The sequence below is a fragment of the Phyllostomus hastatus genome, unplaced genomic scaffold (genome assembly GCF_019186645.2).
Source record: "Phyllostomus hastatus isolate PE091 unplaced genomic scaffold, TTU_PhHast_1.1 phas_scaffold_28, whole genome shotgun sequence".
In the NCBI taxonomy this organism is placed as follows: Eukaryota; Metazoa; Chordata; class Mammalia; order Chiroptera; family Phyllostomidae; genus Phyllostomus; species Phyllostomus hastatus.
In genome coordinates, this window is record NW_025334022.1 from 22,794,951 (window position 1) to 22,867,039 (window position 72,089).

Genomic DNA, 72,089 nt, shown 5'->3' on the forward strand with positions numbered 1-72,089 from the left:
ATTAGTGAGGACCTCAACAGTATAAAAAATATCCAGTCAGAAATGAAGGATACACTAATGGAAATAAAGAACAATTTACAGGGAAACATCAGTAGAGTGGATGAAGCTGAGAATCAAATCAACGATTTAGAACACAGGGATGCAAAAAACAACCAATCAGAACAACAAGGAAAAAAAGGAATCCAGAAACAATGAAGACAGTATAAGCATCCTCTGGGACAACTTCAAAAGATCCATCATTTGGGTGGCAGAAGGAGAAGAGAAAGAGCAAGAATTGCAAAACTATTTTAAAAAATAATGAAAGAAATCTTCCCTAATTTGGTGGAGGAAACAGACATGCAAGTCCAGGAAGCACAGAAAGTCCCAAACAAGAGGGATGCAAAGAGCCCCAGCTCAAGACACATCATAATTAAAATGCCAAAGGTTAAAGATAAAGAGAGAATCTTAAAAGCAGCAAGAAAAAAGAAGTTAGTTACCTACAGGGGAGTTCCCATAAGACCGTCAGCTGATTTCTCAAAAGAAGCTTTGGCTAGAAGGGATGGGCAAGAAATACTCAAAGTCATGCAAAAGGGACTTATAGCCAAGCTAGCTCTATTCAGCAAAGCTATCATTTAGAGTTGAAGGGCAGGTAAAGAGCTTCCCAGATAAGAAAAAACTAAGAATTTATCATCACCAAACCATTATCATATGAAATGTTCAAGGGACTTATTTAAGAAAAAGATCAAAACTATGAACAATAAAATGCCAATAAATACATATCTATCAAAAATTTAATGTAAAAAACAAACTAAGCAAAGAAGAACAGAGACAGAATCATGGATACGCAGAGCACTTTGATGGTTGCCGGATGGGAGGGGGTCAGGAGAATGGGTGAAGAGGTGAGGGCATTAAGAAGTACAAATAGGTGGTTATGGAATAGCCCTGGGGATGTAAAGTACAGTATAGGAAATGGAATAGACAAAGAACTTATACACATGACCCAAGAACATGAACAATGGTGGGGGAATTGCCTGAGGAAGTGGAAGTGGTGGGGGGAGGGGGGCAAAGAGGGAAACATCAGGACAACTGCAATAGCATAATTAATAAAATATAATTAAAAAATAAAACATTGGTTGCCTTTTTAAAAGTAGAGTTTCCCTCTCTCAGAAATAGTTATGAAGATGACAATTTATGTTGCATCAGTTATTTTGTATGATTCATGGAGAAACAGCTTAAAAATAACTACGTAATAAAAACAGAAAACTGTTTATTCACAATTGTGAGTCATAATTATTTTTGAACATTTGGTAAATCCTATTTCTGTGAACTTTTAAGTATTTTATTTCAGTGTAACACATCAGAGATTTATTTTTTCTTTTTGTTTTGACTCTTTTAAGTATATTTTATTGATTATGGTATTACAGTTATCCCAGTTTTTCCCCCTTGGCACACTTCTACCTGGTAGCCCCCTTCCCTCCAGCAATCCCCTACCTTAGTTCATGTTCATGGATCATACAGATAAGTTCTTTGGCTTCTCATTTCTCATACTATTCTTAACCTCCTCCTGTCTATTTTGTGCCTACCAATTATGTTTCTTAATCCCTGCACCTTTCCCCCCATTCTCCCTCTTCGGCATCCCAGCTGATAACTCTCCAAATGATCTCCATATCTATGATTCTGTTCATGTTCTAGTGGTTGGCTTAGTTTGTTTTTGTCTGTACTTTTTGTTTAGATTCAGTCGTGGATAGTTCTGAGTTTGTTGCCATTTTAATGTTCATAGTTTTGATCTTTTTCTTTTTCTTAAATAAGTCCCTTTAACATTTCATGTAATAATGGCTCTGTGATGATGAACTCCTTTAGCTTTACCTTTTCTGGGAAGCACTTTTTATGTCCTTCTGTTTTAAATTATAGCTTTGCTAGATAATCTAGGTTGTAGGTCCTTGTTTTTCATCACTTTGAATACTTCTTGCTAGTCCCTTCTTGCCTGCAAAGCTTCTATTTTGAGAAATCAGCTGATTGTAGGAACTCTATTGTAGGTAACTCTCTGCTTTTGTCTTGATGCTTTTAAGATTCTCTGTTTATTTTTAACCTTTGGCATTTTAATTATGATGTGTCTTTGTGTGGTCCTCTTTGAGTCCAACTTGTTTGGAATTCTCTGTGCTTCCTGGACTTGCATGTCTATTTCCTTCACCAAATTAGGGAATCTGTCTTTCATTATTTTTTCAAATGAGTTTTCAATTTCTTGCTGTTCCTCTTCTCCTTCTGGCATCCCTATGATTTGGATGTTGGCACTTTCGGAAATCTCAGAGTCTTCTTATATGGTCCTCATTTTTTTTTTTAATTATTGTGTCTTCATTCTGTTTTGATTGAATGTTTGTCTTCCTTATGATACAAATCATTGATTTGAGCCCTGGCTTCCTTCTCTTCACTGTTGCTTCCCTGTGGATTTTTCTTTATTTCACTTAATGTAGCCTTCATTTCTTCCCTTACGCTTTTGCTGTACTCAGTTAGTTCTCTGAGTATCCTTACCACCAGTGTTTTGAACTCTGCATCTGATAGGTTGGCTATCTCCATTTCATTTAGTTCTTTTTCTGGGGTTTTGTTATGTTCTTTTATTTAGGCCATATTTCTTTGTCTCCTCAATTTGGCAGCCTCCCTGTGTTTATTTCTGGGTATTAGGTGCTTTGACTCCCCCTCTTAGTGCACCTGTTAAATTGTATGGGGCAGAGCCTTTGGTATTCGCCAGGGCACGGCAACCCATTTCACTGCTTTGTGGCTCTGTGTTTGAGGAAGGAGGGGTCAGAAAGGGCACAGTAACGCTGCCTGGCTTCTGGAGGCTTGCCTGGTACTCACCCCATTTCCAGTCACTTCACCCACTTCTTGTATGTAACTGGCACCTTTCTAGCTGTTGCCCTGGCATTGGTTTCCAAAGTGAGTGGGTTTACATATGTTCTAGGACAATGAAGGCCCTTTAAAAGGACTCTCCTGAGAGACTGAAAGTTTCTTCCATGCTCCAACCCCCACTGGTTTTACAGCCAGAAGTTATAAGGCTTTACTTTTCTAGTGCTAAAACCCTGGGCTGTGCATTTTGGCCTGAGGCTAGGATGGCCTGTTCCCCAGATATCCTTCCCGATTTTTATCTGCCACACGTGAATGTGGGACTGCCTGTTCCACTGGCTGCCGCCACCAGCACTGCCACCTCACCACTACTGCCTTGTCACTGCCACACCATGTTCTCTCTGCCCTGGCTCCCCATCTCTGTCCTTCCTACCCATTTGGATGAATATGGCTTCTTTAAATACTCAGTTGTCAGACTTCCATACAGTTCAATTTTCTAGCAGTTTTGGATGTTTTTTTGTTTTGAAGTCAGTTGTGATCCTTCTTGTGCTTGTGCGAGGCGGCAAAACATGTCTACCTATGCCTCCATCTTGACTGGAAGTGTTGACTTTTTTTTTCTGGACTCATGTTGTATCAAGAATCCCCACACTTCAGGGCAGCACGAGTCAGTCCCTCTCTGGACCCAGTCTCTTTCTGGTAACACTGCTGTCCCCACTCTCAAGAGGCTCAGTCCCCAGTCAGTCCCTGGTGTGCAACCCTATAACTCAGACCTTTCACCCATCCCACCCCTCGGACTCCCAGTCTCCACACTCTCCCTCTACTTCACATCCGGTACCTTGGTAATTCTTTTCCAGGATGACTCAACATAGTCAAACTTGTAAATATCTTTAAATCCTTTCAGAGCTTGTTTAAGGCTCTCCTTTATGAATTCTGCAAAAGCTTCACTTTGTGAGGAATATGGGCTTGAAATGATAAGGAGAGTATGAGACAACAGGTTATATATCTGTTTCTACCCTCTTTACATCTTCTCAATTTCTTTTCTCAGGTCAAAGAAGTCAAGGGATGATTTTGGGGAATTAATTTAATTGCAACGAGAAACAGCACGGCTCTGTAACCCTTCCAATATAGCAGGTTCTGTGCTTCTGGGCCCCAAAACAGGGCCAAGCAGGTAGGGTATGTATTGGAAGGTTTCTCTTTCACAAGAGAAGAAAGTGAGTTGGCCATAAGAATTTTTAAGAAGAGGTCAATGATGGCACCACAGATTTGGGTTTTTTAAAGGTTTTATTTATTCATTTTTAGAGAGAGGGGAAGAGAAGGAGACAGAGGGAGACAAATATCAATGTGTGGTTGGTTTTCATGTGCCCCTTACTGGGGACCTGGCTGGCAACCAAGGCATGTGCCCTGACTGGGAATGGAACTGGTGACCCTTTGGTTTGCAGCCCATGCTCAATCCACTGAGCAACACCAGCCAGGGCTGGTTTTGGTGTGTGTGTGTGTGTGTGTGTGTGTGTGTGTGTGTGTGTGTGTGTTTTAAGAAAGGGAGAGAGAATATGGCAGTGGCAACTTGAAGCCACATGCTATATTTGGAATTTGTTCCATATTTGCTTAGTTGAACTGAATTTTCTGCTAAAAGTTTGTAATTACTATTTTGGGGATGGGCAACATACCATTCTGAGTTTTACAGAATGAGCACACAGCTGTCATCTTCATTTTCCCCCAAAGGCTATTAACAGCTTGTCTTAAAGGGAAGGATTTTTTTCTGCTACATGGATCATGAGTAGAGCAATAATGAATTATATCAATATTGGGGGGATACTCTGCATTCTGCACATGTGTATGATTGACATCCTTTCTGGACACTAGTAATGATGTCTAGAGTTTCCAACCTCATCTGGAACTTCCTAAGGGTTCTGAAGATAAAATTTCCATCGACTACAGCAACTATAATCTGTGTTGCACTTCTAACATCAAGATTTCTTTTTAAAAATCCAAGATAAACTTCAATGGTAATTTCAGTTATGTTGTTCTTTCATATTTTAGGGCATCCCAACCCCCTATCCTTGTGAGACTCTTGCCTCCCTGCTTACTTTCCCATGGGTCCCCTGAACCCAGATATTCTCAGTCATGATTCTACTACCTCCAGGCTGCTCAGGTCCTTTCTCTGTTGAAATGCCACACCTAAGTATGTCCTTTCCAGGCACTGCTCCCACTTTCCAATCACCATCCCTCCTTTATGGTCCCTCAACCTTAAACTATCCATGATGAGAGAGTTCTTTAGGGAAAGGTGCCCACTCCACTCCTTCTGTCAGTCAACAGAAGGGGCCAAGTCCTTTCCTTTTGTACACCTGCCATCAGGGTCAGTGTGGGCTAGGGGAAAGGATGCAAGGTCACAACAACTTGAAGAAGGTTTTTATTTACTGTCAGCATGGCAAGGGACACTCCCTGAAGACTAATCCACAACTTTCCTTATAGCCAGGCACCCAACTCAATGTCTCTGGGAAGGCTTCTTTTTGTATCTGCTCCCCGCCTACACCGACTGGCCCTCCTGAATTACAGTAATATATGTGGACATTGTTTAGCTTACCTAAGAAAGCACAGGCCTCTGAGACAGAACTTCCAGACCTGGTGTTTCTCTCCTGCCTGCATAGGGGAGACTGTCTAAAAGGGCTTTGCATCACCTCTTTCCTTCCCTCCTGGGATCCTCTGCATGGCCGGCCTCCAGGGAGGTTTCTGCTCCTGTGGCCTGTTATGATGCTTGTCGTGCTGGGATGCCTGGGATGATGAAGGATTGCACTGCCCTGCACTGCCCCCCTGGCCATGAATGAAACTGTCGCCTGTCCCCCCACACCACTGGGAGTGACTAGGCTTGTTGTTGGCTGGACTGTGGGTGCTCCCCGAAGAGAAGCACTCACACAGCAGTGCCATCTCCCTATAGAAGCCAAGACCCTGGAGTCAAGAGCACAGGCTCCTCAAGTTGAGCGCCTCCTGCAGTTTGTGGAAGCCACAGGAGGAGCAGGGGACCATCTCTCAGAACTTGACCTTGCTCCTATGTCTCAAGAAGTCACTGCACAGGTCCTGTGACCAGGAGCTTAGCCCCTGGGAATGGGGTGCAATGTCAGGGCTCCATCCTTCCTGTTGAGCAGGGACTGCAGCCCTGCTGGGCCCTGGTCCTGGGTGAGTTGACACCAACAAGGGCCTCTTTGTACTTAAAGGCTTGCCCAATTTCTGGGGTTTGAAACAAGAAAAATATTGCTGTATCACTCTCTGTTGTGCAGGACCTTGCCATTCACATAGACACTTCTCCTTCAGCATCTCATTGATGCTTCAGGATAGCCATATCAGGTGGGTTTTTCATAAACTGTAAATTCATCTTCCTCCTTCATTTTTCCTGTCCTGCTGGTTTTATCACTCACTGAATTGGAATTGCTCTGCAAAAAAATAAATAAATAAATAAATAAAAATAAGTCTTAGCAGTATATGTGTCTGAGAAAAAAAAAGAAACATAGTCATGCATCTTGGTTAACAGTTACAGAGCAGGAACATACTCCCTAGTGAGCCAACAGTAGAGTTTCAGGGAAAATCCTTAACATCTATGAGTGTATTATGGAGTCAGAAACCCAATTCACCAAACAGATCATGAAGGTATACTTACTTTAAAAGACCTTCATAAAGTCACTGAATCTAAGTGTGGATTTGTTCAGTTTCTCTGGGTTTTCAAATAGGAGTTTATAGAAAAAAAAGAGACTCATTCTGTCCCATAGCTAATTAGTGGCCAAGCCTAGGACTTGGGCCACTCTTTCTGAGCCTCAAACTCATTATGTGAGCCTCCCTGAGATGGAAGGGTTTGCGTCCAGGCTATTCATTAAACACTAAGTAGAATGGAAGGAAAAGAATGTCTTGGAGATCAAGGGTGCAAAGCCACAGTATATTAACAACCAACTAAACTCCAGATAAAGTACCTCTGAAATGATTATATGCTGCAAAGCAGTCAAAGGGGAAACAGGACCTCAATTCCTTAAAGAAGATTTATGCATAAAAGGTCTAGAAACATCTAACAGCATGTTCTGGAGGAGTGAACAGGAGCTGTCAGAGAGGAAAGACCAGACCCCTGATTTAATTCTTTCTGGCTCTGGGATCACTTACAAATTATTTACCATATTTTGTCATGTGTAATGCACAGTTTTGTGCCAAATTTTTGAGGGAAAAATAAGGATGTGCATTATACATAGGTAGTACTAATTCTGTATCTATATACTGTAAAACAAAAGGTTTTTTTCCTGCAAATTTGGGCCAAAACTGCGAATGCACATTATAAGCGGCAAAATATAGTAACTTTCTTCAGTCTCTATCACTCATCTCAGATGATAAAATGATGCCAATACCTGAATTATTCCCAAAGAGTCCACTGAGATCATCCAATCAATCCCCATATCTGCTCTGTTTTATCCTAAATATCTTTTGAACTCTCCACTTTTCTCTATCCTCACTCTTCTTTCTGTAGTTCATCTTTCCTTCTGGTCTCCCCAAGGCTGCATTCCTTTCATTCCACTCTCTACATTGTAGCCAAAGACATCTTTCTAAAAAGTAAATCCAGTCATATCACAAATCTGTTTACAACACTTCTATAGCTTCTTATTACACTCAGGATAAAATCTCAACTCCTTACCTTAGTCTACAAGGCCCTTCATGGTCAGGCACGTGTCTGCCTCTCTAGGCTCATCTCACACTGCTCCTCTAAAATTCCAGGCTCCAGATATAATAAACGAGTAGCCATTTCCCAGTGAGCCACCTTCTCTCTCCTCTAGCCTTTGCAGTAGCTTGTTCCTTTACCTAAAACACTCAGCCCCTTCCAACACCCCCTTCCCTCCCTTTAACCTTATAATCCTGCAGAATTCTGTCTATATTACCCACCTGGGAGATTCTCTCCCAATTTGAACTGCTCCTCTGTGCCCAGCCCCCTCCAGCACCCTATGCTTCTTTCTTCTTAGCACTCATTACTCTGATTGAAACTGCCTTATGCTTTGTTGGTTTCTCCCACTCAATTTTACAGGACTGTGTCTTACTCATGTTGAGTGAATGATGAATGCTTAAATACTTTGTAAACTGCTACTTGCTACACAAGTGTTAAGTATTATGTAATATTACTGTGTTCCAGTTGCTTGTTAAATATTGTTGGTCTACTCACCCATTTGACAACTAGCATCACATTTCAATTACATCATTCTGCATCTTTCTTAAGCCCAATGCTAATGAAGGCTACCACTTACTGAGCATTTGAACTGAGCTAGGTTCTGTGGTAAGGTTTTAGGTTGCATGATCTTATTTACTCACCATCATGACAATCTTATGAGCTAGGTCCTATTATAAGCATCATCCCCATTTTTCAGATGAAAAACCTAAGGCAGGTTCAAAGAGATTAAGTTGTTTGTCCAACATCAAATAGCCAGATTGTGAAACCAAATACTTTGAATTTAAGATTCAAACCTTGCCTTGGCTGGTGTGGCTCAGTTGGTTGGGCATTGTCCTGCAAATCAAAAGGTCACCTCAGAGCATATGCCTAGGTTGCAGGTTCAGTCCTTGGTCAGGGGTGGAACCGAGAGGCAGCCAGTCAATGTTTCTCTGTCACATCAATGTTTCTCTACCTCTCTTTCTGCCTCCTTTCCCCTCTCTCTGTAGAAATAAAAAAATAAATAGATAGATAAATAATTGTTTTTAAAAAGATGCAAACCTTGATTCTAATCATCTCAGTTCTGCCAAAGTCTTCAGGTAAGGGCACCATTAATAGAGTGAACAGTCACTTCACAGAATGGAAAAAAAACATTTGCAAATCACATATCTAACAAGATATTAATATCCAGCATATATAGAGAACTCTTAAAACTCAACAACAAAAACCCAAACAACCTGATTTTTAAAATGAGCAGAGGACTTAAAAAGACTTTCCCCCAAAAGAAGATATACAAATGGCCAGTGTGCACATGAAAAGATGTTCAACATCACTAATCATTAGTGATATGCAAATCAAAACCACTTCATACCAATTAGGATGGCAATTATAAAAAGAAAAAAACATAAAATGACAAGGTTGGCAATGAAATGGAGAAACTGAAGCACTTATGCATTGGTGGTAGGAATGTAAAATGGTACAGCCACTGGGGAAAACAAGATGGCAGTTCCTCAAAAAAATTAAAATTAGAATTACAATATAATACAGCAATTTCACTTCTGGGTATATACTCAAAAGAAGGAAAAGCAAGGTCTGGGACAGTTATTTGTACACATGTTTATAGAAATATTATTTACAATAGCCAAAATGTGAAAGCAACATAAGTCTTCATTAATGAGTGAATGTATAAGCAAAATGTATATAAGAGAGGGGATGCAAAAAACCTGGAATTTATTAATAAAAAATTGTGTATTTATTCTTACATGTTTAAACTTCAGTCACCTTCAAAGGACTCTCCATTTGATGCAATACACCTATCAAGATGTTTTTTCCACTGCTCCAAACATTTTTTGAACTCATCAGTTTTGATGCCTTTTAGTGCTTCTGCCATGGTTCGTTGTTTGTTTCACATTGGCAAAATGTTTCCCTTTGAAAGAAACAACAAAAAAAAGTCTCTTGTAAGGTGAATAAGGAGGGTGGAGCACAGGGATCATGCTGTTTTTCTCCAAAAGCTGCTGAACACTCAGCGCAGTGTGGGCAGGTGCACTCATAAATCACCCACCATGAAATGGGCGATTTGAATGAAAGAGTCTTCAAAAATATTCAGTGAAGGCTAATGCAGCCTCTCACAACAATGCCAGCTGGTACACAGACACAGATGGGTTCCTAGAACACTCACCTAGTGGGGGAAGCCCATACTGCAAGGGACCCATCCTCCAGAAGGTAATTTCATTTGCTTGGGTCCCCTCTCATACATAGTGTACAATGGAATATTACTCAGCCTTTTAAAGAAAGGAAATTCTGACACATGCTACAACATGAATGAACATTGAGGACATTATACTAAATGAAATAAGTCAGTCACAAAAAGACAAATACTGTAAAATTCTACTTACTTGTGGTACCTAGAGTTCTCCAATTTTAGAGACAGAAAATAGAACGGTATTTGCCAGGGGCTGGAGGGAGGGGAGAACTGGGAGTTGTGTCAGTACAGAGTTTTGGGTTTGTAAGATGAAAAGAAGTTCTGGAGATGGGTGTTGTAGTGGTTGCATAATAATGTGAATGTACTTAATATCACTAAACCTTATACCTAAAAATGGTTAACATGGTAAATTTTATGTTTTGTATATTTTATCATGATTTATTGAAGATCCAATATTTTAACCAATTCCAAGTCCTGCCAAGGTCTCCAGATAATTTCCTGTGATGAAAGTTTGCTGCTTTCCCTCCAGATAACCTATTTCTTTTTCCTCCTAAGACCAGACTGCCCTCTGCCAGGATCTTTGGAGCCTCCACATTGGTCAGTGCCCCTGACGAGGGCAGAACCCTGCCTAAGGCTCTAGCTTACTCTCCTCCTGGGAAGAAAATGCCTCTATTCCAAAGACAGCCAGCACACGTTTTACTCACAACAGTCAGCAGATGGCTGTGGATGCTTTCTCTTCCCAGGAATCACATTGGACTAATTGCACTGTGGATTTTCTATCACTGGTAGCTAATCCCAACAGTGATGTTGGACATCATTATTAATAGGCCAAGGACAGACAAAAAGAAAGGGGAAATGCTTGAACTGCATCACACAACAAAGTTAGAACTCCAAGCTCCCAGCAACTAACCTCGCCCTGGGCTCTGTCCCACACACCTGGCAGCTCCAGAGACTTGCTGATTTTTGTACTCGGAGCAATAAACTCTCTGGCTACTCAAGCGGGTCTAACTTGTTTTGCAGAGAAATAAAGCAAATTTCTTCCTTGGGATAGTATCTTCTGATCTTTCTGTTTCTACTGGTTGGCAGGAAACCAGCACCCCCACTTCTTGCTGAATGACCTTGAACATATTGAAAGTCTCTGGATCAGTTTTTCCTTCAGTAAAATGTAAACAAGAATTATTGATGCCCACCCCCAGAGAAACTGTGGATGAGCTAGGGAGAGAAGGATTGGGGGGCACTTATCCAATCTATTCTGCATTATCCTTTACACAGGTGAACTCCAAACCTGGCAGCACATCATTATCATGTGGTTAGCCTTAAAAAATACAAATTCCTAGGTCTTGACCATCTCAGCTTACTTGGACTCCTCCTCCATTCTCCTGGCCATGTGGCTGCAAATGTGAAGGGAGGGCCCTAGAGTCGACAAGCAGGGTAGTCTTGAAGTTTTCTATTTAAATCCTCTCCAACCTCATTTAAAGGTACCTTCACTACAAGATGGGGAGCATTGCAGTCTGTCTCCTTTGAGCTCTCACTTGGACTCACTGTTCATCAATTCTGGCATTTCTCACATGCTACCTGTTATTTTTACTTAACTCTTTCAAGTCTTTGCCTCTTGTATTCTCAGTTAGCTACTGGAGGATAAGAACTGTATCATACCCTTCTCTTTTTGCCCCTACAAATGTCAGTTCTATTAGCTCATAATATATGTTTAATGAATGTTCATTGACTTGAAAATCTTGTAATTAGGAAATCTGGAATAATTTCTTAATTACTAAGGGAGGTGTTCTGTGTCCTTTGGAAGCTTAACAATCACATGGAGACAACTTTAAACAAAGAGACAGGAGCTTCAGCTTCCAATCCTGGCTGTGTCACAAACTCCCGTTGTGATCTGCAGCAAATTGCTTGCCTTTTTTTGCTGTCAGTTCCCTCATTTGTGAAACCAGCGTTGATCTGTAAAAGTTTCTTTAGCTCTGGGTTTGGGTTACTTACTCTAGATAGCAAGGGGCAGCCTTTTTCATGTCAGTGCTGTTAATGCTCACGATGACTTTTTTTTCCCTTTAAGGACTGCCTAATTGATGGATCCTCTCTCCAGTATATAAAATGAGAAACACAACAGGCAGTAAGTGCTTTGGCCAAGCTTCCATGCATAGCATGTGTGCATGTGTACATGTGGGTAGCTCATTCTTCACCCCAGGCCCCTGGCTTTGATTGGATTCTTCCATCCTAGAGCTGTTTAGCAGCTCTTCCCAATCATAGGACTGTCAACAGTTATGTGCATGCCCACTTTCTCCTTTGTGACTGGCATAGGGGAAAGGTATGACATTCCTCTTGTCCCTCTGCACATTCCAATCAAGGGCCATAATGTCCATTGTCAAATTCAGTACAATCTCTTTAAATACTGTCATTTGAGAAGGAGATGAGAGACACAAGACACTAATAATCCTTGCCCTCATGGAACTTCCAGTCACCCTGGGAAGTGGAGACAAGAATATGTGTGGAGAAAATGTGCTACCCTATGTGAGGGACGACCTGGGAGTCAAGTGCTGCTTTGATGCATTTCTAATACCTAGAACAGTGCCTGATAAATAGAAGATGCTCAACAAATACATCACAGTAGGTAAAAATTGCCATGGTTTTCAAACTCTTTAGTTTAGAAGGGAAGGCTTTCTTTAATGAAACAGATGGATGTAAGGCTGCCCTGGTAAGGTCGAGCCATCTAGGCTCCAGAGAGGTTCCTCAGAACCCTGTTACTTACTGCAGTCAATTGACAAGGAGTCGAAGATCAACTTGCTGTTTTTCCTGGTTAACCTTAGCAAAGTAAGTGGAGGTTTGAAGACTCTGGTCCTCCAAATGGAATATTTTCATCTGAAAAAGTGTTGTCAATCTCTCTTCTCCCCTCCTTCTAGGGAGTTCCAATTAATAGGGGCAAAGGAGAGGAAGTTTTGAGTAAGAAACTTCTGAGTTGGTCTACAAATGTATAACAATGTAATGCTTGTTAACTTTAAATAAAAAGGGAAAGAAAAACACTGTGGTAATGTTTTCCAGTATTCAATAGAAACCCATTTGGTGTTATCTTACAAGCAGTCCTGATTTGAAGATACAATGTAAAATTCTTGTGAAGTCTGTTCATTGAATAGATGGTGCTGTCTTTTGCACAATGCACCTTGCACCCCACTGGTAGCTACTAACATTCCTGATCAAGCTCATAGTCAATCTTGGGCACATACACCTGCTAGAGGAGCTACCTGATGAGAGAATCTCTACTTCATGCCTGAAGAACTGAGACCCACTGCCTCAACTAAGCCTTCTCTTTGTGTATCCACCCCTGACCAGCAAAGGAGGGAAAGTGACCCAGGGAGGCAGGCACATCCCAGATCTGCATGTGGAAGACAATTTTGAGTAACCAATATCAATTTTCTAAAATGTGTCAAATGGATAAAGCTGTTGAATTAAGAGGTTTTCATCATTATCTATTTCATGGCCCTTTGATATAAATCTCTTTACCTATGCCACAGACTGCCCCTCCATACAGGTGCCAGAAGTTGCAGACAGATAATGCTGGGGACCCTGATAGAGACTGAATGTGTCACCCCAAAATTCCTAAGTTGAAAGTTAATCCCCAATGTGATAATGTGGTGGTGGTAGGACATCTGGGAGGTGATCAGGTTATGAGGTCTCCCTCGTAAATGACATTTGTGTCCTTATAAAAGAGACCTGAGAGAGATCCCTTGCCCCTTTTGCCATGTGAAGTATTGTAAAAAGATAGCCACCTATGAACCAGGAAGCAGTTTCAGACTAGACACTGAGTCTGCCAGAGCCTAGATCTTGAACTTCCCAACCTCCAGAAATAAGTTTTTCTGAGGAATAAATCTGTTTTCTGCAAGCCACTAATCTATAGTATTTTGTTATAGCAGCCTTGAATGGACTGAAACACTTCATTCAACAGTAGGGGAAACTGAAGGGTAAAAGGAGCTTACTTTAGACAGCAAGTCACTAGGAGTTCCAGCTTCTCCCCTGCTGCATAGTCAAGGGGGTGACCAACCTGTGGCCCCTGGCCACATGCAGCCCAAGATGGCTATGAATGCAGCCCAACACAAAATCCTAAATTTACTTAAAACAGTACAAAATTTTTTGTGTGTGATTATGTGTTGCAATGTATTTAATGTGTGGCCCAAGACAACTCTTCTTCAGTATTGCCCAGAGACACCAAAAGGTTGGACACCCCTGGATAGCCATTTCTTCCACCTCCTGGCCAGTCCCATAACCTCCTTATCTTCAAAATTTAGCTCAGGACTGAGCCATTTACCTACAGTTGCCCTTCCATTATTGCAGACTATCCCCCCGCCCCCGTTCAGCATCGAAACCCCCATCCACAGCATCTAGACTAGGCTTTTATACTTAAGGAGTTGAGTTGGTGTCATTAAATCTGGTCTTAGGACAGAAGCATCTCATGGTTAAGACTGGAGGGAATGGTGGAGATTAGAAGGAACTAAAAGCCTCCCCAGAGGTCTTGCCCAAGGTTATGACAAAAATAGGGCTTCTAGCCAGGTTTTCCTGTGTGTCTTATGCCTTCCTGGCTACACCCTGTGTTACTTTATTGTTTTTCTTGGTCTCTTTCTCCTATAAACCAGCTTCCCTTCTCCTCTCTGACATTCCCTCCCCATCTTCAGTTTCACCGGTGATAGGCTCTAGGGATTGCTGCATAGTACTTGTTCTCTGTGACCTTAGTGTGGGGATAAACGACCTAAAACAACACAGAGCTGGGATGGAACCTGTGGTCCCCAACTTCGAAACATGACTTGATGCCAACTAAGATCATCCCTGACATTGGTTCGGAAGCCCAAATGATGGCTCCCAGAATTTAGGTCTCTTGCCCAAGGTCAGTCGTCTATGAAGTGGACACAACTGTAGGTCCTCAGGCCCTAGGGGCTGCGCTCTGCCCGAAGCACTGCTCCAGGCACTGCCCTGAGCCCTCAGATCTGGAGGCTGACTGCGCCAGACACAAGCCCAGACCCCGTCTTCCTGCTCCGTGCGGCTTGACGGGGTAGGGAGAGACATGGGTGGTGGAAGAGTGCATTATTCCTTTAGATATCTAGGCATCCATTGCCTCCTTGTTTGTGACTGTGGCTCCCATCTAAAGTGTGGCAGCTGGAAGGAGACAGTGTGGGAGATTCACACTGGCCTTCTGGAAGTGATCGGAGCACCTCGAGGGTCCCTACCATTGTGAGCCAAGCTCGTGCAGGTTTTGCGCAACCCTACCCCTGGAGCGCAATCCCAGACTGTGGTGTGAGAATGTGTGAACGCAGGGCTGTGGAGCAGCTAACCTGGAGACAGCTTGGCCCACCGCTGCAGTGCACCAGGATTCGCCGACTTTCTCTGGAGTAGCACTCTCAGGTTCTTCTCCGCCTGCCCTGCCCCGGCGCCCCCAGAGTACCCTCTAACTTCCACAGGCCAAGTTGTCGCAGCCCCACTCACCCCAAGGGCCCGGTGCAAGTTCTGTTCCGCGCCCGCACCAGCGCAGGTTCCGGGGTTGGGGACCTGTGAGGTGAAGAACTGGACACGCGTGGTGCCACCCCCGGACCCGAAGTAACGAGCAAATATTGTAGGCGCTTACCTCACCTCTTAGCCCGCGCTGCCCAACTTCTACATCCGCTGGGCTACTGCTCCGTGTGGCTCCCAGAACGGGAAACCCAGCGCCCTCGGATAATTGCATTGACTACTTTTGGAGGACTCCGGGGGAGGGTGGTAAGGGGCTCTGGGTATGAGGAGCTGGGACGGAGCTTCCAGAGCTTGCGGGCAGGGGCCGTGGTGGAATGGGGGCTTCCAGGGGACTCTCCCAACCTCCTTCCGTTCGCAGACACTAGTGGTCGTCCCTAGAAGGACGAGACTGGGGCATCACAAAAGACCTGGCATACTGTTCTCGAGGTACCAGCCTCTCCGAGTGGGGCAGGGTGGAGAAGAGCCGCTACCAAATGGCTGGAAGAAGGGACTTGTTTGCTGGCTGGTCTGGAGATGGGACTGGGGTAGTTTGGAGACGGAAGAGCCCAAGAGAACACACTGAGTTTTGTTTCTCTCTCCGTCGTCCGAAAAGGAACCACATTGGCAGGGGAAGTAAGGCGAAGTGTAAACACAAACAACCTCAAAAAGAAGCCAAGAAAAGTGAAGCCAAAAGAAGCAAGCGCACCACTGTTACAAAACTGTCTGGTTTTGTAACAATTTTCCTGTGGCTGGCCAATGAGCAGCTTGGCGGCGAGTCACGTGGTACTGTTTTATATAACACTTTGCTGAGACAAGACAGTTATTAGCCTGCGCGCGGCGGCGGGCATGGAGCTCGCGGAGGCGCGGCAGGGACCGGTGTGCGGTCGCACGGCCGCGGTGGCAGCCCTAATTCCCTCCAGCTGCGGCTCTGAGTTCCGGGTCCCCGGCTCCTAGACGCCTCGCCCCGCGCGTTTCACTCCCTGTATGGATTCACTGCAGACTGGACAGATGCTGAGCTTGCCCTCCGAGCTCGGCAGTAACAACTTAGAGCTGGCGCAGCCGTCGGCACCAGTGACCCGTGTAGATACGGGCTCCCATCCGGAGGCGAAAGGCTCCGAACCTCTACCGACTCAGGAGCCGGGGCGAGAGCAGCCTCCTACCGCCTCGACGCCGGAGTGCAAAGTCCTGCTCTCACAGGCCGATGCCCTGGCGTCTGGGGGGCGCCTCCGGGAAGCTCTCGAGGTGTACAGACAGCTGTCGGAACGTCAGCAGCTGGTGGCCCAACAACTGGAGCAGCTGGTGCGCTGCTTGGCGGAGAACATCCCGCAAGGAGAAGCGCTGGCTCCGGTGCCCGAGGACCGGAGCAGCGCGGCAAGCTGCGTGGTGGTGTCGGACGAGGAAGGGGTGGCAACGGCTGCTGAAGCCACCGAGGTGTGGGACGGCTTCAAGTGCCGGAAGTGCCATGGATTTCTATCAGACCCCGTGTCCTTGTCGTGCGGCCACACCTTTTGTAAACTGTGCCTGGAACGCGGGCGGGCAGCCGACCGGCGCTGTGCGTTGTGCGGCGTCAAGCTGTCGGCGTTGATGGTGGCCACCGGGCGGGCTCGCGGAGCCCGGCGGGCTGGTCAGCAGGCACCGCCGCCGCTGCGGGTCAACGTGGTGCTCAGCGGTCTCCTCGGCAAGTTGTTCCCTGGTCCGGCACGGGCGTCGCAACTCCGGCACGAGGGCAACCGACTGTACCGCGAGCGCCAGGTTGAAGCGGCACTGCTCAAGTACAACGAGGCAGTCAGACTAGGTAAGCCTACCGCGCCTCCCGGCAATGAACCCGCAGGGAGATGAGGGATGGACCTGGCGGAGGAGGGCTCGGGGGATCGTGAGACGGACCAGCACCGGAGTGGGGGAGGGGTTTACGGAGTTCAGTTTTTTACTTTTTCTTCTATTCCTACCAATTTTTCTTTCTTTTTCTGTGTCTCTGACTCTGTTCCTGTTGCTCTTTGCTTTTTTCTGTATCTCCTGTTAGCCTCTGTGTTTCTGCATCTCTGTTTGTGTTCATGGCACTGTTTCGTTCCTCCTTTCCTCTGTCTTTCCCAGCGCTGTCACTCCGTTTGTTGATGGGTGTCACCGACTCTGTTTCCCGTTGTTTTCCCCTCCCTCTGCCTTTGCACGCCTGGGTCCCCTCTTACACCTGCATGCACCTTCCCTGCTGAGAGGGAAACTTCGCACCTTTTCCACCCTCGCGCTGACTCTGCTGGATTCCTGCCAGCCCGAAGTGTTCACTAAGCGCCTTCGTCTGCTGTCCCGCACTGCCCGCGCCGCCGTTTTGGCCCGGAGGTGTCCCTTCTGGGGCTGCGGCTCAGGGTGGGGTGGGTCCGGCGTGGAATTAGGTCAGGAGAGCACTGGTTGCATAAGGGCCGCGAGCAGCCGGGCTGGGCAGCCCCTCCTTCGCGCGGGCGGGCAGGCAGGCGGGCGGGATTGTGTAACGGCTGAGGTAACCGAAGTGGGCCACGCTCGCCTCGGAAACCATCCCGCGAGCATGGAGGGGAGGAGCGCTCGCGCCCCGCTGCCCTGTGACTCATTGTCACCGCTTCCTATCACACGATCCTCAGCTGAAATAGACGCTCCCCCACCCCCTTCCTGCTCCAGCCCGCTGCCTGCGCCCTCGCCTGGAACCCTTACCTTGCCAGCCCGGTAAGAGACTGGCCTGGCGACTGCTCAGGAATCCCGGGAGGCTGTGGGCAAGCTGCGACTGGGACAGGCCTCTGTCCCGCTTTCCTGTGCTGCCCGGAGACAGATGGGTGGGCTTTGTGGATTCAAGGACAACGTGGGTAACTCCATGCCTGCGGCCGAATTAGGGCGCCGGCGTTTCTGCATCGAGAAGCTCCCTCTACATCCCCTTGCCACATCTGGACCCAGGGAGTAGCCACTGAGCCTCTTGCCTGTGTTTCCCAGTTCAGGCAGGCTGCCAGAAACTCAGCCAGCGGGGCGCGGTGTCTGACGAAGCGTGCTGGGGAGGAAGGAGGCAGCAGGGCTGGTCAGACAGGGCTCTGGGATTGAGAGTGCCCTGAGCTTGACTCTGATGGGTGGAGGAGGGGGTGGGCTGGAGCCTCCACCTGTTGATCCTCCCCCAGAACTGGCAACAGGTATTGGAGGGAAGGGGAGGAATTAAGGCTGACTGGTCAAGACTAGCACCTGAAGGAGATGGGGATTTCCTACACACACACACACACACACACACACCCTATGCACACACACACACTGAACTGCCACTGGGCTGGCATGTGCTGCAGAAACGAAGGAACAGAGAGGACTGCAAACTTTTTGCTAATATATTTACAGTAAGGAATACGCACCCAAGCAAACCCTCAGCACACACCTTGGCGAGGGGGAGCCTGTTCCCTCAATATAAGCTGGAGGCAGGTCCCTCTGGAAGAGTACAGCAATGTGAGGAAGACAGGTGGAGGCCACTTAAGTCCAGATCTCCAAGAGAGGTTCCATTCTTTTCAGCCACCTCTGCAGGGCTCATTTTCCCTGGGGTTTTTCCTTGCATGGTCAGAGCAATCAGGGTGAAAATGTCAAGACTACTTCACCCTTCTAGGAGGAAAGGGGCCTTCCCAGCAAGGAGTATCTTTCTGCTGGAGGACGGCCAGGCTCTCCTCATTATTCTAAACAATGTATCCCCCCTTCAGAAAAAAACAAAACTGTCCCCCACCTCAGATTCTAAGTCTGGCCAGTTAACAATGAATCTGACCAACTAGCTGTGTGACTTTCAGCAGATGCCTTCCCTTCTCTGTGCTTGATTTTTTTCATCTGAAGAATGGGTTGGTTGAGCCAGATGGTTTCTGAAGGCCTGTCCAGCCCTGGCATCTAGTGATTCAGAGTGTTGGGACAGCCAACCTCACTTTATGTTCAGGAACCTTGCTCAGGTTCATTCACATTTGACCTTGGTAATGAAAGGATAGAGCCTTGCAAATACATTTCCATTTTCTTAGAGAAACTTCCTATGTTCACAGTTTCTACACAGAGAGGTTGCTGTTACCACCAGAGGACTAACTTGAACTGGTCTTCCTGGTGGCCAGGATGCAGGTCACATCTGGCCACCTCCCTCTTTCCACTCCTTGGCCTGTTTCCTTATGGGTAATACTTCACTCAGAAGCCAGGCTGCCAGTTGCTAGTCCCATATGACTACAAAGCAGGGTGCCAGGATTTGCTCTATGTCAAAGTTGTTGATGCATCACTGACACCACAGTCCCTCTAAGGAACTGCTTGAGAGAGGGGCAAAAATTATTTCTTTACAGCAGGGACATCTCAAAGCCAGAGTGGCTGGGGATGTGTGGTCAGCAGGGGCAATATTAGAAGTAGAAATTAAGTCTAACCTTTTGGATCTCCAAGAGAAAAGTCCCAGAAAACTTGCCATTTGCTTAAGATGTATCCTCATACAGGACTTATAATGTATTTCTGCTGGGGGCCATTAATGAGGGCTTTTTCTCCCTCATTTGGCAGCTCCGAATGACCACTTGCTTTATAGCAACCGGTCTCAAATTTATTTCACCTTGGAGTCTCATGAGGACGCACTGCATGATGCAGAAATAGCATGTAAGCTCCGCCCAATGGGTTTTAAGGTGAGTGTGGAATGGGAGGGATGGGAAGGGGCTATATTGTAGACAGGAATTGGCAAGAAGGGCTGCTGCTCAGGGTGGGGTGGAGGCATCAGAGATCAAGCAGAGCTGGGAGACAGCTTTTCAAAGGAGCTGAGGGTCCCTTGACAAAGGGTGTCTTAGGGGTCTTCAAGGCAACTGGATTTTTCTCCAATTTGATCTTCAATTGATGACCTGCACAGCAGCATGGACTTGGGAGCCCGATTATCTGAGTTTATGTCCCAACTCTGCTACTTTTATTAGCTGTGTGACCTTGGGCAAATTACTTAACCTCTCTGTGCCTCATCTTATCATCTATAAAATAAGGATATTCAAAGTGCTTACTTAAGAGCATTTGTTGTGGGGATTACATGAGCTAAAACATGTAAAGTGCTTAGAACAATGCCTGGCACAAAGCATTGTATAAATGTTTGCTGTCATCATCACCACCATTATTTTCCAGGGATAGTAGAAAGAAGAGGGTAGGAGAAGTATTGCTGGCTGGTTGTGCCATTTAGAGTTCTTAATATAGTCAGTCAACCTGCCAGTATCCACAAACATCTAGGTCACATAGAAGGGTGGGGAAAAAGACATGCTAAGCATCTCTCAGGATACCAGGATGCAAAGTGTCACTTTTTGCATCTGTGTGTGGCCTTAGCAACTGGCCTTCAGCCACATGTCAAAATTTGGTTTAGAAGATAAGATTTGAACCTGGACTCTACTTTTTCCTGGCTAAGTGACCATGGGGAAGTCACTTTACTCTCTGGACTCCAAGTGTCCTTGTTTGGAAAATGAAGCTATTGCTATCTTTCCTGATCACCTCTCACAGGGATGCAGTGAAGGTCACAGGTGAGCATGGCCAAAGGTCCATTCTGTCAGCTATAACACTTGCTGAGTCTTGGTGTAGTGCTCGCTCTGTGCAATCCTAGGATGCCTTCTTTGGACACTCAACTTATGCAAGTCCAGGTCCATGATTCCTTTATGAATTTCATGGGGCCAGATGTGCTCAGACTCAGGAATGCTTCCAATTCCAGAAAGACTTTAAATGAATTAACACCCTCAGAGACTTTTAGACAGTGTCTCATAATCAAACACACTAATGTTCCTGCAGTGTATTACATGACAATTCACACTAAGTGAGATAAAGAATATAATGCACTTCATGTCATTTTAGGTCAGGCTTTGCTACCTCATGACTTTTGATGTCAAACTTACAAAAATAACAGATTATCAAACATTTGGGGGGTTCTGGGAACTTCAGGTAAAACATACAATGCCATTAATGTCTAAGTGAATCTTATATGTCTTCCATGAGAAGATTTTCATGGGTAATGGATTAGTAGTATGTTCTCTTTGCCAAGGAATGCATTTACAGGTTGCTAAAAGTCATCAATGTCTTAACCCAAAGGAGCTTCAGTGAGAGCATTTCAGACCTTGCAGCAGCACAGGTCAGGGAGCTGTCCAGGGGTAAGAGGATTTCTCTTGCAATTTTTTTTACTCTTACCCTTGACCTAGGGCCTAAGAGTGGAGGTCTTGATAGTGCAGTGGGAAACAGGGCTGAGTAAGTAATGGACCCTTTGGGATGAAGTGGGAAAAGTAACTTCCCCAGTGGAGGAAGAGTTGATGGAAGTATTAAACAGGAGTTTCAGTTTCCCACAGGTAAGTGGAGAGGCTTACTTCTCTGCCCCTGGTTAGCCCTTTGAAGGGCAGTCTGCACTGTTGGGTAGAACTGTCTGAGGGTCCTAGACCACAGTTTTAGTTCCAGCTTTGTTGTTGAGGTCTCAGATAGGTGATATCCCTTCCCTTGGGCATCTTCTAAAACATGATCAGTAAGTGTAGGTGGTCATTCAAGCCAGTAATGTGGACAAGGCCTCTGCTTGACAAACTAGTTGGTACAAAGACATATTTGGGCAGGTCCTGAAAGCTGGTTAGTTTGTGTTGAAATGACTGTTAGTCCCTCCAGTTGTTGATCCCTTCAGTACAATGGTGGGGCCACGTGGTTGGGGGGTGGGAGGTAGTACTGCCCAGTGGTTAAAAATTTGGACTTCAGTGTCAGTCATTCCCAGGCTCAAACCCTGATTCCAGAATTTATCAGCTCTGTTACTTTGGGCAAGTCACTTATCTGGGTTTTAGTTTTGTTTTCTTTAAAATGGGCTTCAGAACAGTTGCCTACATTGTAGGGCTGTATAAAAGATAATCCTTTGAAATGCTTCAGGCAATAGTGAATATCTATGAAGTCTTTAGCTAGTGTTAAGAAGAGCAGTGTCAAGAAAGTGAATAAGAGGGGGATTGAATGCTAACATTTTCTTTTAGGCACACTTCAGGAAAGCGCAAGCCTTAGCCACCCTAGGCAAGGTGGAGGAAGCACTAAGAGAATTTCTATACTGTGTGTCCCTGGATGGAAAGAACAAAAGAGCAAGATCTGAAGCCCAAAGGGTGAGTTGAGATGACATCAGGTCCAGCTGCCCAGTGGGCTCCCATTTCACTGTCTTCTCCAGGAAGGGGAATGAGGGATCTGCCTTCCATGGCATTTGGGGTCTTGAGTTGGGGGGATCCCTGGGTTATGGAGACAGAATGGAGACACAAGTGCCAATTGATTGCTCCCAAATCACCCTCCTCTTGGTGTGTACAATTAGATAGACCTGTTGTTGCATTTCTGTAGGAACCTGTGAGAAATGTTCTTGCTTCTTTGACTCAGGATTTGGGTTTTCAGTGGGACAAAAAACAAGACAAAATAAATCCAAACTAGTTAACATGGGGATGGAGGCTCACTGAGGAGATTCTGGCTATTGACAGGAGGGCACAGGTGTGGGGCTGTCTGCAGCTGTATAGAACATTACTTTGACTGAGTCACAGCTTTACCAGCCACACTGGAAAGCCAGCTCCTCAGAAAGGATGCTGGTTCCCATCTCCCTTGCCATATGCACAACCTCAACCTTCAAGTCCATTGCTAGAAATAAAACACATACCCTATCTCACAAATGTAATTCAGGGGCCATTACAATATACAGTAGTACCTCAGTACTTGTCGTTAATTCATTCCAGAACTTGTGACAAGTGCCAAAACCAATGAGTACCATACGATAAAGCATTTTCCCTTGCGGGGTGGCGTCGTGACTCATACAAGTGCGATGAGTCCCGAGCAAGCACTGAGTGTTGAAACATTTTTTTCTTGTCAAAATGTGACAAGTAAGGGGTTTGACAAGTTCTGAAGCCAACGAGTACCAAGGTATGACTGTAATCCAAACAGTTGTTCCACCTCTTGAGTCCCAGGAGAATGTGGTTATTTGAAAAAGCTGCATGAAGTACTGAGAGTATTAGTGAAGGCTCAAGCATCCTCACTTTGCAGACTTTGTTACTTAGCCTTGTGCAGTGTGCTCTCAGTGTGCCTGGCTAATTGGCCTGAAGTTGGATGTTGACAGTCAGTGGTGGCCTCTGCTCTCCCTATGCCCCACCTCCAATTTACCACTACACCCCAAGTGCTTCTGTTCTAGTGTGGTTTGGCAGAGCATTAGATGAAAAAGGCAGCAAGAGACAGGACTGGTCTCCTGAAGGCTCCAGAAATGAATCTTCAGCAAAATCGATGTATGAAGGAAAGAGGAGCCCTGGAGGTTCTGCCTCTGACACATTTCTGGGGAGTTGTTTTGACCTGATTTGGGAATATGGACAAGGTAGTTCTTGAGAAAAGCACAGGTGGATCCTCCAAGCTGTGGACCCTTCCCCAAATCTTAAGTGTAGTCCATGGTGTGGATAATCATAATCATAATCATAATCATAATAATAGCCGACACTTATTGAGTGTTTCCTATGCACCAGGCAGTGTGCTAGGGCTCTCTGTGGAAGATATAATTTAATCCCCACAACATGTCTATGGGAATAGGTACTATTATTTGTCCCTATGTTACAAATAAGATGGATGAGGATTCTGAGGCTTGGTGACTTTCCCAAGGTCACACAGCTAGTGATTGGTGGAAGAGCATTCAAACCCAACTCTGCCTGCTTCCAGAGTCTGCCTTCTAGCTGCCTCACCATCCCGCTGTTCTGGGATGACACTCCAGGACTTTCAGCATTCATTGCTGGAGCTGGGCGAAGAGTAGCAATGGGACCATCAAGATCTGGACTGGCTGGACAGAGGCAGTTAGAAAAACCTTGACTTTGGGGACAGAGTATGCAAAGGCCAACAGAGGCAGATGTCAGGTTCAAGGATGAGAGGCATAAGCCACAGTGTTAGTCCTCAATGTGTTGAGGCTGAAGCTGGGGCAAGAATTTAGAGGCAAATATCCCCTAAGTGTGACAAGAGCATGATAGCCATTTAAGAACACTGAGGGCCCTCAGCAGTGTTTATTTACTGTATTTTCCCACTTTCAGATTTGATAGAGATGGTCCAGGTTCACTTGGCATTAATTAGTTACCTTAGACACAGACCTCAGATTCTTTTTTTCCCCTTCTTGACCCATTTGGGCCTTTTTTGGGCTGATACTGAAGTAGGTCTGACTTTCACGTATGTGGAATGATTATTCTCACTGATAGTTGACCCCAACTTTTGTTTTCCAAAGCCACTGGGAAGGCTGAGAATAAAATCTCAGGTAGTAAAAGGAAGAAACAAAGTGCTGCTATTGTTTCTGCCTTGTTTCCCTTGATCTCTCCCTTCTACCTCAGCTCCCTCTCACCAGCTCTGCCCTTTTTATCTTCATACCTTAAGATGGTGTGTGGCTGCTACTGAAGAGAATCACACTGTTTTGGGAAGAATGTGAGAGATTGCTTTAGAAATGAGTTGATCCTGTTGGGCCATTCAGGACGGCTTCTGAGAGCCAACTTTGGCTTCTGTGCAGGAGAGGCCCTGAAAGCTGGCATTTATGCCCCTGGGTACTGTAAGTGCCTCCTCACCTCACTCCTTTACCAACTTAGACCTAGGAAGTGGGTTTCCAGAAATGGAAAGATACAGATCTGTCTGAGGACTTTGGGCCAAACCCAAGGGCTCTTCCTGGGTCCTGGGATGGATAAGTGTCTTAATTCAATTCCATCCAGTGTGATGAGTATATGTTGGACATCTATATGTGACCTCTAGAAGCTGCCCATCTGGTGAGAGAGAAAGACTTATATCTGTGATAAAATTTGAGGCTGACACGAGACTATGCAGTGTAAGGTGCTATATTATAGTTTAATGGAGAACACGAAAGGACAGGTGACATCAGGGAGGCTGGAGTAGTAGGGGTAGGTAGCACTGGAACTGAGCCTTGAAGGCTGAGCAGGGTTTGGTTACGTGGTAAGTGCTGGCATCTGAAGGAACATCATGAAGGAACTGTGGGGGCCAGCAAAGGGACAAGTCAAACTGGAGAGAGTTTGGTCAGAGTTTCTGTCAGGTTCCCTTGATCAGTTAATATCCTGACTATGTACCCTGAACAAGGGGGTGAAGCATCCTTTAGTGGGTCTCCAAACACTGCAGGGGCCTCTCAGTGGTGAACACTTGAATGTTTTAGAAGCCAAGTGACCTGTTCCGTGTTACATGTTACATACAATATATACACATGTATTCACAGTCCCTGTTGGCACAGGGGCAAATTGAGGCAAGAATATAGGCAGCCAATGATGCAGCCTATACTAGAACACCTGTCATTGACTCCCAGTCCCTTCTGGATCTTCTCACCCAACAGGCTTATCCAATCACAATGGAACCAGCTATACACTGGAACTTGTCTGCCCCAGTACTAGTGTTTGAAGTTACTTGACTTTCTTTGAAAAGTGAAGGTCAGAATAGAGGACAAGAGGCTGGGAACAGGGAGGAAGGTCAGCTTCTGCTTTTTCTAACACTTCAGTGCGAAAGGGATTAAAGATCCAGGGATGATGGTTAAGAAAAGAGGAAGTAAAATGGACAGGCAAAGGGAAGAAATATCGGAACCTAGAAGACAATGGTAGACTTTTACCCACTGAGGTATTACAAACATGCTTCCAGGTCCCCCAGGTGATGTTTGTCTCCTGCCTTCACTTCTTTGTCCCTTTTCTCCTAAATAGGTTTTTAAACCCTATGCAGATATTTCTATGTAGTGGTAGCACTGGGGTGATAGTTCTTAAGTTTGACTAGGGTGACAGAGGCATCTGTGATGCCTTTTAAAAATGCAGATTCTTGGGCCACACTTCAGACCTGGGGAGCCAGGCATGGGAACTCAGAAGCTGGACTTTTAGTAAGCTCCCAAGAGATTCTGATGCATGTTGAAGTGAGGACTCCAGCAGTGGTCTGCCCTGGTCTGCCCTGGTCTGCCCTGGTCTATCTGGTCCAAGGCTTCCCCCCTGGAGTTTTGCCCTGCAAGGTTTGCCCCCTGCCCCTTCCTACCCCTCCCCCTTCACCTTAGTCCCTGTGGAAATTTAAGTAGTGAAGTCTTCTGTTTTATGTCACAGCTTCTCCTTAGTTTCTTTTCACCATCAGTCCCGGGGGATTCTCAGGAACATTCTCCCGATATCCTGAAGCTGTTGGCACCTCACCCTAGATTAAAGGAACACGTAGAGTCAATGGCTACTGAAGGCACCAGCCATAATCTACCAAAGTTGTCACAGGTAAAACTCAACTCACCCAGCTTGTTTGTGACGCTTCGTTTGGCTGTTTTGTGGGCAAGCCTGGGGAGTGAGCCCTACCTCTCCTACTTCAGTTCCTGAGAAAGAAGAAATGGAATGGCTAGTGGTTATGTTCTTTGTTAGAAGGTTACTTCTTAAAGATAAGACTGGATTTCAGGCATGGTCCCAGGGTTTATGATTTGTTACATTTATTTTTCAGTTCTTGGTTTAGACCCAGCTGAGAGAGATTTGACAGAACTGGGAAGGAATTGGTCCTCTTCTGTTGGAGCCATTCAATGAGGTGGCTTTATCAGCCTAGGGGTGGAGCCTGGGAAAAGGGCCTGACAGCTCCTCCTTTCCTGCTTTTTGTTTGTTCAACTTGCTGGTCTTTGAGCACCAGCTGATTTCCTTGTGTAAAGACAAGTCCATTTGATTCCCAAGTGGAAGTAATTACCTATTCCTGCAACATGCCTCATACACGTAAGTAGACTTCCAGTACCTATTTGAGGATGAGAAAAGGAAAGCAATTAGGGAAGGGTTAAGTTCCTGGGAGGAAGACAGGTATTTGTGCTTTTCTTTGAAAACAAAGGAACAGAATCACGGAGAGATGGGTTCCAGGCCCTGGCTTTCTCAGCAGACCACAAGTGGGAAGCCGCTGGGGTGCAGACTTGAAGGCAGGGTTTAGTACTGACTACTTCAACTCCTTGGGACTGCAGTCCCTGCTCCACTTGGGCCCTGTGTTCTTCCCCTGTGTGGAAGCCCTGGGATCTCTGTGGCTTCTTGGATTCTCTGGCAAGTAGAAACCTTACATTGTCCCAGTTTCTCTCCCTGCTCAGGAGGAGGAATGAAATGCAGGTGTTTCCAACTCAAAAAGGGGGAAGGCAGAACTCAGAGTATCTTCTAAAGTCAGAGAAGCCTTAGTACATTTCAATAATTGTATGAGATCATGATTACATGAGTAAGAACACTAACACTGAAGCAAAGTGCCTGGAGTGACTTCTAATTGTAATTCAATCCAAAATGAAGAAAAAGGGCACCCCTGGCTTTCCAGTGAGAGCCAGCTGGGGAACAGGGACAGGGTTTCCATCTCAACTGTGCTTTGCAAAGCAGGGTCCTCCTGTTTAGACAATGCCTAGGGCTCATGAGAGTAGAGGACACAGCATTGTTATGGTGCTGGGAAAAAAATCCCTGAACTCCCCAGGTTAGAGACTGAGAAAACCCACAGCCTTTTTCTCCTCACTGCATTGTTTTCTTCCAACCTTATGGCTCTCATTTTTCATCTGTCTACCAATTTTTTTGGCTGGGGTTGGAAGGGAAACAGGAACATGGGCATTTGGACCTGTAGACTATGGATTTAGAATAGAGAGGGATTCTCCAGGTAAATCCGCATAAACACTTTGTCATTGGATTTATTTCTAGATCCATTTTCAAATATCCCTCTCCTGGACAAACATTCTTTAAAAGGCTAGAGACATTATTGATTGTTTTACCCAATGATTTTTTCTCTTTTTCAGATTTCTTCCTTAAAATCTAGTAAAGGGAATAGTTTGGACCTAGTTCATTTGAACAGTATAAGATATACCTCTGGAGCATGAGGTAACTCTGCAGGCCTATGGACATACCTGTGCCAAAGCCTTACTTAAAGTCCTTTTGGAGCTGGGCTGTGGGGCTTGCAGCTAGCCTAGAATGGTGGTAAGGTGAGAGGAAGCACTGAGTGACAGGGTACCCTCACTGCATGCCTTGCTTTCCTTAATGTTGGTAACTGGGGAATGATCTGGATAGGAGAGGGGACTGGTGCTACATCTTACATTTCTCCCCTTCACCACTGCCCAAGGAATCTCTCCTCTACATGCCTTTCTGTCCTTGTCTAGGGAAGTCCCTCCACTCTGCCCAAGCTGGGCATGCCTTTGTCATTGATGATATGTAGGCAGAAGTAGGAAGTATGCCTTATGACTACTCTCCCCAGTTAAGCTACGTGTCCACTAAATGATCAGAGCTGCGTAGTTCTCTCTCTGTCTCTTGTGGATGAATATCAGAGCACGGTATTGGTCCTTAGTAGATTCTGATCTTTGGCTCTTTCTTCCTCTAGGAAAATATGGAGCTCCCACATTGTTCCAGTAAGGAGGATGCAGCAGCCAGTGGGGACCATAAAAGCCTGATGAACCCAGTGAAAGTAAAGGAGGATGGGCAGCGAGGTGACATGAAACACCAGGAAGGAGAAGAGGAGGAGAAGGGGGACTCTGCCTCTCTAGAAGCTGCCTGCATCAAGACTGGCAAATGCCAGGAAAAGAAAAGGAAACATTGTCAGATTGAACCCCAAGACACAGGGGTGCCTAATAAAGCCTCTAAGCCAGGTACAGACTCTACCCAGGGTGAAAGGGGCTTGGAGGAGATGCCTGGGTTCCCCAGTATATACAAGTTTTTTTTGCTCTCCATATAAGGGCTCCTGAAGCTCTGGGTGTGTGGCCCTGCTCTGGCACTTAGCTGTGACACCTCAGGAGTTGCTGGGAAGTTTCTATGAGAACATGCACAGTTCCCAGCGTACTGCCAGTGCTCAAGAATAATTATAATGGAAAGCCAAGGCATAAGGTCAAGCACAGTCTCAAGCAATGATACCCAATGCCCTTGATGGTGTCACTTCTTGCGAGGCCAAACTCTCCCTACCCCGATCCCTGTTCCAGGAATGAAGGACCAGCCGTGTGATCAGGCTCATTCCCAGTTGTGTTTCTGTAGGTAGGCATCTGAGAAGCAGCAGCTGCAGCTCAATAGCTTTCTAAGAGAGGTGGGTAGTGCCAAGATTCAGTATCAGCTTTGAAGGCCCAGCGCATTCCATGGAGTTGCTGCTGCTGCTCCTGCTGTATGAGATGCCTGTTATGCTAGAATGAAGTCCCCAGGGCTCCTGGAGATCCCCTAACTTGCACTTCTCTTTTAGTAGGGCTGTTGGACACCTTGAGAGTCTAATTCAGGGTGTCCCATTCTCACTGGGTCAGGTGGCCACTAAATCAACTTTCTAGAAGGGGGTGAGTGTGGAAACCAAAAAAAGTAATTGGGTTCTTTAGCCTCAGAAGTACAGACTGTGAAGCCAAGGTAGGTCCAGCTCTGACTTATTGCTTTCTAAATCACAGATCCTCCCATCAATATGGAGGCCAAACCTGCTCTTAGTGTTCCCCTGGTATCTTTTGACGCATCTGACCTTGAATGCTCCCTATGTATGAGGTATGTGATGTGTGGTATCACTTACTGCCTGAGCAGTATTCCTCTCTGGCGTGTAGATCTTTCTGCTAGCGATGCACTGCTCCATCGGTTAGCACATAAAAACATGGTTCCAATGAAAAGGAGATTACATCAATTGTGACATACACTAGCTTGTGTCCTCTGTTTACTGATTGCATTCCCTATACTTGGAAATACTGAGAGAGTGGAAAGAAATGTTCTACTCAGAGGTCACAACCTGGCAGCCCCCAGGCTGAATGTCTTGTGTTTGGTCTTCACAGGATTTTTTTTGTTGTGAAATGCAAGTATCTTGAGACAGGACACACACTCTCCAGTTGGTAATGGTCCCTCCCCCACTCACTTCCTTACATTAGCCTGCATCTCACATTTGCATCACTTTCCTGGCCTTTATAGGTATCTAGATTATGACTCTGAAACTAATGTTAACTACTGGATCAAGACCTCAAAGCTCAAGGCCTAATGTCAGTGCCACAGGTCTATTCTTTGGAAACAAAGTAGAAGGCCTGCCTAGTGTTTGTTTTGTTCCATGAAGAGGATTAGTAGTAAGCCTGTACTGCTTGGCCAAGCATCTTTCCTTCTCCCAGTGTATTATCATCTGAACTTTTTCAGATATCTTGAGAGGCAAATTATCCAAATGCCTCCCTACCCAACCAAAGGAAGCTGCTATAATCATGGTCTATGTGGAAAAACAAAATACTTTCATTTGTTTTATTTCAAAGCTGTGACTTTGTGGCTAAGAAGAGGAGCTCCAAAGCTAGAGAGCCTGGGCTTGAGCCATGGCTCTGCCACTTACTAGCTGTTGGACCTGCAGCACATGACTCTGTGCCACTGGTTTCTCATTAGTAAAATAGATAACAGTGGTCCCTATCCTATGGGGTGGTTATGATTAATTGAGAAAATTTACTTAAAACAATTAGCATAGTGCCTGACATGGAGTAAGTACTCAATAAATGTTAATTACTTTTTTGTCTTAGACCATAGGTTCCTTACTTTAGGTCCATGAGGAGGTTCCATGTATACATTCTAACAGATCTACAGATTCCCTGGTGTTGTATGTAAAAGTGTACAAGGTCCACAGTTTTCAGTAAAGTCCCAAATCTGTCTTTTTTTTTCTAAAAGAATGCAAAAGGAGATTGAGATACTTGCACAAAAGTTGTTCAGATGGTTGAGGCAAGAGAAGATATGTCAAGAAAAAAAAGCTTTTGGTCCATCACACAGTAGGATCCAGCCAGCAGAGGATCCTCAGATATTTTCTTGTCCTTTACAAGCCTTCCATATCAATCACATCCATTTGTACTCAGAATGACTTTTCTTGCCATCCTGAATAAAAATGAGTAAGGCAGCCATTACCTGAACATCTACCTTTTGTTTCTCTTAAAAGAATTAGAGTTGGCAGATTTGCTCATGAGCTCAGACAGATGTGATAATGAACAGTTCAACAGATGGAATATAGAAGCACTCAAGGAAAGCCTTCCATATGCTGTTGGGAGTTTGTTTCCTTTTACCACCTCCCTCTCCTCCACAAAGTGGCAGGTGGGTCATGCCAGAACCAAAGTATGGGGTAGAGAAACTGCTTCCCAGCAGAGCAATGGGCTTCCACAGGAAATGCTATGGTGGCTCTAAGCCTGTGATGTGAGCTGTGGACTTTCATATGTCAAACTTTGAGAGACTTGATTCAGCTTGCTCAGAAAGCCCAACTCTTTGGTGTACTTACCCCTTTTCCTGACATCCAGGGGACACAGAATCAAAAACACAGACTCATACTGTTTGTGTTTTCCCTGAGGACTAAGAATCCTGAGGTTGAAGTTCTTTTGTTCCCTTTCCTCTGTTTTCTCCCTTTCATCTTGTTTGTCCCTGGTCTCAACAGGGGGCTTCAGAGAAGGGTTAGAAATCTGGTCCAAGAAGTAAACACCAAGATAAGACCCCTTTTAGTTTTCTTGCTCTGACTTTAAAAGCTATTATTCCCTTATCCTGCCCCCTCTGTTCCAAGTGAGAATTCAAAACAAAAAGCCATGTTTGTCTGGAGTGGCTCTTTTATAGGTCAGGGAGTTATAGGGGGACCCTAGCTGCTTTATGGCAAAAAGAAACCTTCCAAATTCAGAGAACACTTCTGATCTCAAGGCTCTTAAAACTGTAACCCTTTGTTAGAAGCATGTAGTTCCCTTTTCAACTAGGTTCGTCTCTAAGTCACAATTCAGATGTTGATAGGGGCTATTTCATATACATGCTTTAGCTTGAATTATTGTAGTCTCAAAAAAGCTCCTGTTTCACTTCTCTTTAGTGTTTTTCTTCTTATCATTGTGGTTAGGATTATTACTAGGTTCTGTTATGACCCTCATGTGTCTTTGGGGGAGAAGGTCTAAGGGGACAGATATTTTAAAACAATCTGCTGGGTCGTAAACTAGACATTTGTATCTTCTATGCAAGTTTCTAGAATTAACTGCAGTCCTGTGGTGCTGCATTGGTAGAAGATGAGTTAGAGTGCGAATTTATCTATTGTGAGTCTAGGGAGAAAATAAGGAACAGCTTATAAATTCCGCAGGAAAGGGTGAAAAGAGTGAATGGAGCAATAACTGGCGGCTGCATTCATGAGGAAGTTTTCAGTCTCCAACTCTCCCTTTGCTGGGCAGGTTTCTTCCTAATTCCAACACCTCAGAATTCTGCCCCTCAGTCTTTGGTGACAGAAAATCCTCCCTTGAGATTTACCTGATATGGATACCCTAGTCATGGGGTGTCACCTCTGGGGCTCCTGTGGAGAAGCACCTTTGGGTGACAAGAATATTCTGAGATATGGAGCAAGAATGTTTGATATCTGAACCAGTTACCTAATGACCCAGTGACCTCTTTGTCAATTAAAACAAAAAAAACTTTATATTTAACCTAAGTTTAGCTATTCAACCACCTGGGTGTTAAGGAGTCAGTTCTTTCTGTTCTATTCTATTCTCTATCCCTCTGTCTATCTCCCCCTCCTTCTCTGTCCCTCTTTGCTGTCATTTGATAGCAGCAGAGGAACACAATACAAGGATGTAACTGGTAGGAAAAGATAGCTATTTTCAGATAACCTAAACATTTTATCCAGGCTGAGATCTAACTGAAAACATTTATTATTACTATTGTTTAATCCCTCATGTAACAAGGTAAAATGTTTTCCTGTGGAAAACTCTGGCTCTATTCTGATTTGTAAATGTATCCATGAAGTGTTTGCTGAAATCATTGTCAAAAGTGGTAAAGAAAAAATAGAAGAATTTGAGAGTATATCTGTTATCTAGCTCCCTATCTATCTATCTATCTATCTATCTATGCATCCATCCATCTATCTCTACAGAGTTGTCTCTCAAGGGAGAGGAGAAGGGAGGGAAGGAAACAGAAACAGAGGGAGAAAAGTGTGTGTGAGTATGTGCTTCTACATGTACAGGGATGATGTCTGTTCTAGAGATAGAGGTATACACAGTCATGGCCATGTCATATGGTGGAGAAAGAAGATGTGGCTGGGAATCAGATGTGACATCATAGCCAAGCCCTCATTAACCATGTGACCTTGGGCAAGTTATTTAACTTGTCTGGACCTTAATTTCCTCAGTCATAAAATGGAGCTAATAATAATTATTGCCTATTAATATATAAACTTATGTGAACACACCCATAGTATTGTACACACCCAGAATAGCAGTAGGACAATAGGAACAACATTCCATCTGTTTCTAATCACTTTACTCAGTCAGCCTTTGTAGTACAGTCACTCTGAATATAGAAGAGAATTCAGTGTTGAAAGGTGATATATTCTAAGCATTTGAACCTTGAGTTATTTCAAAGCAATAATTATGTGCCATCTGTGGCAGCACTTTTGTTTGTGACCATGCAGATCAGGGCCATTTAATCATAGCTCTTACAAAGAGCTGCTGTATCCTTTTGTATGTATTTCACTCATCTGCTCATAAAATGTCAGCAGTTATTGCAATTAATTAACGAGCTATATCATTGTCATTTTATGTGAATTACATTGTTAAATGAACTAAAGATCCAATACTGAAATTCTCAGGCAAAATAGTTTTGCAGATACAGATTCACCAATCATCTTCATCATTAGCCTCACTGAATAATGTAAAGCATTCAAATTCATGAGACTGACATTACTGAGGAAGTGAGATACTCTGGTTTGGCTGTGTTAGTACTTAGATCACAGTGTGAGTCCCCAATCAGCCTGTAAATCACACTTTTGAACAACATTTTAATTGTGAAATATACATGGTGGGAAAGTACATAAAATATAAGTGTATGCTCTTACCAAAATATTGTAAAGAGGACACTCATACAACCCATCTCGGTTCAAGAAATGAAAGTGTCAACACCCAAGAAGCTGCCCAGACACCACTTTCAAATCACAACTCCCTCACCCTCCTCCTGAAACCACTATCTTCACTTTTATCTTTTCTTTAAAAAGATAGTTTTACCACCCATGTATGCATCTCTAAACAGTGTAATTTAGTTTTGCCTATTTTTTTTTAAAAATCCATTATGTAAATAGAATTATCCTGAATATATTCTTTTGTTCTGCCTTCTTTCCCTCAGTATTAAGATTTACCAATGTTATTATAGGTAGGTGAAGTTTGTTCATTTTCATAAGTGTACATATATTGTCCCATTGTATGAATCTACCACAATTATTAGTTCTATTATAGATGGATATTTGGGCATTTTCCAGTTTGGGGCTGTTATGAAGAACATTGCTATGAACAGTTTTTATGTATGCTGGTGCATATAAGTCTTCACCCATTTTCGATTAGGTTCTCTCTTATTTTCTTAATGACTAGCAGGAACTCTATGGGTGTTCTAGATACAAGTCTTTTGTTAGTCAGTGGTGCTGCAAGCACCCTCTCTCATTCTGTGGCTTGCCTATTTGCTTTCTTAATGGCATCTTTTCATGAACTTGCAAGTTCTTAATTTTAATGAAGTAAAAATTACCAATCTCTTCAGTTATAGTTAGTGTTTTTTGTATGTGTCTTGTTTAAGAAATCTTTTTTTTAAACCTTGAGGTCATAAAGATATTCTATTTATCTTCTAAAAGCTTTACTGTTTGTCTTTCACACTTATTTTTACAGCCCACATGGAACTGATTTTTGTGTATAGTGTTAGAAATGGTTTAACTCCATTTCCCTCTGTGGATAACCAACTATTCCCAAATAGTGCTTATTGTGCTTGCTTCGGCAACATATATACCAACTAGCATTTATTGAGAATGCTATTTATGTACTGAAAATCTCCCTTCTGTTTTGAAATGTCACATTTGTCATAAATCAGAAATCTGTGTCTGGATCTATTTCTGGGCTTTCTATTCTATTCCACAGATTTATGTGTCCTTGTGCTAGTCCTAAACTGTTTTAATCACTAGAGCTTTATAAATTCTGACGTCTGGTAGACCAAGTCCTCCCACATTATTGCTCTTCAGAAGTGTCTTGGCTCTTCTTGGTTCTGTGACTTGCCTTATAAAGTGTAGAATGCAACTTGTTCCACAAAAACAAACAAATAAGTGAAATAACCTGAGGGATTTGTATTGGTGCTTATTTAGGTCTTCTTTATTTTCTTTCAATGAAGCGTTTGTAGTTGTTTCCAATAGCAGTGTTGTACAACTTTTGTTAGATTTATTCTTGGGCACTTGACTTTAAAAAGCAATTGTAAATGTCATTTTTAAAAATCAATTTTCTCATGTTTGTTGCTGATATATAGAATACTGTTGTATGTGTACTTTTGTAGTATTGTGAATTCTATAACTAGAATTCTAATTCTAGTATTGTAACCTTGTGAATTCTAGCAACTCTTATTAATTCTAATAATCATTAGGTAGACTCTTTTAGATTTTCTAAGTTCACCATCATACTATTTGTGAATAATGACAGATTTGGTGTTTTTTCTTCCCAGCTCTCAAACTTTGATTTATTTTTCTTTTTGCCTTAGTGAACCAGTTAGGACCTCCATCATAAAGAGGGTTTTTTGAAAAGTAATTTTACTTTTTGGACGATGTAATAACTAAAATGCATTACTTGAAAGTAAGTTAGTTACTTTTAAAACAGGGTTATAACATTCAAAAAGTAGAACAAAGTGAATATATGAAAAGTCTTGCTCCTACTCCAGATCTACAATGGCTTGTTAAAAATATCAAATCACTGTCCCTCTCCTTGACCTGCTGACTGACCAAGTTTATCCAGCAGGGATTCGCCATGTCTACATGTTTAAAGCTCCACAGGTGACAGAAGGTATTGCCTCTGCACAGATTAGTAGGAGTGTATGATACAGTGATTCTCAACTCTGGTTGCACATTAAAACCACCCAAGGAGCTTTAAAAAGTCCTGATGCCTGACTGGCCCTTACTCTGAACCAACTGATGTGAATCTCTGCAGATGTGGTCCCGGGCATGTGTAGTTCTTAAAAGTCCCCCAAGTGATGGGGAGGGAAGGATGAGGAGGAATCAGAGGGAGGGTTTACAAAGGGGCATGAGATGTTTGAGGGTGACAGATATGTTCACAATCTTGATTGTGTAGATGATTTCATAGGTGTGTGCATATGTTACAACTTACCAAACTGTATAATTTAAGTATGTACAGTTTATCACATGTCAATTATACATCAATAAAGCTGTTTAAAGAAAAAGCTCCCCAGTAGACTCTCACACACAGCAACAGTTGAGAATCATTGTTCTAATAGAAAGAACACATGACTGGAGTGAAGCTGGAGATCCTTTCATTGGCCAACAGTTAACTGTGTACATATAGATAAGCAACTGAATCCCCCCTAGACTTCAGTTTCATTCTGGTTGATGAGTTCAATTTTTTCTCAAGTACTTTTCAGCTCTGATATTTTGATTCTTATGCTCAGTCTGGCAGTGTGGGCCAGGCTGCTGATGCACCTCTCAGCCAAATCCACATGAGGGGGCTGTGCAGCTGGTAGCCTCTCCTCTCAACGGATGCTCTTGTGAGGTCAAAATAGTCTGGTCAGGGTCTTTCCCTTCTTTCTGTCCTCTTGGTGAGTGAGAGCTCCATTTATAAATCATCATTTTTAGCTGCCCCAACCCAGTGGTTCTGCTACAGGTGAGCCTTTCTTTAAGCAAAGTAAATCCATGAATCTCTCAATGTACAGAATAGCTTTTAAAAAGACCCCCAGATTACTTCAAAAACACATCCAGCTCCCACAAAACAATTAAAATAGAATTTAAGTGAAGTATATATATGCATATATATGTACATATGTATGTAAATATCTATCAGTAAGCACGTTAATAATATTACTCTACTGCTCCTAGAACAATGATTCATTCATACAAAACACAGTTATATTGATATGTTTGTTACAGGTGCAATTTCAAGATCCTTCAAGGAGTAAATATTGTGTAGGTACAAAATACAGTCAAGGTTAGCAAAGAAACCAAATCTTTTTCCATTGCCATGTGATATAAAGTAGTTAAACAGGTAAACATATGAATATGTGTGTGTTTATCTATCTGTGTGTTTGCATATACTCAGGTGAAGAGGTTGGCTAAATATTTTAGAATAGAAGAATCTATTCAGACACTCTATGTATTCATCTATAGAGAGTGAAAAAAATCTGGATGCCCCAGAAGAGACTGACTAGAACTAATGTTACAAAATGATCTAGCTATGTCCTGAACTTTAATAAATGCATTCTTTTACAATTCAGCTCAGAAATAAAAAGCAAATGCTTTTCTGAAGTGAAACAACATGGATTAAGAAAAAATGAACTGCCCCCAACATGCAGAATTTTCCAAATAATACTATAAAACCTTAAAATTCAGTAGCTCTGTCTTTTATTTTTGGTCTTATTGTAATTTTCTTCCATTTTGATTTCTAAATTTCAGATTATTCTATGAGCCAGTCACAACACCTTGTGGACACACATTTTGCTTAAAATGCCTTGAAAGATGCCTAGATCACAATGCGAAGTGTCCACTGTGCAAAGATGGTCTTTCACAGGTAAAACATTGTTTTTTTCCTGGTTTGGTTGGCATATTTGGAATTGGGTACTTAACAGAGTGTCCTCTTGTATCCCAAGCCACTGCACTGTGCTAGGGCAAAATACCCACTAGACCATCTATCTTTCTCCTGTTTTACAGCAAACTCCTCTCCTCTCCACAAAGTCCTTTAGAAAAATGAGGCAACACCTAGCTTTTTATAAACTGTTGGTAATTAAATGAATTTGTATTGGAAACAAAAGTATTACATTGATGATAAAGATGGATCTTGGTTCTATTCCCATAATGGCACCTGATTCACTGTAATGTTGAGTAAATCTTGTATTCTCTCTTGGCTTTTACTAGATAAGCTCTACTTCCCCTTATCATCAATGTTAATTCTATGGTTTGAAGACATCATTCCCAAGGCTGCAGAAACTTTATGGACCTTCAATGTCATTCTTCTTCTGCCCCTCAGCAGCCACTGTATTTATTAGTAGATCCTTGGCTACTTGAAAAGCTCTGGGACTTCCAGGTCCTCTAAAATGAATCACACAAATTACCACCTTCCTTTTTCAAGTGGACCTGATGGAATTTTCTTTAGCACAAGAAGACCAAGGAGTCCATTTTGTTTTCCCTCCCTCAAGAACTTGCATGCCACATTTTAAAATCAGTATTAATGTTCCTTGACCCCTGTCATCCTCGAGGAGAGGTTGGTGACACAAGACTATTTCTAAGTGAATGTAGGTCCAGAGAAGTCATATATTGAGCTTTACCAACACTGCAACATTTAAACTAAGGCAATGGAGTGAAATAATCATCCAGGATAATCCTGAGAGTTTGTATTGGGTTGGGGGAGAGTCAGTGTTATACCTTGCCTAGGTAAAGGGGTAGGATTTGCTACTGATTGTATGTAAGAAGCATACAGTCCTTATACTTAAATAATACATTTGTATTATGGTAACACTGCAACATTCAGATAAGCAGAAAGTTTACCATTATGTTCATCACCTGGAGAAAACTACCATTAATAGTTTAGTATGTGCCTTTGCTGAGTTTTTGTTTTAGCATTAGTAGAAGACTCACCTCCTTCTTGGGTTAGCTACCTCCTGAGTTATTGCTTTTCCCCAATACTAGGGCTGGGCAAAGCAGTTGGTTTTCCTGCAGCCATGCAATGGCAGTGGCTGATAAGGTATCCGGGAGGCAGATGCTGCAGGGTCCCAGACTTAGGGGATAGAAGATATTCTCATCTATCTCTTTGTATTCACACAGGATCACACACCATTTGCCAGAGAAATAAATATCTTATGCTAATAATATTCCCTGCAGAATAGACAGACCTAGCCCATACCAGGAAAGGAAATACATTGTCTGAAGTCAGCAATTTTATACTCAGGAGCTCTCCCTGCTGGGCCTGTGTGGGTAGCTTCCATAGTGAGCAACTCCGCAGATGCTTTATTGCCTGGTCCACACAGTTAAATGCCCCTTATATACAGATGTCTGGATATGCTTGCGGTAGGGGATATGGGTGGAGAGTAATAGTGACAATGAGACTGAGTTCAGCTCTGAAATAATGTTCATAATATAATTTCAGTGATACCTAGATGGTATATATATAAAAAAAGAAATAGACAAACAAAATCGCCAGTATTTAACTTATTTTAAGATAGAGAAGAAAAATATTTAGACTTGAAATATCCAGAAGACAAACATTGAGATGGTGTGGGGGTGGGGCAGGGCAGGAAAGAATCAATGATTGAGAATTGCTTTTTAGTTCCCTGAAGCTTTTGATCACAGACATTCAGCAAGTCCCAGGTGGAGACCATTTCTGTGAGCTTGAAAACACAATAATAGAAATGGGAAAGGGAGGGATTTCTCCCCCACCACCATCTTTTTTAACAAGAACATGATCTTAATTTCAGTGTTTAGGGAAAGCAATGAGATTTTTAAAACATAAGTGCAAGTCTTCCCCTTGTTAGAATACTTTTTCTTTTTATTGTTAGTTTTTAAGCATTTTAAATTTTATTGACTTTCTGATTTTGTAAAAAAGTTAATCTTTTTTATTTTTAAAAAAGATTTTATTTATTTATTTTAGAGAGGGGAAGGGAGGGAGAAAGAGAGGGAGATAAACATCAGTGTGCAGTTGCCTCTCACATGCCCCGTATTGGGCACCTGGCCTGCAACCCGGGCATGTGCCCTGACTGGAAATCAAACTGGCAACCCTTTGGTTCACATGCCAGTGCTCAATGCACTAAGCCACACCAATAGAGGCTAAAAAAAGTTAATCTTAAGGTCATACCTCTAAGTTTGATGTACTATATACAGATTGTGTAGAATAAGACTATGAAGAGATACAAATTAGTCCATGCCCAAAAGAAGATTTACTAAAGAATCATCTTCATAAATACCTATAAAATTCTTGTGAAGATAGGACTGTCCAGGTTTTCTGAGATGCTTTCAAAGTAATGCAAGGCACAGAATGTACACCATTGTGAATATACATATATTCCAGGCTTTGTGCTTCTAATACAGTCCATCAAAGATTTGGCTTCATGAATACTTTTTCTAACTAGAATAATCAAATGCATGTGTTTTTTAATCTGTATTGAATTTATTGGGGTGATATTGGTTAATAAAATTATATAGGTTTCAATCACACAGTTCTATAGTAAATCATCTGTATATTGTATTGTGTGTTCATCATCCCAATTCAAGTCTCCTTCTGTCACCACTTATCCCCCCTTTACCCTCTTCTACCTCCACCCACCCCCTTTCCTCTGGTAATCACCATACTGTTGTCTGTTTATTTTTTAACTGTAACATCCAGAGAATACATACATTATGATAATATCAGCTGCTAATGTGTGGGTCCAAATTACTCCAATATGCGGGTCATTTCACTAGTCTACTGAATGCATCAGAAGTGTTTTGTGTTTTTCTAATGACTGCATAAAATGTCTAATTGCCTTGTTCCTCATATAGTGTTTGGCATCAAGAAAATATAGCAAAAATATTATAATGGAAGAGCTAATAGCTAAATTCCTTCCAGAAGAACTCAAGGAACGAAGGAGGCTTTATGAAGAGGAAATGGAAGAACTTTCTAAGTATGTATATGCAGATTTCTATTTTGAGTTTCACTCATACCAGCTCACAGAGCTGAATGTGCACATTTCTTCCTAACTCTTCATTAAGTGACATCATGTTGGTAGCTTGAAATTGGCCATAGTGAAAGTATTTACACTATGGAAATTGGCAAATGTTATATAAACCAGGGATTTTTTTCCCGTAGAAAGTCGGTTGTTCAACATTTGCCAGCACACCGTTGAGGAAGCATTAGCCAAACCACCAACTGGGTCATATCTTGGCACTAGTGATTGAGTGTCACTGGAAGGAGTAAGTTGGAACAGCTTAAGTGTCTAGAAGTGTCCAGGAGACTTTTTTCAAATACATAAGGAGGTGCTGTGAGGTTAAGAACTTTGGTGTCAGCCAGACATGGGATCATGACCCACTTTCGCCACAAAGTAAATGTATTTCATGACCCTAGGCCAGTCACTTCACCTCTCTGGGCCTTCGTTTCCTCATCTGTACTTTGGGGATGATAATAGTTCTTACTTCATGGCTTGTTATGAATATCAAATGAGCTAGTGACTCGTAAGCACTTAATAAATGATAATAGTAAGAATGCTGCTTTCTCTGCCATGCACAGGTCTTGTGAGAGGTGAAGGGGAGGGATGGTGTTGCAAATAGGGCTCCAAGCTCTCTGGCTGGAAGAAAAGCCCCTTTAGAAGAGAAAGCAATAGGCAATCACTAATTTCTTCCTCTCATACTGCTGCCTTCTTGTCTCCACCCAGTGGAATCCTCACCGCATTCCGGGGGTGAGGTTCCTGATGGCAAAAGTTGTTCTGCTTTTATGCCCACCCTGTAGAGAACCATTTCTAAACTGCCACCAGTTTGTCTGAATGTCCCTCTCATTTATAACAACATGTTTTCCTGGGAAGCTAGAAATGAAATCCTCTCTTTCTCATTAACTTATATTAGATCTACTTAGGGCATCTTTATCTTTATTTCTGATTCTTAAGTTTGCCTTGAATCTCTGAGCCCTCCTCTTGAATATTATTTAATGTTTTATTAACAAACACTGGAATATACTAGAGGGATTTATATTTAAAGGCATCATAAACTTAATCCTTTTGGGATTTGGGCAAATGGTCTTATATCTATTGATAGGTTCAGCTGTTCCTATATTGGACTTACTAGACAAATAAGAGAGCAGGGATCCAGGAGGAGCTGGCCCAGTTGGTGGTACCTCTCAGACTGTGTATCTGAATCTTCATGGGCACTTGTTGAAGGGCAGACTTCTGAGTCCTGATTCCAGAGCTATTGCACCGGGGTCTCTGGGGTGCTGCAGTCTGGTTGTTGGGATTCAATGACCCCCAGTGATTCTGATACACAAGAGTATTTGACTATCACTAGGCTAAATTACTCTTGCCTTTCCACTGCTCCCTCCTTCTCCCAGATGGACCTGCCAGCAGATCTTCTAGGGACTTTGTAAATTTGAGGTGCTCATGGTGACTCTGCAGAGAATTTCCCACCATGCCTCTAGAGATCTAGCTCTACTTATACCATCAGTACCATTCTCCATACTGCCAGCAAGACATTTGGAGAGATTGTTTGAGTGGCATGAAAGAAAAAAAAAATGAAATACAATTGTCACCTACCATGTTAATGTACTAGAGAACTTTAGCCAAATTAGATTGTGTAGAATGTCAATTTTCCTCTCTGAGCCCTTAGACTAACCCCATCATGGGATTCAGTCCACAGCATCAGTTATATTCAGTATTTTTTATCAGCCATCAAAACTTGATGTCTCCTTGCCTTCCTGTGGGGAAACCACATGGTGATGTTTGATCAACCTTTCTGTGTTGTACTCTACTTCATTAAGAACCATGTCATTTGCTCTTCCTGACAGCTTAAATAAGAATGTGCCTATTTTCGTGTGCACTATGGCCTATCCCACTGTTCCTTGCCCCCTGCACATCTTTGAGCCTTGTTACCGGCTGATGATTCGTAGATGCATTGAGACAGGCACAAGACAGTTCGGCATGTGCCTTGGAGATCCCATCAAAGGGTAAGTGAGGAGCTATGTGAGTCAAGGGAGATGGGTGGAGAAGGTTTTTGTTTTACCCTGGGGCTCTCCCAGGAGATTGGGAGGCACAGCTCATGAGACTTAGTCAGCTTATGACCATGAGTCTTTGTAAGGATCAGAGTCCCTCTAGCCCCTTGTTTATCATGGCTTCCTATTTAAAGGAACCTTAGGATTATTCTTTTGTTAAGTGGGTAGTATATACTATAAAACTTATTTTATAAGAGTGTGGGCTCTTGCCCTGGCTGGAGTGGCTCAGTGGATTGAGTGGCAGCCTGTGAACCAAAAAGTAGCCGGTTCAATTCTCATTCGGGGCCCATGCCTGGGTTGTGGGCCAGGTTCCTGGTGGGAGGCATGCAAGAGGCAACCAGACATTGATGTTTCTCTCCCTCTCTTTCTCTGTTCCTTCCCACCAGGGAAGAGTAAAAAAAAAAAAGAAAAATGCTTTCTTTAAAAAAGAATGTGAGCTCTAAGGTCACACTGCTTGAATTCATATTCTGGCTTTAGCTTTGGAACAAGTTTGACTTTGGGAAAGTTACTTACCCTTTCTGTGACTCAGTTTCCTTATCTGTAAAATGGGTACAATGAGAATGCCTATATCAATGAGTTTGTTGGGAGGACTGGTGAGTTCATAATTAACACAAAGCACCAAGCACAATACCTAGCACATGGTGTGTGCTCAATAAATAGCAGTTATACTAATACATTAAGATATTTTTTTCTCACACAGGCACTGCCTGTTGTGTAGCTGTAGCTGTAGATCCTGGGACAGGTGAATAGGCATAAGTCCCTTGAGGTGAAGCATGGGGTTATAGAAATGGCTTGGCGAAGTGAGAAATAACTCATAAAGATTTCCCTTTCTTGACTTTATTTCCAATAAACAGGTTTGCAGAATATGGCTGCATCCTAGAGATCAGAAATGTTCAATTCTTTGCTGATGGCCGTTCAGTGGTTGACAGCATAGGCAAGAGGCGCTTCAAGGTCCTCCATCAGGGTCAGAGGGATGGCTACAACACAGCTGACATTGAATACATTGAAGACCAAAAGGTAAGAGTGGCTAATGCCAAAAATTCCAAAGCCAGGCTATTCCTGTGGCTTCACAGATGGAGATGGTTGTAAAAAGATTTCTTAGCACCATTGGGGACCTTGGAATTTCTCATCAAATTGGTACAGCAACCTTGAATGCTGCCAGATTGCTACTGGGTTGTAGAATGGCAGTGAGAGCACCCCATGTTCTGGCTCTTCCTGCTTAGTTGCTGAGTTATATTCATGGATAAGAAATGCCAAGGCAGACCAACCTTGGTGCCCATTCACCTAGGAGTTAGGTCTCTTTCAGGGGAAGCAGGAGATAAATCTCAAGAGGGGTCTACATATGTGTATTGTTTCTATCAACTTATTTACATTTTAAAACTTTTTCTTTTGAGATAATTGGAGATTCACATGTACATTTGTATTTTAAAATGTGCAACCTAGCTAAGAGCCCTTTCCAATAATGTGCCATGCCATAGGTAGAAAGATGGCATATCTGGTTAATCCTTTGTTTTCTGTACTAATGAGCAGAAGAGGAGGTAAATAATCCATGTTTACTTATATTTACATTTACTACATAAAACACTATTAATAAGTATTTGATCAATGAAAAAATGTATTCAACTTGGAAGACAGAGTTATACAGTGAGAAACAGACACTTTTGTGTCTCTCTTCCTAGTGAGCAATGAGAAAGCAGATGCAACAAATGAAAAAGAAAGAGACATAAGCCAGCATAACCTAGTTTAAGAGCACGCCTCCACTCAGGCTACTTTGCATGTCTGGTTTTCTATATGTGTTGCTGTTTCAGCCAAAATCTTTCTCCTTCCTCTACCCTCAGCGTATTTACACATAGTCCATCATCTAGCTGAGAAGCCTTTCACATACCACACAAGAGAAAGATGGGTGGGTGAGCTTTCCCATAGTGGGATAGGATGGATGTTCAGGAGAGTCAGGTGTCAACAGTGGCTCTAGGGGTTATGGAGAAGGTACAGAATGTTTTGCTTCCACTTTTATTCTTTCAGGTTCAAGGAGAGGATTGTGCTGAACTCATGGGATTACATAATTGTGTCTATGAGCAAGCATCATCTTGGTTTCATTCGCTTAAATCATCTCTGAAGAATCGGATACTCAATCACTTTGGTCCAATGCCGGAGAAAGATGCAGATCCCCAGGTATATAAAGTGTCTCTTTGTAATCACTTGCCTCCAGCAGATGAAAAATCTTAGGGTTTATGATTAGATGGATGCATGATCATCTACCAAATCAAGTGCAGAGAGCAAGGTAGATCTAATCTGCTATTGTGTGGCTGGGCAATGGGCATCAAGGGTAAGACCAAAAGGACCCCAGAATTGGAGGAACTGAAGTGTAGTATAGTGACTTGGGTCCAAGACAGGTTTTGAGAGATAAATCAGATGAGAGGTGGGAACACAAACACCATCAACAGTGGGAGTCCAGATTTACACCATAGTAATGTGCTAGGGCAGCAAGATTCACACAAATACCAGGCTTAAGAGAAGGGTATCCTGGGGCCAAAGGCTGCCACTTCCAGGCAGCTTAGTAGCTCTCTCTTCCATTGCTGTAGGGGATAGGAAATAAAGCCAGCAACATTAAAGGACACCAACTGTAAGACCCCGGCAACTTTTCATGCCCTGGTCCCTCAATGCTTCGTCCTGCAGGCCTAGACCCTTGTCATTGTCCTCATCAGGAGTGAGAAGGACCTGAGAAAACTGACCCAATAGTTAAATTTACTGGCTCTGATTGGTGTGGTTCAGTGGGTTGAGCATCACCCTGCCAACTGAAAGGTCTCTGGTTTGATTTCCAGTCAGGGTACATGACTGGGTTGTGGGCTGGGTCCCCAGTTGGGGGCATGAGAGAGGCAACTGATCAGTGTTTCTCTGGCATATCAATGTTTCTCTCTCTCCCTCCCTTCCCACATCTCTAAAAATAAATAAATAAAATCTTTTAAAAATAGTTAAATTTACCATTGGCTGAATTATACTAGAAAACAATTCATTGGGTTCTACTGGGTCAGTCTATTTCCTAGAGGGACAGGTCTCTTTTAGAGATCAAGCTGAATATCAGAAGCTCTCCAGGCAAGTGGAGGTAATTAAGTTCCATCAAGCTTTGCTTGCCTGGTATAAATCAGAGAACACTCTCTTTTTAGGACAAGGCTGAAGATATGCTAGCCAAATATTTTCCCACAGTCACCTTTCACACATTCTGAACTGACTCTCCTACATCATCACCTCCAGAACTTCATAGGTACTTTACTTACACTCATTCCTGACTCTGTCACAAAAGTAAAATAGAATATGTATATTCTGATTTCCCTGGAAAAAGATTGGTCCAGCTTACCTTTCTAGCTATATGACCTTGGGTAAGTCTCTCACCCTTTCTCTACTTTTCTCCCATCTCTGAAATGATGAAGAGGTCTCTAAAGTCTCCTATTCCTTTTGCATTTTAAGGCTTTAAAACAGCCTACTGGGCTAAAATGTCTTGCTATCTCTAGACCACAAAGGTGGTTTCTTTACCCCATGCAAAAGCATCATGAATATTGAGGGGAGAAAGGCTAGTTAGTGCTTCCCAATAACCCAGCTCCTGGCTCTGGGCCACTATGACTCAGGACTACAGCAGAGCTCTGAGCAAGCTCATGATCAAGCTTAATGTTCCCCTTCACCTTCTGGAAAGCATTCTCCCTGAGTCAGGCAGAAGATAGCAATCAGCAATGATAACAGCATCTTCCACAATAAAAAAACACAGATGCCACAGAATGACTCATAAGGGCTCAGTGACAGAAAGCTGAAAGTTGGATTTTATGTCTTTTCTTTTTAAAAAAGATTTTTATTTATTTTTATAGAGAGGGGAAGTGAGGGAGAAAGAGGGGCAGAGAAACATCAATGTGCATGTTGCCTCTCACATGCCCCCTCCTGGGGACCTGGCCCACAACCCAAGCATGTGCCCTGACTGGGGATCAAACCAGAAACCCTTTGGTTCATAGGCCTGTGCTCAATCCACTGAACTACACTAGCCAAGTCCATATCCTTTCTTATTAGGACTGTTACATGTTGCTTTGGCGGCAGCAGCATGAGCAAACGAACAAATAAAAAACCCAAATTCCATCCAGTTTGATCCAGACAATGCTGCAGACCCAGTGGTTCAATTAATAAGAATGTGCTAAATCTCAGGAGGAGGCTTCTTAGAAACAGCCATAGATATTAACATCAGCTTAAATATCTTCATTAAAGTTCCTGGGAAACTTCAGAATATGTCTATTTAATATTCAAAACTGATAATATGAGGGAGAGCATATTACAGAATGCAACAAGGGACAAAAATGAACCCAAATAAAGCTGGAGGAACAGAGAGGACAAGAGAGCAGTGATGCTTGGGGCAGAATTAGGTGAACCAGTTTGGAGGTACATTATCCCATGTGCAGAATGTGGTTCTCTATAGTCCTATAGTAAATGTTCAGGAAATTGGGGGCAGAAAGCTCATTTTGGACTTAGCAGAAAATAAGTCACCAATGTCTAAAATGTGTGTCTGAGCAGCTTCTGACGAGCAGAATTCTAGTGAAGGGTTTTTGTGGGATGGAAAAGCTCCTTAGTAAAAAGAAACCTGAGAACAGAATGCATTTCTCATATGAATGTGTTCTCTACTTGGAATGTTTGCAAAGTGTGATTGCTGGGCTTTGGGACTGTGAATCATAGGTTTGGTTTCAGGGGAGAAGTGAGTTATGGCCCTATATAATGACATAGCATACACAAACTATAGTGCCTTCAGCCAGAAGCAGGGAAATGAAGGGAATTAAGAGACATGCAAAGTCTAAGGAAGGGGTCATGGGAATGGAAAGCCCACAAGTTGTATGCATCAGTCCAGAGCACCTTAAATAGAGCCTTAGAAGTGGAAGAGACTGAGTAGTGGATATTCCAGCTCATAAAATCACACTGGTTAGGAAGTATAGTAAATGTGTTAAGATATTGATTTGCTTTCTTTAACAACTACCAAAAATAAATATCTTAAACAAGATAGCAGGCATATGTCTTGGAGGTGTAAGGCAGCTCTGTTCCATGAGGTTGTTGAGAGACCCAGGTTCCTTCCTCACAAAGCTCTACCATCCTTTGAATGTTGCCCTCGTCCTCCTGATTGAAGTAGGCCAATCATCACCATGTCCATGTTCTAGCTAGAGGAAAGGGAGAAAGAAGGAAGGTGGAAGGTATGTGTCCCTCTCCCAGGATGTGACCTAGAAATTACACCTATCACTTCCCTTTGCATCTTAGTAGCCAGAACTTTGTCTCACAGCCTCACCTAGCTGCAAGGGAGGCTAAGAAATGTGGTCTTCTTTTTCTGGGTGGCTATACACCCAGCTAAGATAAGAGGAAGTAGATAAAGGGTCAATTATTAGTCTCTGCCACACACAGAAGCAGTTTTACCTAGGATATTTACCTTGCTACTTTCAAAACCTGCCCATTGATATCACTTCCATGGGGATAGGATGAACCCATTTTGTTTCTCTTTTGCAGATTAATCCAAATGGTCCAGCCTGGTGCTGGTGGACATTAGCAGTTCTTCCATTGGAAAGCCGAGCTCAGCTCCCATTCCTAGCAATGAGGTCCTTAAAGGATAGATTGAATGGTATTCGGCGTATCCTGGCCTTTATATCTCGAAACCAAAACTAGTCAGAGTGGATTGCTGAAGAGAAACTTCCACCCTCCCCACTGCCTTGGGGAGTTGTCTTGTAAATACATCTAATTGCAATAACATCTTAACAGAAGGAAGTATCAAACAAAGGCATTACCCTGCTGCTGATTACAGAGAGAAATTGAGAGAAAGACCAAAGAATGTGACCTGTTAGAAACTTTTTGTCTTAAGATACTTCTTGACATGCTGCACAACTACACACACAGCAGGGATGTTCAAGAGCCCAGAAAAAATACTGCTTTTAACATAGAATTTTCTAAAAGTTTAAAGTGGTTTTGCTTTCATTTTCTTTCCTTCATTGGTGAATGACTGTGTGATTGAAATGTGAAGCAGAGATACTAATAATGTTGCTACATTATTTCATTGGCTTGTGGTCCTATTCTAAATGGTTTAATTTGATAAAGCATTGTATATTTATACTTCTTTCTGTTTTACTAATTTATTTTTTGCACTACTGTATCCTTTTTTCTACATGTATGTTTGTAACTATTTAAGTGTACATTACTGAAGTCAGTTGCTTTATTTATTGATGTAGTTTGCCATGTAACTAGGGGGAAGTAACAAAACTACAAATGTGCCATTTTTGCTTTAATCATTTCTTACTATGTTTGATCCCAGTTCTTGAACCATTTTTGTATCTCTCTGATTGGATGCTTAAAGGAAGTTCAAAATTATGCTAAATCATCTTTCTTCACAGACTCCATTTATTCACTTTGAATTCAACAACATAAAATACTGAAGGGATTTGGAATAGACTGTAAAGTAAACCAGGATAAAGTAAAATAATCCATTTTCCATGTGTTATACAGAGCAGGGCTGAAGGAGTTATTTTTCTGGAACAAAGCAATGAATCAGAGGAGTGTCCTTTATTACAGTCTATTATAGACATTTATCTCAGCAATCTAATTCTAAGTGTTTCTAATTTCTCCCCAGTTCAGTTAGGAATGGGATTTTTAAGCAAGATAATATTTAACCCTTCCGAGGGAATGGTTTTCAGATTGGCACATCACAGTTATGTCCGAATGGCTTCCATACCCCACCTCTTCTCAGGGCTCTGAGGATCACAGCATGGCTAGCATGTGTAGAAACACTTGATGAAGAACTATTCATTATGAAAAGTGTAAAAAAAGTTGTAGAAAAGGTAGAATGCTTTAAAGAAAACAAACTATCACTTTGGTTTTTATAATCTTTTTAAAAGAACCAGAAAGTTAATCCATTATTTTATCTAACTACTGCCTTTCCTCCTAGGTGCAGTGGGTCAAAAATTTCGATATAGAGGAGGAATGGTAGATAAGGAGTGAACCCTGTTTTATCTTGCTTAAAATTAGTGTGATTCCTTTAGTTCCAGGCAAACCTGAAAAATAGCATGAGTATGGGAGTGTTATAATGACAGAGTGAAAAGGTTAGGACAGGGAAGAAGTGAATTCTGTGTGCCATTAATACCTTTGCACAAAAGACCCCCCCCCACACTGCTCCATGATTATGGATGGCTGCAGTGTGCTATTTACTTGAGGCCTGTACACTCTGTTAAGGTAAAAGGTTAATGCCTCAAATAATGACTCTGACTTCTTCCATCACCACTTGTGGCCAGAAGCAGAAACGCAGAATGAGATGATCTGCATTTTCTTAATGGACGTTATGCTGTCAGAGAATCACATTACCAGGTTTGCTGTTTGGAACCAGACTGGGCTGGTGAGGAATGGCAGGATAGACATGGTTACTGTCCAAGCAAACTCTACAAGACTCTGGGAGCATGAAATTACAGGCTCCCACTCTGACTTGGTGTACAACCATGTGGTCATAACACAGTCCTACTTTAATAGTTTCCTGTTATCTAGTATAAATGCACCCCCCCCCAAAGGGTCGTAAGCGTTTCTGCTTACTAGATGTGTTACTTTTGTAATTTAACTTTTTTCTGAGCCCCAGTCTCCTCATTTGGCAAATAGTAATGATAAATACCACATACAAGGTTGTTATGAACATTAAATGAGATAAGATATGCAGATCACTTAGTGTAGTACCTAGTTTAGAGAAAACATTCAAAATAATACCTGTGATTAGATTATTCATTGTTATAGAATATCACCAGGGGCCTACATTTGCATAAAATGCTGCCTTTATACACAATACCTATTCTAACTCCTTTAAACTCAGTTGGGAGAATCCACACCACTGAGTTTTAGACCATAACTTCATGCTTTACAGATAATTCCTTTTGGAGTCAAGTCTCTTAGGGCAAGTGAAAAGACTGGAAAACAAATAATGGTGAGAGAGCAGGGAGAATTCTGTGTTAGCAATTTTTTCTTATTTCTATAGGGCTGAAAAGTAGTATTGTTTGGAAATCTGAAGTTTCTGATAAAATGGAAGCTTTAAGTTCTAGCTTTGTTAGAATAACCAACTCCTCACTCCCTGTTCTCCAAAATGTATTGAAAATCTAGGCCATGCTACGGTGAGCAAATTTTACAATCTATGACTTTTGTGCTTAGTTCATGGTATTTCCTCATGCTCCTCGAACAAAAATGTATTGTGAACTTACTACATACCAGGTACTGAGCCAGATGACTTCACATATGTGAGTCTGTTAAATAATTTTATTTCTTACATCCACCCTGTGAGATCACTTATCATCCCCCTATTATTGGATGAGAAAGCTGAGGCTCTGCAATGTTAAATTCTTTACCTAAGTAACACAGTCAGCCAGTAAGTAGGCAGGCTTGTTTTTGAACCCATTATTTTGCAAATTTTTAACATTTTAAATATATTGTATTGTACATAATTTTATTAAATAGGCATGACAAATCACAAAAGCACCCCAGAAACTCACAATGGGAAGTTGCAGGTTAAGTAAAATTAAATTACCTATCACATCTCTACTCAATCTAGGTAGAAAGGGAAGCTTGATTTTTTAAAGTAAAATTCCATATCATAGAATGCTTCCTGTTAACTGAGTACTTAATTCCAGCAAATTGAGATCTTGGCAAGGCAGAGTTGCACTTGGCTCTCAGTAGCCTAGATACACATTTGGGTGGGTTTGCAGCGAGCTTTTGTTTTAGTAGTGGTGGGAGGCAGGGTGCAAGACTAAGCCTTGGTTTTCTTTGGGATGTCCTTGAATGGGGTAATTAGTTAGACATGACCATTTTCACCTCTCTTGATTTTGCAGCAAAGCTTAGAAATGAAGAGTATACAGAGAAAAGACATAAAGCTGAATCTAAGCCTGAAGGACAAGACTTCTCCTTGGTAGACAGTACCATAATAAATGGCTAGTTTTCCTGTCTATCAGAACTCAATCTTTTCCTAGTAGATTATTTTTTGTGAGTATGTGTTTGTGTGCACCTGTGTGTGTGTGTGTGTATATGGTAACAAGGAGACATTATGCCTTTCTGCCTTGTACTGTACTACTGCTGCTAGCTAACCAGCAAAATGAAAAATGATAAAATGAATTTTCTGTAGACAACTTAGAGAAAAAGATCTTGCCCCTGACTTGGCGAAGGAGCAGGGAACTGATTATTTTAATAATTTGCCTTTTCTGAAGACTGACTGCTAATCAAGTCACTGCCTATGGGGCACTTCCAGCTCTGCCTGTGGAGCTTGCCTCAGCTCAGATAATCCCCTGTGACCAGCCATGGGGGCAGTGGAGCTCCTGAGTTCACAGACCCCAGAGGTCTGTTACTATCAACACATTGCATACTGTTGATGGATTGCAACCTTACTGGGCACTGTTTCCCTCATGCCAACTCCATTTCCAAGATGGAATTTTATTCAGGGACATATTCCTTGAGTTCCTGACATGTAGACTTTGTATCCATTTACATTTACCAAGGCAGAATCATAGCAGAGGTGTGTAATAAAGATGCAAATGAAAGCAGGTAAAATAGTGGAAAAATGACAGATTTTTGAGCCCATTCTTGAACTTGTGGATTGAGGTTTTGATTTATGACCAAAGACAATTCTGAAAAGCAGTCAGCTGCATGGGCTGCAATTTGTGGTCCCTCGTGACTGCAGAGAGGAAGAAGGAAAAGGAGCCATGTAAAATGTATGTGTTCACCCTGGCTGGTGTAGCTCAGTTGGTTGGAACATTGTCCCATAGCCCAAAGGTTTCCAGCTTGATTCATGGTTAGGGCACATACCTAAGCTGTGGGTTCATTCCCCGGTCCAAGCACATACCAACTCTGGTGTGGGTGTGTGTGGGAGGTAATCAATCAATGTTTCTCTCTCTCCCTCTCTCTCTAAAGAAGCAATGAAAAAATGTCCTCAGGTCAGGATTAAAAAAAAAAACAGTTAAAATGTATGCATTCAGTTCTTCATAGAATGATAGCTCCTGTTGTTCAACTATTTAATAATCAGGGTTATGCATATCCAGAGGTGAAATGAAGACATTTTTACTTACAAATGGGTATTTGCAAATGTGCTAAGTTAACCTTGAGAGAGAAGTGCCTGTAATCTCTTCCTGGTCATTTTAAAGCTTTGCTTCATGACTTCGTAGCCTTTTAAAAATTTGCCGCAGCAAATGTGATTAACAAAAGTTTACAAAACAACAGTGTAGTTTATACATCATTTTAAAAGTTGCTTAACATGAATCTATTGTAAAAGCAACAACAATAAACAACAAAATAAAAGAGCAAATCAATGTGGCTTCATAGGCTTATCTTAGATAAACTAGTTCCATCATTTCATGCAGTTCTCAGTAATGCCAAGAGTAAAATATTAAGCAACCCATTTAAACAGCAGCAAATGTGTCTGTGTTTGTTACTCTAGTTGTTTATTGAGTAGCCATTTCCCTCTCATACTGTAATAAACTGAAAGGGGGATTAAAGCAATGCTTTTCCCTCCCATATGGCTACTCAACTACCTCTATATGCTTGATTTCTCTTTAATATTTTCTTTCCTCCAAATCTGTACAAAGAAAAGTTTCAGCTCATGTATGTTGTAATAACAATGTGACATAGACAGTCTCTGTGAAAGCTGTTTGTTCATTAAAAATGTTTTCTATTGTCTCATTTTGTGTCTAAACCAGCTTTACCTATATTTTACAATTACCCAAATACTTTCATTTTGTTGTAAGTATTTTGTTGGAAGCGAAATAGAAAGGAAAGCTATTGGAACATGTATTTTGTTCACATTCCTATTGGCTGTAATACTTTTGACCAGAAGATCTTTCAAGGAAGTAGACCTGCACTCAGCAAGCTCTTATGTATGTGACAGTGGGGCAGATGTGAACTGATTAATGTGATATATGTTTTAAACACCTAGCCATAAATTGGTTTAAAGATGTTCCAGAAAAAACTTTTTTAAAAGGAGTTATGTTGAAGCATTTTGCCAACAACCTACCTCTAGTTTCTTTGTAAATCTGTTCATATATTGGGTTTGCTTAAAGCAGAACACACTACTTAGTCTGTTGGGGGGTTGGCATTGTGAAATGTTTATGAAAGTGAATTACACATTTTTATTTCAATTAAACAGTTTCTCAACAATAGGCTAAAGCTAAAGTGTAGACCTTTTGACAGGAAAATTGGTACCATTGACTGGGACAATGAATGATACTGCCCAAGCTGACTCTAGCAAGAGAGCTTCAGGAACAACTCATCTTATGTACAGGACCCATTTTAGTCTCGTGCCACTGATGACTTTATATAAACTCTATTTTACCAATGAAGAAAGAAAATTATATGGGAGTAGGACAATTAAAAAGTGAAATGAGCCCTGGCTGGCGTAGCTCAGTGGATTGAGTGTGGGCTAGGAACGAAAGTGTCCCAGGTTCAATTCCCAGCCAGGGTACATTCCTGGGTTGCAGGCCAGAACCCCCAGCAACCGCACATTGATGTCTCTCTCTCTCTCTCCCCCTCTCCCTCCCTTCCCTCTCTAAAAAAGAAAAGAGTGAAATGATAGGAAATTCCACTTGGCCTGGACCTTGTCCTTTGTAACAGGATCTTTGGGTAATTGAGAAAAAATCAGAACTCCTGCCCATCTAGGCCCCAGAGGAAATGCTTGGCTCTGTTGGAAGTTGCCCTTCTAAGCCCAGTGTGCCACATTCTGGCTCTCATGAGATCAAGCACATTCTGGCCAAAGGCACAGTCTTCCCTCCAAGGCAGTTCTTCTGTCCAGAATGCTGGCACAACTTTCTCTGGAGAATTGGACTGAATCATCTAAAAAGGTCTTGTTTGCAGTTGTCCCCTAGGCCTTGAGCAAAGCCAAATCCAACACTTTCTCTTTCCTCTTCTCTGGGACCCACCCTGGCAAAATTGAGTTCTCCAGGGCCAAATAAGCACTTTAATCAGAGGGCCACTAGTCGGGGGAGCATTATGTCCACAAATGGAGTTAAGCCCTTATGTTTAGGCAGTCTATAGGGATGAGGTCCAGTTGGAGGGAAGGGTTGTGGAAATAGATAATCACGACAACCAAAGTGGCACCCTTTTTACCTCTCCCTGGACAAAACAGCATGCATCCTTTTCCCCTACTGACTGGATTTGATCTTCCATCCTGATTGGGAATGTCACTTATGCTCACACCAAGACTGTAGTCATGTCTTCAGGAACTGTGAATCATGTTCTTACACTCTTAGGCAGCCAAAGGCCTAGCTTTTCTGTTCAAGGAGGTTTTCTTTCACACACCCTGCTGCCTGGGAGAAACTTCACCAGCTCTCCAGAAGTTTGGGTTCAATGAGTCTGAGGCAGGCTGCTTTAGGCTTGACAAGAGGAGCCCTTGAGAATGATGTCTGCTAGTTCCTCTAGGGGAACACCCTCTCATCTGAACTTTGAAGTCAAGGTAAGTACTAGAAGACCTCTTTTCTACTTTATTTATTTTCTGCACACATGTCAAATATTTTATCCAACTCATTAATTAATGAGGAAACCAGTAAAATGTTAATACAACCTGTTCCAAGAAGAACCCCTTTCCACTTTAAAAAATCCTTCATTTATGGATTTATAGCCATGGAGAGCTGATGGCCTTCCCATTCAGGTATCTTGCCTTCAATAGGAGAGAAGTTGTTTCATTAAAAGCCTTTAAAAATATTCAGGAAAGATGGAAACATACCAGACAGATGGGATCATTGCACCTATGAACCAAATCTGAGATGTCTTGCTTCTGGTCTTCCTACTAAACAAAATAATGAATGTCTGTTTTAGGGAGGGAGATATAGGAATCTTTTGATGATCTGTCCTTTGAAAAGCAAGGCTGAATATGTTTTTATGGCCTGCTGGAGAGGACCATATTTTGACAAATCACAATGATGAGAAGAAGCCTGGGATCTAGCAGGTTACTAATAGGTAAGAAACTAAGCACTTATTGAGTGCTCACTGTGAGGCAGAGCTTGATAAACCTCAGCTCATAAAGTCCTTACAATAATCCTATTGGGTAAATATTCTTAATACTATCACTTTACACCTGTGGAAACTGAGACTTGGAGATGTGAAGTAATTTCCATTTTATGATCCTTCCAATGTATTAAGACAAACAAATAAAAACAAAGAAATATCTAAGACAAGGTTTAAAAAATTGTGGTAACACTTTCACACACCTAATTACAGAGCAATTTAACACTGTATGTGTTGGCTATTCATAAGATAAATCCAGGATTTGGATTAAAATTAATTTGTACTGCACAATGTACAGTGTGCTCTGCAAATGTCTGCAGTGTGATCTACAAGCTTTAAGTTGTATGACAAATGTCTCTGTCCAGACTTATCAGCAAAACTCTGTGAATATATGGGAAATAGCCTTGGTGTGAGGTAACGTTAAACACAGGCACCCTTCATGAATGTGAGGTTTTCATCAAATGGCTTTCCTAACTGCCCATCCAAGTCTTGCCCTGACAGAAGTCTTCTGGCAGCAGAAGTAGCCCCTCACAAGTACATTCAGTGTCACTCAGTTTCACAGCTCTGACTCTCACTATAGCTTCTAAAGGGGTAGTGCAAGCTTGAAAGTCCTTCTAGGCCAAAACAACCTTGTCCTGCCTTTTTTGGTTATCTGAGTAAATTAACCTTATTTCATTGTTCTTTTTATCATTGTATCTCAGTGGTTATCACCATTATTGTGTCACACACAAACATGGAACATTATGTATGTGCTGTCTAGAAATACTCACACATACACACAATTTTGAATACACTTTTCATACAGTTTAAAACCTGTTCCAGACCTACTCTGAGTCAATGAAGGTCAGTCATGTACTCTATGTATAAAAATTCTCTATACACTAGCATCCACGATCTTCAATAGGAAATTCTAAGCCATAATTGTTTGAGGCTACCAGGTTAACACAAGAGCCCCCTGATGTCTCAGTGATTTGCTGGTTGTTTAACATATCAGGACAACATGCTAAATTTGGAATTGATCCAGAGTCCTGCCTTTTCCAGTCTGACAAGTTTGAGGATCCCCCCACACACACCTCCCTCTGACTTAATTTCCCTAGAATGATGGCTACTGGGTTATAGCCTAGAATTGACCCAGTAACCAAGAAAATGTAAATATTCACTGAATCTCTGTGGGGCCATTCTACATAAAGAGAAAATGTGTATCTTTTTCTGCCTTTGAGAATCAATTAAAAAGCCATGTACACGGGCACATATACTGGGGGGCTCTTAGACCTCCTAACATGTATCCATGGATCATCCTGCTTTGTTCACTCTCTGGTTTCTGAACATTCATTTCCTGTTTTGTACCCTGTTTTATTCATCTGGTTGTCTCTGTCCTTGCCCCATCACACTTGAGCTCTCCTATCTTGGACCCATTAGTTATGTTTCTTTCAGGTTTCTCTTTTCTCTCTTTCAACTCTTATTTTCTTGAGCCTTACATTATACTGTTCTATTCTTTTGGTCTCAGCTTCCCTTTTTCCTCAATAGCCTCTGAACACCAGCTGGCTGTTCTTCCTCTGCCTGGTCTGGTTGACAATTTCCAGCATCTCCTGAAAATAGGCTTTGCCTTATTCTTCTAAAGAGTTTCATTATGACTTCCCAGTATACATTTGCATTTTGATTACATTTTCTATAGATTTCAGCTTTGTAAACACAAAAACAAATCAAACCCCACAACTCAGGAAGCCACATTGATCTATATTTTTTAAAAATTCTACTTTTGGCTATCTTTTTATCCTCCATTGGTTTCCACGATTCAAAGTTGCTGCTTTGTGAGGAGTAGCATTATATCTCTCCCCACCCCTCTCTTCCCTTAGCTGTGGAGCTAAAGAATAGAAGATTCTGTTTGGCTAAAAAAAGAAAGAAATCATCAGATCAAGCCCAGAGATTTATATGTGGGGGCCCATAAACAAAACAACTTTGTTTTCCTGTTTTCAGACAGAATCTTAGTTAGTTTACTTCTACCAATGCCATTTATTAAGGGAAAATTAATGACTACCAATTTACAAAACAGGATTTGGGAATTTTCAAAATGAGAGCTAGGTAAATGAACTCTTGGGGTAACACTTTCAATTGACCTAAAACTACATGGCAAAAATAAAATAGTGTATTCTGATTGTGAAGACATGACCTCTGTACATAGTCTTTTTAAAATTATTTTATTGTTGTTCAGTTCTTTTTAGATTAGTAGTGGTGTGTATAATCTTTATAAGGGCAGTGGAACCACATTCTAAATCATTTTTTCCACAGCTTAGCTTGAGGAACATGATAGTCAAATGTTTCTAGATATTGCAACCCATGTGGTCCTTGGAACATGAGTTGATACTTGTACCAGAACCTGCTGCCTTTACATGAACCAATTTGAAGTCTAATATTTCATCTAGAGAAGAATATCAGATCAGGAGGTTTAAGAACTCTAGATGTTTCAATCTGGGTAAGTGCAGCCAGAAAGCATGTTGGGGTTTCAATAGAGGACTGGTAGAAAAGAAGAAGTAGCTGATATTAAATAACATTGTGGGTGTAGTTAGCCTGGTTTGCCCTTAGAAGAACAGAGTAAATGAAGTAGTAAGCCATCCCAAGTAACCCAGCAGGGGCACTTGGGGTAACAAGTAAGGGGCAAATTTGGAGAAATAAACATTTGTCCCTGTTGTGGGCTGAATTGTGTTCCCTGCAAAATTTATATGTTGAAGCTCTAACCACTTCTTCCCAAGTACCTTAGAATGTGACTGTATTTGAATATATAGCCTTTAAAGAAGTAATTAACTTTAAATGAGGTAATTAAGGTGAGCCCCAATCCCAAATGACTGGGGTGTCCTTATAAGAAGAGAAAGGGCCACATGAAGACACAATGAGAGAATGACCATCTGCAAGGCAAGGAGAGAGACATCAAGAGAAACCAGACCTGCCACACCTTGATTTTGAGCTTCTACCCTCCAAAACTGTGAGAAAATAAATTTCTGTTTTCTGAGCCACCAATCTGTGTTATTTTGTTACGGCAGCTTTAGTAAATGAATACAGTTCTTCAGTTTTACATACCAGACTCTAAATCCCATTCCAATATTTGGGGAAGTCCCCATTGATGAGTGTTGGTGGGAGGCAGAGCCTCTCTAGCAGCAGCAAGAAGATTGCATGAAGATGGAGTTCCTGGTTCAACATCAACAGTATTAGGTGGCAGGCTGCCATGTCTAGTACATATTGGTGACAAGTATAGTAGTATCCTGAGATGACTAGTAATGGTCATTATTGTGGCTTTCATAGACCTAGGCCAAGCTTGCTAGCTCTCCCAGGGACTCTGTGAGCTACCCAAAACTTTTACATAAATACATTTTCTCCCTAAATCAATTAGAGATGATTTCTATGGCTTATGATTAAGGCCACCGGCTAGTATGATTCAGGTCTACATCTGTATCCAGAGAGTAACTCAACGGTAAATGTTAGTAGGTATCAGAAGCATTCAAAGTTGGATGCATAAAGGCCTCAGGATTCTCAGTAGTCGGGCAGTTTGGAGCCGTGCTCTAGCCATCAGAGATGCTGGGAAGAGGAACACCTGACCTGAGGGTTTTTTTCTTTTCTTTTTTCTTTTTCTTTTTTTTTTTTTTTTAGATTTTATTTATTTCTAGAGAGGGAAGGGAGGGAGAAAGAGAGAGAGAGAGAGGGACATCAATGTGCGGTTGCTGGGGGCCGTGGCCTGCAACCCAGGCATGTCCCCTGACTGGGAATCGAACCTGCAACACTTTGGTTCACAGCCCGTGCTCAATCCACTGAGCTATGCCAGCCAGGGCTGGGTTTTTTCCTTCTCTACTTTTTTTCCCTCCTCCTTCTCCTTCTTCTTCTTCTTTTGTCCTTCCTTTTTGTTCCTTATCTGTGGCCAATGTCCTGGCTAAGCCACTAAGGCTTCACAGACATTGTTCAGCCCTAAATGAGGCCCTTGGGAGTAAGGCACCTCTGTGAGCCCTACTCAGTTAGGGGTCTCTTAGGAATTAAAACAGCCTTAGAATTCGTTCCCTGCTACCCTATCCCAGGCCTTTTGCGCTCAGTCATGAAGACTGGAGATAATAATAATACCATATTATTTCTGTGTAAACTTTAATTCTCCATTACTTGGAAACCAAGGGTCATCCCGGGACACAGTTACAGCTCTATAATATCTATATATCTGTTAAGGGCAGCAGGGACTTACTAGTGGAAGGTGGGGAAATGGGCCAATAAGAAGGGCCACTGTGTGTGGCCAGGGGGCTATCTTGAAGCTTAGTTAACATAACAAGAACACTACTTCTATTTAGATGGTGTGTAGTAGAGGAGCAGAAATAGTAAACATCTCTAAATATACCCTTTTTAACCTTTTACTTAATATTAAAAATGTAAGTTATCCTTATCAAAGAAGGCTTTTATTACTTTTACCTGAGAGTAACTTTGACAGACAGATGGGTATAAGCAGGTCTATGTAGTTCCCTTAAGCTATTCTTTGGTGCCACCACTCCTGAGCAGGCAGCATCTATGTTCAAAATCTTTTATTAGAAGACCAAGTTCAGTTTTTGACTATGCTAACTCTGCTCACTGTCCTCCCACACACAGGATTCAGAACTTTTGTGGTCTTACCATTTGGGCTTAGAGTACAGCTCTTAGCTGATCATGTTTTTAAAAATTAACATAACTTTAATAAATTCACTTTGATAGTCAGTGTTCTTTTAAAATATGGAGCCCACCCTGAAACTAACAGAATAGTATGCAGGAAGAGTTCGGATAATATTCAACTTGAGTCTTCCTGAGGCCACTTTCAGCTCTAGAATCTCTGTGGTTTATGGTCTGGAAGATCTTGCCACTGTCTGTAGTTCCCATAGACACTCCATCAGGACAGAAAAGATGGTCATCCCTAAAATTCTGGCAGGGGGCATCTTGACCATACTAATAATTCATCCCACAGTCTACTACCCAGGCCTCCCTAGCAGCAAGGAGAAACCCTGATTCAAATCAAGGAGGTTTTACCTGAGGCTCTAACAGCACCTGGCAGGCAGTTAAAGGGCTTCAGAAGTGACTGTAATAGCTGATCATTTTTTAATGTGATATCAGGCTTGCCAGACTTCTGGTACCACCAACTCTTCCTTTGCCATTCCATATCAACTCTCCAGTCTCCCCCATTCCATTTCATCCTGTGGAGTCTAGGCATGATAATGAAGCTAGTCCTTTAACAACAGCATACACAACTAAGGAGTAATTCTTTTCTTTTTAGAAACTCAATAGGATTATTTGATTGAAAATGTCAAAATACCACACAAAACAAAAAAGTCAGGGGACAAATTGAATTTCTCTGAGGTAGAAAGCTTTCAAACATTCTCCAGTGTGAAAAAGCACATTACACTTAATATACCCAACCACTCATTGGATAGTTATTTAACTTTGTTTTAACTTTTTATTAGGGTAAAAAAATAAAGGTCAGTAAAGCAAAGGTTTCTATAGCAACTTGGCAGCCACACTTCTTGTAACCTATGAAATCATTAAATTCTGAAGTGCAAGTAGGTCAGAGAAGAGCCTTATGGGAATTGGCTGACCAACAGTTATATAACTGGAATAAGTGAATGTTATAGCCCACTCATCAAGGAGGAGACAAGCAAGTATTACAAATGTCTGAAACTGCCTCATACTGTCCTTTGTTAGGAGGGACTTCAATTGGTGGTGGGGAGTGGAAGTTGGGAGTATATATGTTACTCCCAACTGGAATGTTGATATGGAATGTTGTATATGTCTTCAGGATGAGGGGTGCTCTAAGGAATGGGAGGACAAAACCTGAGAGAGCAGAAAACCTAAGGCTGAAGTTTGAAAAGCTTAGTGCTACTCAAACTGGGTTGTCCCTGCTGGTCGGCTACCCTGGCAAGAGTGGATAGGCCCCTTTTCTGGGTCGGGGGAGGTTGGGGCAGATGAGTACAAGCCAGCTGTATTTGAGAGTAAAGTGATTTGTGGGCAAGAAAACACAGGGAGACCCAGGATGGGCATGCTGGCAGGTACCAACCTCCCCCCAAAAACCTAGGCCTGAGAATCTAAAGGCTTACCAAGGTTATAAAGGGATGAACTACCCCAAAGATACATCCCTTGCAGTCTCCATTTTCCCTCATCCCTCAACTTATGATAACAACCATAAATTCTTATCTAAGCTTCCAAAGCATCAGGTAGAAAATTGATTAATACAGGGACTGCTGGAAATAAAAACCCACCATTAGTTTCTTTCATCCTGGTGCCACCTCTGGAAAACAGGTATAAATAGACTAATATCACCATACTTTTGTTTAATGTGGAAAATTGCAGAGCATTATATATGACAGCTATTTTATTTTGCACCTGCTGATGAGAACAGGGTTTGATATAGAGAAATTTGTTTGCAGTCTGGGTCATACAATGAAGGAAAGAGAGAAAGAGATGCATTCTATTTCCTCAGCATCCTATGTAAGGAAAGCCTGTCACTTTGTCAACATCAGTACCATCAGAGGGGCCAGAGTCCCCATTCTCACCAACCACACAAATGCTGGGATACTGTCCAATTCCCAGACCCTAGGAATTTCTTCTTTGGCAACCTCCCTTGTGACTCAGAAGCCACCTCTCCCTTCCCAATCTCCCAAACAACATGCTCAAGCACCTTATTTGTTGTCTTTGATCACATTTACCTGAGAGAAGGTAGGAGTGGAAGACTGAAGAATGTTTAACTTTGAGGGAGTGGTGGTGAAAGAGGTCAGTTTGGGATAACAACCACAGCACTCAGGTGCTGGCTCTAGTACAAGTCCAGAGTCATTCCCAACTTGCTAAGTGACCTTCAGTCTTCTATGAGTCACAGCTGCAGCTGAATCATAGACAGACAGAGAAAGACTTGTGTTTTCTGCTCGTAGGCTTTCTTCCTTATCCCCTCCCCATATTATTCCTAATTACTTAAGGAAGGAGCTGTGCCTTCTAGTATCATTATGTCAAATGTCATACTGTCTTTGGAGTCATATAGATCTGTCATTTACCTCCTATAAATGACTTCCTCTGTTTGAGGCTTAATTTCTGTATCTACAATGTGGGGAGAAAATAGAACCTCACAGCATACCTCAGGAATACTATGAAGTATAAATGTCATAAATCATGTAAAGAATTTTTCAGTGTTCTTGTCACACACTAAGTACTCAATGAGTATGAATCATTATTGAGTCATTTCCCAAATTATTTTGGAAATATTGTTGAAATTCATCTATTACGAGCTTGGTTAGTGGGAATCATTTCTTTAAAACCTCATCACAGTCAATGATCCAATCTAATTTTTTCATCAAAAGACACATACCCCACAAGGGTAGGCATGAAAAAGCATATGGGCATCTCTCTGAACCTCCTACACAGTAAGGAGAAGATTATGCATTAATTACCTTCTGCTTGTTAGACTTCTGCTAGGGGTGGAGGTATCACGGGTTCTCCATGTTTATGCTAATGAGAATGATTTGCCCAACCCATATAGAAAAACGATGCTGTTCCTAAGTGTAGGTAGAACCTGTCTTTTGGCTACTTGTGAGGTCCTTGGGTTCCCTGCATATTTGACATCCTTTGTAGGTGTCCCTTGGGCACCCTGGCATCATACTAAAACAATGGAACTGACCATCTCTCAAATCAAAGGCTATTTTGCTAGTTTCTTTCTCTAAAAACAGCACATTCATCAATATGTTTCCTACCAAAGTTATTTTTTAATTTTTATTTTTTATTTTCTCCAGAGAAAGGGAAGTCTGTAAGTGAGGCTTTAAGAAGTGTTGTTAAGTCTTTTCCACAACAGGTTCAGAGGGTCAATTTCATGGCTAGGTGTACTTTTAGTACCCTCCAAAATCGATAAGGACCAATCTGACATATAGCCTCTCAATCTCAAAATGTACTCATAAAAAATTGACAAGCTTCCAGGCTCCAGGGACTACTTTTTTATGCAGGAACATTACTTTGGTAGTGGCTCATACACACAAAGCCAAAGGCAAGACCAGTGAGGATGTTTTCACTGTCACACATAGCCATCAGAGAACCATTGTGTGGGTGCTTCTGAAGTATCCCCATGTGTTCCAAATGCAAAAAAAGTAGAGGCACATAAATGTAAATGATAAAGTGTGGCCTCAGTGGCCTATTTTGTCATGACAATGATGTATTAATGGGCTGCGCCAATCTTCTCCAACTCATTATTGCAGGGCTCCTGCTGTAATCTACCCTTCACAACAGACTACTGCAATGGGCAGAGACATGTTGCTGCATTAATGAAGGGCCTGTACAAGTTTTCCTCTGATAATTGCATGGATATTTTTTAATCCAGTAATTTATACATTTCAGTTTTCTTCATCTTTGGAGGCAGAAATAGTGGACTTTTCTGTAATAGGGGAGTTACTAAATTATTGTGGAATGATATTTAAAATTGGACAAGACTTTAGAAAACATCTACTCCAATGTCCTCATTTTTTAACAAGAGAATAAACTAAGATCCAGAGAGATTTTGTCACCTCCCCAAATCCATTATGGGTATTTTGTTGCGGAATCAGAGTTAGAATGTAGGACTGGACATCCAGTTCAGTGCCTTTTTCAGGACAGTATGCTACTATCCATTGTAATGTCATTTGTTTTACCTTAAATAATAAGAGCTAATACTTATTGACTACTTCCTATGTGCCAGGAATTGTGCTAAGCACTTAAGTGCATTATTGTATTTAATCCACAGAACAACACTAAGAGGTAGAGACTTATATTTTCCCCACTTTATAGACAAAAAGATGGAGGCTTACAGAAGTCAAGTAACTGAGCCAATGTTACACATGATACCATACAACTCATTTAATATTTAATTTACTAAGCTAACCAATTCAATTCAACTACAAGAGGATTCAGACTACAGGGGATATTTACATTGGCCTGAATCTATCACAAGGTAGAACGTCAGAATTATATTTATATTTGTTTATTTTTATTCTGAGAAGATGATTCTCTGTCTGAGCACTTACAAGTCTATTTCTGGGAGGTTCTTGCCCCCTTATGAATGCTCTCACTGGCATTCACCATTATGTTTAGGAATGGAAATATGATGAACCTTTGCAAATATGCACAAGTTAGAATTAAAATGGGGAAGATAGAGACTGGTGGTTGCCAGGGGCTGGGGCTGGGACTGGGGGAAATGAGAAGCTACTAATCAGTGAACATAAGGTTTTGGTTAAACAATATGAATGTACTTTAGAGATGTGCTGTACAACATTGCACTTAGAGTTAAAAATAATATATTATGCATTTAAAAATTTGTTAAGAAGGCCCTGGCTGGTGTGGCTCAGTGGATTAGGTGCTGGCCTGCAACCAAAGGGTCACCAGTTCAATTCCCAGTCAAGGCACATTCCAGAGTTGTGAGCCAAGTCCCCCATTGGGGGCATGTGAGAGGCAACTACACATTGATGTTTCTCTCCCTCTCTTTCTCCCTCCCTTCCCCCTTTCTAAAAATAAATAAATAAAATCTTTTAAAAAATTTGTTAAGAAGGTAGATCTCATGTTAAGTGTTTTCACCACATAACATTTAAAAGAATGATGTTAGAAAGAAAAAGTTTCACTTTTCTTTTACTGAAAATGTCTTTAGCATAACTAGAGAAAATTATGCTGCAGTCAGAAACACACTGTAAAAATCATACTGGGATAGACTTCTGGTCAAGATAGAGGCATAGGTGGACATGCTTTTCCTCTGCACACAACCACAGAGAGAATTACAACTAAACCTCAAAACAATAATGCCCAGATCTGTCAGAAAATCAAACAGCATGGAAGTCCGAAAATCAAGGATTTAAAGAAGCCACGTTCATCCAGATAGATAGGAGGGGCAGAGACATGGAGACTGGCGGAGAGACTAGGAGACATGGTGTGGCACAAAGAGGTGGCACCAGCAGTGGAATGGGTGGTCCCATATTCACATGTGGAAGATAAAAATCGGGAGGGATACTTTTGGAGTGATTGATCCCAGCCCCAGGCCAGACCAGAGTTCCAATGCCAGGAAGCTAAATCCCCATAACTTCTGGCTATGAAAAACATTGAGGGTTGGGGTGGCAGAATAAATTGCCAGATTTTCAGGAGACTCTGCTTAAAGGTCCTTCACAGTCTTAGAATGTATGCAAAACCACTCCCTCTGGGATTCAGCACCAGGGCAACAGCTGGAAGGGTGTCAGTCATATAAAGGGAGTGGGTGAAGTGGCTGGAAAGGGGGTGAGTGCTGGGCAAACTTCCAGAAACCAGAAAACAGAACTGTCCCTTCTCCAGGCCATCCCCCCACACAGAGCCACAAAGCAGTGAAGTGGGTTGCCCTGCCCTGGTGATTACCTAAGACTCTGCCCCACACAATTTACAGGTGTCTTTTCTACAATAGGCCGTGCTACTAAGACAGGGAGTCAAAGCAACTCTACCTAATACACAGAAACAAACACAGGAAGGCTGCCAAACCAAGGAGAGAAAGAAGTATGGCCCAAATGAAAGAACAAAACTAAACATCAGAATAAGAACTAAATGAAATGGAGATAGCCAACCTGTCAGATGCACTGCTCAAAACACTGGTGATCAGGATGCTCAGAGAACTCACTGAGTATGGCAACAATGTAAAGGGAGGAATGAAGGTTAGACTAAGTGAAATAAAAACTACAGGGAACCAAAAGTGAAGGGGAGGAAGCTGTGATTCAAATCAACAATTTGGAACATAGGGAAGAAATAAGCATTCAACCAGAATAGCAGGAAGCAACAAGAATTTTAAAAAACTGCCCTGGCTGGTGTAGCTCAGTGGATTGAGTGCAGGCTGCGAACCAAAGCATAGCAGGTTCGATTCCCAGTCAGGGCACATGCCTGGGTTGCAGGCCACAGCCCCCAGCAACCGCACATTGATGTTTCTCTCTCTCTCTCTCTCTTTCTCCCTCCTTTCCCTCTATAAAAATAAATAAATAAAATCTTAAAAAAAAACAACTTATAAAAAATTGTTTAAAAAAATAATTTTAAAAAACTGAAAATAGTATAAGACCCTGGAACATCTCTAAATGTACCAACAACTGAATCATAAGGGTGTCGGAAAAGAGGAAGAGCAAGAAATTGAAAACTTATTTGAAAAAATAATGGAAGAAAACTTCACTAATTTTGGCAAAGGAAATAGACATACAAATCCAGGAAGCACAGAGTCCCAAACAAGTTGGACCCAAAGAGGACCACACCAGGACACATCATAATTAAAATGCCAAATGTTAAAGGTAAACAGAGAATCTTAAAAGCAACAAAAGTAAAGCATAAAGTTAGCTACAGTACAGTTCCCATAATAAGCTGATTTCTCAAAAGACAATTTGCAGGCAATAAGGGACTGGCAAGAATTATTCAAGGTGTTGAAAAGCAAGGGCCTACAACCTAGATTACTCTATCCAGCAAAGCTATCATTTAGAATGGAAGGGCAGATAAAGTGCTTCCCAGCCAAGGTAAAGCTAAAGGAATTCACCATCACAGAGCCATTATTACATGAAACATTAAAAGGACTTATTTAAGAAAAAGAAGATCAAAACTATGAACATTAAAAAGGCAACAAATTCACAACTATCAATAACTGAATCTAAAAAAACAAACTAAGCAAACAACCAGAACAGGAACAGAATCATACATATGGAGATCATTTGGAGGTTTATCAGCATGGAAGGGGAAGGGGGAGAATGGGGAAAAGGTGCAGAGATTAAGAAGCATAATTGGTGGGTACAAATAGGGGGAGGTTAAGAATAGTATAGGAAATGGAGAAGCAAAAGAACTTATACACATGACCCATGAACATGAACTGAGGGGGCATTGCTGGAGAGAAGGAGGTTACTGGGCACAGGGGGGCAAAAGGGGAAAAATTGGGACAACTGTAATAGCATAATCAATAAAATATATTTAAAAGGAAAAAAATTACAGTGTGTAAATATAGGTATACATATAACTCTTTAAATTTGTGTTTTCATTTTGGGGGGAAATACTCAAAAGTGGAATTGCTGGGTCATATGATAGATCTATTCTTAGTTTTTTTGAAGAACATCCATACTGCTTTCCATATTGACTGCACCAGTTTACAATCCAAACACAAGTGTACAAGGGGTCCTTTTTCTCCACATCCTCACCAACATTTATTATTTGTTGATGTATTGATTATAGGCATTCAGACAGATGTGAGGTGGTATGTCATTATAGCTTTGATTTGCACTTTTCTGATGATTAGTGACATTGAGAATTTTTGCATGTCTGTTGGCCATATACAATAGCCAATGTATGGAAGTGACCTAGGTGTTCATTGATAGGTGACTTAATAAAGAAGAAGTTGTATATATGGAGAGAGTGGATAACACAGGATTAAAAAAGAATGAAATCTTCCTATTTGAGACAGCATGGGTAGATCTATGTGTATTATGCTAAGTGAAATAAGCCAGGTGGTGAATGCCATGTGATCTCGCTTTATGAGAGGAATCTAATGAACAAAATAAACTAATGGGTAAAATGGAACTACAGGCATGGAAACATGGAACAGACTGACAGTGACCAGTGGAGAGGGGAGGATAATGATGGAAAGAACAGTAAGGGACTAGTCAAAGAACATGTATGAATGATCCATGGATGTGGACAACAGTGTGAGGATTGACTGTGGAAGTGGGGGATGGGATGGACGAAGTAGGGCAAAGGGGGGAAAATGGGGACAACTGTAATAGAATAACAATAAAATAACTATATGTACACCTGAACCAATATAACACATATAATATTGTATACCAACTATAGTTAAATTAAAAAATCACACTGTATGGAATCCTGTGTATAATATGTTGAAAAATGAAACCACAGAGAAATGCTTGGGAGCAACATATATAAAATGTTATATATATAAATAAGTATATGACTACACATCTACCACAATGCTAAAATAAAATATAGTGACAACAAAGAATGCTGGTGAGGAAACTATATGAAAGTCAGACAACCAAGGAATTAAAATAGACACATTTATCCAGACCAGTAGGAAAGGCGGTATCAGGCAGCCAGGCGGAGAAGGATCAGGGCACAAAAGCAGTGGCACCTGGCACGTAAGGTCTCCCGGTCGCAAGACCACAGTGGGTGGACCCTGGGCATGCAGGCGGTGGCTGGAAGACCCCAGGTGCAGGGTGGCAATGGGCAGACCCAGGGAGGAGGTGACTGTGAAGTGAGGCACTGTGCGCAAGGCAGCTGGCTGACTGGGTGGTCCCACATTCACGCGCAGATAAACCAGGCGAAATTGGGGAGCAAGACAGACCACAAAACCCAGGGTCCCAGTGCCAGGAAATAGAGCCTCAGGGCAGTGATTGAAAACACCTGTGGGGGTTGAGGTGCTGGGAGAGACTCCCAGCCTCACAGGAGAGTTCATTGGAGAGACCCATGGGGTCCTAGAATGTGCACAAGCCCACCCACATGGGAATTAGCACCAGAAAGGCCCAGTTTGCTGGGGGAAGTGGCGGAATGGACTGACATCGGACAGAGAGCAGAGCAAGCACCATTGTTCCCTCTCAGACCCCGCCCCCACATACAGTGTCACAACCCAGTGACTGGGTTGCCCCGCCCTGGTGAACACCTAAGGCTCTACCCCTCATATGTAACAGGCACTACAAGACAAAAAAAAAAAATGGCCCAAATGGAAGAACAGATCAAAGCTCCAGAGCAAATACAATTAAGTGACTAAGAGATAGCCAACCTATCAGATGCAGAGTTCAAAACACTGGTGATCAGGATGCTCACAGAATTGATTGAATTTGGTCAACAATTAAATGAACAAATGAAGGCTACACTAAGTGAAATGAAGGAAAATCCACAGGGAACCAATAGTGATGGGAAGAAAACTGGGACTCAAATCCATGGACAGGACCAGAAGGAAGAAAGAAACAACCAAACAAAAAAGAATGAAGAAATAAGAATTCAAAAAAATGAGGAGAGGCTTAGGAACCTCCAGGACATCTTTGAATGTTCCAGCATTCGAATTATAGGGGTACCAGAAGGGGAAGAGGAAGAGCAACCAGTGGAAAAGTTATTTGAACAAATAATAAAGGAGAACTTCCCCATTCTGGCAAAGAAACTAGACTTCCAGGAAGTCCAGGCAGCTCAGAGAGTCCCAAAGAAGCTGGACCCAAGGAGGAACACACCAAGGCATATCATAATTACATTAGCTAAGATTAAAATTAAGGAGAGAATCCTAGAAGCAGCAAGAGATAAGGAGGCAGTTACCTACAAAGGAGTGCCTATGAGACCATCAGCTGATTTCTCAAAAGAGACCTTGCAGACAAGAAGGGGCTGGAAAGAAGTATTCCAAGTCATGAAAGGCAAGGACCTACATCCAAGATTGCTCTATCCAGCAAAGCTTTCATTTAGAATGGAAGGACAGATAAAGTGCTTCTCAGATAAGATCAAGTTAAAGGAGTTCATCACCACCAAGCCCTTATTATATGAAATGTTACAGGGATTTATCTAAGAGAAAGAAGATAAAAAACAAGTACAGTAGAATGACAGCAAACTCACAATTATTAACAACCACACCTATAGCAAAAACAAAAACAAACTAAGCAAACAACTAGAATGGGAACAGAACCACAGAAATGGAGATTACATGGAGGGTTAGCAACAGGGGAGTGGGAGGAGGAGAGAGGGAGAAAGGGTATAGAGAATAAGTAGCATAGATGGTAGGTAGAAAATAGACAGGGGAAGGTCAAGAATAGAATGTGAAATGTAGAAGCTAAAGAACTTATGACACATGGATAAGAACTAAAGGGGGGAACCTAACCCTACATCTACAAGAACTAGAGGAACAATAACAAAGGCAGCCCAGAGCAAGCAGAAGGAAGGAAATAATGAAGATCAGAGCAGAATTAAATGACATAGAGACTAAAAGCACAATTCTAAGGATCAATGAATCCAAGAGCTGGTTCTTTGAAAAGATAAACAAAATCGACAAGCCTTTAAGCAGACTCATCAAGAAAAAAAGAGAGAAGACCCAAATAGACACAATCAGAAATGAAAGAGGAGAGATTACAACAGATACCACAGAAATACAAAGGATTGTAAGAAATTACTACAAAGAACTGTATGCCAAGAAATTTGAAAACCTAGGTGAAATGGACAAATTTCTAGAAAAATATAATCTTCCAAAACTCAATGAAAAAGAAGCAGAAAGCCTGAACAGACCAATAACAACAAAAGAAATTGAAGCAGTAATAAAAAAAAACTCCCAACACACAAAAGCCCTGGACCAGATGGTTTCACAGGAGAATTCTACAAAGCATTTAAGGAAGAGCTAACCCCTATCCTTCACCGACTATTCCAAAAAATCCAAAAAGATGGGAGTCTCCCAAACTCTTTTTATGAGGCCAAAATCACCAGATAAAGACACAACAAAGAAAGAAAACTTCAGGCCAATATCACTGATGAACATTGACGCTAAAATCCTCAACAAAATACTGGCAAACCGCATCCAACAATACATTAAAAAGATCATACACCATGACCAAGTGGGATTCATTCCAGGGATGCAAGGATGGTTCAATATTCGCAAGTCAGTAAATGTAATGCATCACATAAACAAAAGCAAAGACAAAAACTACATGATCAGATCAATTGATGCAGAAAAAGCATTTGATAAGGTACAGCACCCATTTATGATAAAAACACTTGGCAAAGTGGGAATAGAGGGAGCATTCCTCAACATAATAAAGGCCATATATGAGAGACCTACAGCCAACATCATACTCAATGGGCAAAAATTAAAATCTTTTCCACTAAGATCAGGAACAAGACAAGGCTGTCCACTTTCACCACTTCTATTCAATATAGTACTGGAAGGTTTAGCCACAGCAATCAGACAAGAAAAAGAAATAAAAGGCATCCAAATTGGAAAGGAGGAAACAAAACTGTCACTGTTTGCAGATGACATGATAGTATACATAGAAAATCCTATAGACTCTACCAAAAAACTGCTTGACCTAATAAATGAATTTGGCAAAACAGCGGGGTACAAAGTCAATATCCAGAAATCAAAGGCATTTCTGTACACCAACAATGAAACAGCAGAAACAGAGATTAAGGAAAAAATCCCATTTGAAATAGCAAAAAGAAAAATAAATTATCTAGGAATAAACTTAACCAAAGAGGTAAAAGACCTGTATTCAGAAAACTACACAACACTGAAGAAAGAAATCAAGGAAGACACAAACAAATGGAAACATATACCATGTTCATGGATTGGAAGAATTAATATCATCAAAATGTCCATACTACCCAAAGCAATTTACGCATTCAATGCAATTCCT

General features: G+C 42.0%; 1 protein-coding gene across 1 annotated transcript; it reads left to right on the forward strand.

The window, feature by feature from the left end:
- The first annotated feature begins 16,012 nt into the window (after positions 1-16,012).
- On the forward strand, positions 16,013-53,409 carry LONRF3 (LON peptidase N-terminal domain and ring finger 3). Its single transcript, XM_045817694.1, has 11 exons — positions 16,013-16,959; positions 19,665-19,783; positions 22,112-22,234; positions 28,437-28,701; positions 29,473-29,563; positions 37,449-37,563; positions 40,524-40,645; positions 42,511-42,669; positions 43,569-43,731; positions 44,737-44,886; positions 48,235-53,409. Exons 1-11 carry the CDS (start codon positions 16,149-16,151, stop codon positions 48,388-48,390), a joined length of 2,274 nt encoding a protein of 757 aa, XP_045673650.1. The 5' UTR covers positions 16,013-16,148; the 3' UTR covers positions 48,391-53,409.
- The last annotated feature ends 18,680 nt before the right edge of the window (positions 53,410-72,089 follow it).

Coding starts and splice junctions, on each gene's coding strand:
- LONRF3 (XM_045817694.1), top strand. CDS start 16,149: ATGGATTCACTGCAGACTGGACAGATGCTGAGCTTGCCCTCCGAGCTC. Junction 22,235..28,436: donor CAAGATCTGAAGCCCAAAGG/GTGAGTTGAGAT, acceptor TTCTTCCTCTAG/GAAAATATGGAGCTCCCACA. Junction 40,646..42,510: donor GAAATGGAAGAACTTTCTAA/GTATGTATATGC, acceptor TCTTCCTGACAG/CTTAAATAAGAATGTGCCTA.